Source organism: Mercenaria mercenaria, chromosome 4 (assembly GCF_021730395.1).
Source record: "Mercenaria mercenaria strain notata chromosome 4, MADL_Memer_1, whole genome shotgun sequence".
Taxonomy (NCBI): domain Eukaryota; kingdom Metazoa; phylum Mollusca; class Bivalvia; order Venerida; family Veneridae; genus Mercenaria; species Mercenaria mercenaria.
Genome location: NC_069364.1, coordinates 67,035,276 through 67,107,171, shown reverse-complemented (window position 1 = coordinate 67,107,171; position 71,896 = coordinate 67,035,276). Strand labels below are relative to the sequence as shown.

General features: G+C 35.4%; 2 protein-coding genes across 2 annotated transcripts; both read right to left on the bottom strand.

Annotated features, from left to right (window-relative positions):
- Positions 1 to 19,240: 19,240 nt before the first annotated feature.
- Positions 19,241 to 38,623, bottom strand: LOC123543978 (uncharacterized). The gene is made up of 9 exons (XM_045330038.2): positions 38,435 to 38,623; positions 37,128 to 37,325; positions 36,288 to 36,424; positions 32,631 to 32,731; positions 31,353 to 31,471; positions 30,776 to 31,077; positions 27,645 to 27,787; positions 26,024 to 26,145; positions 19,241 to 22,949 (listed from the first exon to the last, which is right to left on the bottom strand). Exons 2-9 carry the CDS (start codon positions 37,258 to 37,260, stop codon positions 22,432 to 22,434), a joined length of 1,575 nt encoding a protein of 524 aa, XP_045185973.2. The 5' UTR covers positions 37,261 to 37,325; positions 38,435 to 38,623; the 3' UTR covers positions 19,241 to 22,431.
- A 27,304-nt stretch (positions 38,624 to 65,927) lies between these two features.
- On the bottom strand, positions 65,928 to 70,628 carry LOC123543975 (3 beta-hydroxysteroid dehydrogenase/Delta 5-->4-isomerase type 1-like). The gene is made up of 3 exons (XM_053542253.1): positions 70,487 to 70,628; positions 67,797 to 67,994; positions 65,928 to 67,489 (listed from the first exon to the last, which is right to left on the bottom strand). The coding sequence occupies exons 1-3, from the start codon at positions 70,626 to 70,628 to the stop codon at positions 66,891 to 66,893; spliced, it is 939 nt and encodes a 312-aa protein (XP_053398228.1). The 3' UTR covers positions 65,928 to 66,890.
- Between the last annotated feature and the right edge of the window lie 1,268 nt (positions 70,629 to 71,896).

Below are 71,896 nucleotides of genomic sequence, written 5' to 3'. Positions count from 1 at the left end.
TAAAATCCAAAGGGTCATTCAACATTGGTTTGACTACCCACACCCGTAATATTCTCCAGCAAATTAGGGTTTGTAAAAATATTGGGAACAAAATACCCTTTGAAGTTGAAAAAACATATATAAATATTTTTTTTATTTATTTTGTTCGTTAATTCATGTTTATAAAGCACGAATATTCCAGTTTTGTCAAACAAATCTGTGAGAAGGTCCTTTGGATGCATAGAGCGCAACCAAGCAGCACAATAACAGACTCGGTTTAAATGAGACAGGGCCGTCGCCGGTTTCGTAAAAGTGGTCCAGTGTAACGTTGTAAACTGACCCCCATAAAATAATGACCCCCTGTCATTATTTTATATAGAATAATGACCCCTTTTCTATAAAATACTGACACCCCTTATAAAACAATGACCCCCAGATTTTATCTATAAAATATTGACCCCCACCCCCTCCCCACCTAACCTATTACTAGCAATTCAAGTCACCGTCGTGATTCTATTGCTTATATTTGTTTCTGTTCTTGTTGTTTCTGCTGCTGCTGTTGCTGCGTCTACAGCTGACACAACACCAGCATAACTTAGAGGCCCCGCTAAGAAATAAACGTACATCTATTGAAAAATGAAATTTAAAAGGGTTTTATTTGAATTATCATTAATGTACTTAAAGAGAATTTTATGTAAATGAATATACCCAGCAGCTTCTATTGAGATTGGTTTGAAAGGTTATTTATGTCTTCCATGGTAAGAAATAGTCATGTTCGATAACTCTTAATTGAATGTTTATAGATATGAATTTATACATTGTTGTTAAAGCTTGTACTCTGTATCTTCTACATGCATAGACCAATGCATGATTACCTCCCCTGATTTTTATGAAAATGGATTTATCTCGGTAAGTATTTATAGGACTCATTTGAAATTTCATTATTGTCATTAGTTGGGCTGAGACTATCGGTGTAAGTAATATCGACTGATTTTATGTCAAATTACCCCCTTTGTTTCAAACTGATATGGGTGTATCTCAGTAACCAGTGAAGATACTGATTTGAAATGTCATTAATGCCATCAGATGGACTCGGACAATCAGGGTAGAAAACTTTTGACTTAATTTATGACAAATTACCTCCCTTTATGTAAATGAATATACCTCAGCAGCATCTAATGAGATTGGTTTAAAATGTTATTTAAGTCTTCCAGGGTAAGAAATAGTCATGCTAGTACAAAAATGCAGCATTTGAGTCTAGGACCCTCAAACTTGATATGGAGATTGGCCCTGACTAGTATATGACCCATAGATCAAAAGGGACAGTTACAAGAATTTTTTTATCCTGATGATATTTAATGTGTATGTCCATGTGATCTATGTCAAAACTTGATCTTATTCGCAGGTTCAGCAGCTTTAAGCTTACCTGATAATTGTGTCTTACAGAGGACAGTGTCATTGATAGGCATCCACAAATTCCCAGACATGACCCTGAAAGCGACGTTACCTGATGGTAACATTTATATATCCCGCAAGGTCACTGCTTCATTGGCTTCCGACCAGGACACGTATCCATAATCATACACAAGTAAAAAAAAATCCTACGTAAGGCTTTATTTACAAATAATTCTTATTATTTTCCTATTTCTAACTTATTCTTTCTTATCTATTCACAAAAACTACTAAGTATAGAAATTGAGTTATTGAAAACATAGAGGTTATTGGTAGATTCTTAGTCATACCAAATTTTATTTAAATTTAGGAATGATTGTGGACACGGTACCTCGACAAGCACGTGTTTGTGATTTGAAGAGGCTTTGATGAAAAAAAAAACAAAAAAAAGAAAACACTAGTCTTGTTATGAGTTGATTTTGAAACCACGACCTGTGGATCCGAAGTCCGCGTCCAGTCCTCTCAGACTCGACCATGAAGCTGTACTGGATGGTCATTTTAGACATTATTCTGTATCAAAAGATCAAATTCCTGGTTAATCTGAACGCTTTTACTCGGACAATGATGAACCGCTACAAACTTCACAACATTATACGAACATTTCATTAATATTGAGGGTTCACGAACTCAGTGGATTATTTTGGGGAGCACAAGTATTTGGTGTGTTGAAAGATCAAGAAAGTCCCAGATTATAACAGAGCTCAGTATCTAAAGAAAACAAATAATATTTTGTTGTTCTATAGGATAGCAATTCTTCATTTTCCCTTTGGAGTCATGATATTATAAGGACCGGGTGTCATAATATGATGACCGGGGGTCATAATATTATGACCCCCAGTCATCATATTATGGCCAGGGGTTGAAGTGGCTTGCCAGTCTTCTCTAACTTCGGGCGACGCCATAATGGTCGAAAAGTAAAGATACTCGTATTGCCATGATACCCGCTATGCATATACAATGAGACCTTCGGTTAATTTTGTATGTTTCAGATTTTTCGTATTCCATTTCACTGCCTAGCAACGGGTTTTTTGTGCAACTGGTGAACATTTAAAAATTCTTTTGCATGAATTGCTTATTCTTTTTGACTTAAATGATTTCTAAAACCATTTTTCGAATGCTCGTGAAAGGGGAAACAGAATGATAATTATATGTTTGTTATTGATAGTTCCATTATTTTCACTGTGTGTGGCGTTTAAACGTAATAAAACGCGCAATTTGGGGATGCAAAATCATCACCATACAAACTTTGGTGAGAGATTTGGTCTACGGAAAATGATTCAAACCACTTGTCATTTACAGTGATTTTGCTTAAATATTAGGTTGGTGTTGCCGAGTGGTTAAGGTCGTTGACCCCTAATTGAGCGGCCCGGGTTTGATTTCCGGGCGGGGAAGCTGGAAATTGTGAAAACCATGTTTCCCACTCAACTAGAGGAGTACTGGTAAGCAACCCAGCGTTACTGGATTGAAACCCAGGCATCCTCGCCGCCTGAAAACTAGCCAATTCTGGCTATCTAAAAGAAGGCGTTCAACTGAATAGGAATAATATGAATACGGACAAATCTATGAAATAGAAAAATAGGGGTCTTACCGTGAATTTTTTCATAAACAGCAATTACATTAAGATTTTGTAACGTTGAAAGTTGTGTTACGTCAAATGACGTTTAGGCTACTTCAATGATGCACGCGATGCAAATATTTGCTTCTACCGCATTTTGTGAAATATTTCATGGAAAGACCCTCTTTTTTATTTCATAAACTTGTTCGGAATTTTCCTAGCAAAAAGACTGTGTAAGTCGTTAGTAAACTGAATCGTTTTCCGTCGACCAAATCGTTCACCGAAGCTCGTATGGTGCTACTCTAAGATAAAAAGAGTCGCGCATTTTTAAAAACATTTAACGCCCATCATAGTGACATTTTATGAAATTTCAGATTGACAACACTGACTTGTTTCATTCTGTTCCCTTGTCAAGTGCATCCGCATGTTGTTTTTGAAATTAATCCAGCGAAATAAATAAGCCATTTTTACTCCAGATACTTCAATTTTACATTAATTGTACGAAACAGCCCTTTGCTAAACAAAAAAGGAATATAAAAGATCTGAATCGTACAACATGAAGGAGAGATGTCCTTGAATATGAATACCAAATATCAGGACAATACGATATCTTTTTAACTCTATTCTTCGAATTGCGGTGGCATAACAACGCATCTTAAAAACCAGCTTTCCCGGTTGAGGCCGAATTACGCATCCTCTTTTACTTACCACTTTTGTGAGCCTCGGTGGCGCAATGGTAGCGCGCTTGCTTATTAAAGCGGATAGGTCTCACCAAAAGAATATTGTTTCGCCGTACCAAACCTTTGCCAACAGATACAGATGACCTAATGGAAGGGGGATACATAAAGGATTCCTTTTGCAACTTGGAACCGCTGCAACTTTCAAGGTACACGGTAGAACATCCTTAGAACATAGATCAAGAAACTCCTGCTTTTTAAGGTGCATGACCATTTTGTTTAAAACATGTTGTAGATCTAAATGTTACTTATAAAAGTTCCATGCCTCAAGTATTTCAACAGGCTTAAGTTTTATTTTTCCAAGATTTTTCCAAGATTCGGTGAGATAGTACCTTTTACAGTAACTTTGTATTATATGCAAGGTATAATATTATATAAGAAACTTTTGCTCCCGAATAGGCGGAGCGTATCTTTCACAACTAGGCATCGTTAGTAGTAATCCCTGAAAGTTTTAATCAAGTCCGTCAAATAATGAATGAGGAGTTGCGGTCACAAAAATGTTGCACGGACGCACGCACGGACGGATGCCATTACCATAGTCTCCTCTGATGTCTACCGGCGGGGGATAATAATGTTGTAAGTGTACCTTAGATGGGTTACAGTTAGGGTTTGGGTTAGGGGGTCGTTATTCTATAGGGGGTCACAATTCTATGTAAGGGTCATTTTTCTACCTGTGGGGGAGTCATAATATTATGACCCCCCCCCCCCCCCCCCCCCCCACGGTCATAATATTATGATCGGAGAGTCACTATTCTATATAAAATAATGACCGGGGGTCATTATTCTATATAAAATAATGACTGGGGGGTCATTATTCTATGGGGTCAGTTTACAACGTTACACCGGCCTTCGGCGTCCCGTGAGTGCTGAAGACAGGAGAGGGGGGAAACCACGAGAGAGGGGTTCCCCCTTCCCTAGGGAGTTCAAGGGTTCTCCCTCGAGAAAATTTTAAGACTTGAGATGCCAGTAAGTGCGTTTTTCTTGCATACTGAAAGCATTTTCTGTTAAGATTTTCAATCAATTTCATGATATTTTTCAAGGATAACTTTCCAATATTGGCAAATTTTAGCAGATCACAATAAATGTTGATGTATTGTTTTATAGTCGAAATGTATGTCGGCATTTCGTTTGATTAAAAGCAATTTTTAAAGATAAATAATCATCATTTAAGCAATAAAAACAAAGAAAAACACGGGTTTTCGAAAAACTTTAACCAAGAAAGCTCACGCCGACGCCGAAGCGAATAGAATAGCACCCCTATTCTCTAAATAGTGGAGCGAAAAATGAATATGCAACAAAATGATGATAAGCTTTGCATCGAGAAAAATGCACTCGTGTTTTCGCGTAATAATATTGCACCGCATATGTAGCGCAAAATCTCAACTGCAGAACTCGCGCATATTTCTCAATACAAATGTGACATTCCTTTAATGTACTCTTGCAGAATAGTATCCTATCTAAGGACGAGATCATATTCATAATCCCTTTGAGACTGTAATATTGGCCGCAAAATTGTTTAATACCGTAGATGGCAGTACTTGCCGCATAGAGACCAGCACCAAGTTGTGACTTTTTATTTTTGGGTTACCTTATTTGAACTGTCATGGCTCAACGAATGTACTTACAATTGCTATCATTGTTATGTTTATTTAACAGAACTGGTCATTAAACAATGTGTCCAATTTTTATTGAAATCTATCAAAATTTGGCAGAGATAAAAACAAAAGCCAGGTTTGGAGTTAAATAAATTGTTGATTATATGATTATAAAATGACACTGCAAATGCATTTTTTGCTCCTCAGGCAGCAATTAAATTTGAACTTAAGCTTTACACTGAGTATAAAAAGAATATTTGAATATTCCCCTATTGTACACTTTAGGAAAAAAGGGAAAAGGAAAATATGTGCGAAAGGGAAAATATGGTATGTTTTGAGGAAAAAGACTACGGAAGAAAATGAATTACATGTCAATATATAAAAATTCTCATATCAACAGTTAAAGTCACTTTACTGCCATGTATAAAACCAAGACTTTTTAGCTCAATAAGAAGAGCGCAGATCTAAGGATCGCGAGGTCATGAGTTCGATCACCGGGAAAGGTGTATGCTCTCTATGACGATTTGATACTAGATATTGTCAGGATTAATTTCGTCCTCCAATTTTGTTATTTGTGGGGTAAAGGCTAATATTTGCAGAGAATCCAGATACACTGATTAGGTTAACTGACCGCCGTTACATGTCTGAAATACGAAAATGATAAACGATGAATTTATAATAAACAAATACTGCCGATTGAATATTTCAAGCTAAAACGTATATAGCTTGTGAAGTGGGACTATAATGGGGTTTATTCATTTTTATATATGGGTAAGAAGTCATTTTAGTTTATTTTGGCATTCCGCACTGAATTTCATTGACAATGTACATATTTTTACACGTTCGTTCTACCCGGTTCTGTCACCAACCAATCACTCAGATTCTGATAGTGTTGTAACAGGATACTCTTATATTCATAGTCATAAAGATCATGCTGACAAATTTCGATTTATTATACAAATTATTACACAGCTATTAAGCCTTTTTGAAGTTATGACATCCATAGAACCATCATAAACAATTAGTTACAAAATTGTATATGTTAAACACACATGTAGAGCGGTTACTTGTTCTTTTAATAGCCTAATGTTATACCGGTTCTTATAATAGCCTAATGTTAATGCGCAAAGAAATTGTTTTAGCTGATTCAATGATATGAAGAGTATCATTTTCATGCTAATGGACTGAAAAAAAAGAAGAAGAAAAACCAAACATAAAACATTTGCAGTTGTCTAATATCTATATTTAAACTTTGATATCGCTTGAGTTTTTATACATAGATAGTACATGTATTTCTAAACGCCCACACATTCCTGAAATTACTACAGCACATGCGTAAACCACTAGAATAGAGATTTAATTGACAGCATAAGCCATTTTAGATAATGCTTGAAATATTTGCACATTTAATACTATCTCACGAACAGACTAAATCAAACCGAGTTTGCTATTTTTACGTCATTGCGTTCGATGCTTTAGATCTGTCAACAGTTAGTACAGTTGAACTATATTCGCTAGAACTTGTCGGGACAAGCAGACTTTGTTCGAGATATAAGTTGTACGAGTCAACGTAAAATATACATTATATAGATATTATGCCGGGACCTTGCGGCGAGTCCGAGCCAAGATTAGTGAGCGAATAATCCAAGTTCAAGCAAACGAAGTTTGACTGTACTAGTCTTTATAGAATACGCGCCATATAGTTTTCTCCCGTTACTGTTCATAAAGATAGCAAACCAGCCCTTTTTTATAATTGTTTGCCTGAAAATGGAAGTTGTAGAAACATTAGAAAGATAGCTTTCGTAAATGAACAAAATATCAGAGCGTACGAGAAGTTTAGCTCATTCTATAGAAAAAACTTTAGTCTTGTTTGAATTTTGCCAGTCTCAAATTTAATAGATCTACACGATTCGATTTGTTTTACTTCCCAATTCATAATTATCACCAAAAAAGTACAAGTTTATATTAAAAGGTAGCCAAAATGGCGAAAATCTGACGTTTATAACAAAAATGCAATTATTGACATTTGACCTTGTGCTGTGACCTTACTACGACCCTTAGAAGGCGACAGCCCCCATGAAGTTTTTTCTATTTTTTATAAAGTTCACAATAAATATGGATGTCGGGCATTAATAAACAAGAGCTGTCGGAGGACAGCAACGCTCGGCTATTCAACAGCCTTGTCAACTGAATGAATACAAAAGTCAAAAAGGGGCATAATTTTGTAAGAAATGGTAAAAAGGGTTATGGAACTTTCACTGTGCTTATCAGCTCATAAAGTGAACAAGTGCGTGAAGTTTTAATCCTTTCCCATTTGTGGATACTGAAATACAAGCTTACATACAAAAACTTAAGCAAAAAATGCTAAGTCGAAAAAGGGGCATATTTTTTTAAAAAAGCAAAGTAGAGTTATGGGACCTACACAGTGCATGTCAGATCATGACAGTGAACAAGTGTGTGAAGTTTCAATCCATTCCCACAAGTGGTAACTGAGATACCAGCTTACATACAAAACCTTAACCAAGAATTTCTAAGTCGAAAAAGGGGCATAATTTTGTAAAAAAAAAAAAGCAAAATAGAGTCATGGAACCTGTGCAGTGTAGGTCAGTTTATCACAGTGAATAAGTGTGTGAAGTTTCAATCCATTCCCACAAGTGGTTACTGAGATACAAGCTTACATACAAAACCTTAACCAAGAATTTCTAAGTCGAAAAAGGGGCATAATTTTGTAAAAAAGCAAAATAGAGTTATGGAACCTGTGCAATTTAGGTCAGTTTATCACAGTGAATAAGTGTGTGGAGTTTCAATCCGTTCACACAAGTGGTTACTGAGATACCAGCTTACATAGATCTACAAAACCTTAACCAAATCGGGACGCCGACGCCGACGCATGGGTGAGTCCAATAGCTATACTGTTCTTTGAATAGTCGAGCTAAAAATGCCATCAAAGGCCTCTTTTTCTGATATATACGTCATTGTTGTGTTTTACATTAAATTGCTTTTTTTACGTGTACATTTAAGAAATAATAAATCTGTTCCTATATTTTATCAGTTAATAAAATATGGGCAGGAGTTTGGATGCGTAATAATTAAATCACGAGTGCGTAGCACGAGTGATTCAATTATTCGTATCCAAACGACTGCCCATGTTTTATTAACTGATAAAATTATTGGAACAGATTTATTATTTCGATTCTAACAACGCAAATAATTCGCATTTTACAGTACTACATTTTCAGCGTAATACGTCATTCGGGTCATATGCTGTTACAATTTACCCCTTATGGTTAGAAAGTGTTGCATAGCCAAGGGAACGTATAGATATTTGTTTCTTTTTAAGAGAATTTTGAGAAGTATTCATAAATTAGTAATCTAACAGCTCGCAAACTAATTATGAACAAAATCATCAAATTAGGCGAGTTGACCCTGTGTTACGAGTGACAAGCTTAACTTTTATATGACGTCACATCATTATGACGTCATACTTTATGTCATACATTTATGACGTCACCGCTGATCATAATTAAGCTAATTGAATTCGCTCGTAGAAATCAGAACGTGTTTTACGGACCTACACATAAGTCAGTATGGCTTTTTATTATATTTATGTTTTTGAAATGCTGTTTTCAACCGTTTGGCCCTGAAATAATTCGTATGTAATGGAACTGAAGTAGAATCTCTTATGTTACAATCATAGGGGGTGTAATGTAACAGCCAACCATATTTTATCGTAGATTCATGTATAGGCGATTTCGCTATATGTTTATATAGCAATTGCTGCGGATCGTGTTAGAATATTTTTTATAGTTCAACCATCGTTTTTATCCAATGACAAGCGAGGGATTTTCAAAAAAGTAACCAACTTATTTTCATATTGTTTCATAACTGAAGAATCTGATCCACTTATTCATGAAGTAGTTCAAAATTAATGAGTATTCATTGTTCCGCCTATTATGGATTTCCACATTCTAGGAGGCGGAGCAATTACCAAAGCAGGGACTGCATACAAGCAATGTGTCTATGTAGATCTAATAAACGGACCAAGTAGATAAATGAGCTGTGCTATGTGAAAACCAACATAGTGGGTTTGCGACCAGCATGGATCCAGACCAGCCTGCGTATCCGCACAGTGTGGTCAGGATCCATGCTGTTCGCTTATTAACAGTTTCTCTAATTACAATAGGCTTTGAAAGCGAACAGCATAGATCCTGACCAGACGTCTGGCGCGGCTCAAATATTTTAATGCAAGCTGTACTTTCATAGATCAAGTTTGACCTTTCTGTATCTTTCACTACCTCTACTGGTCTAAAAATAAACCAGGGTGCACTTAAATTCTACTTTGTCTTGTTTTATTTATACATGTAGTTGCTTGACTTGTACTGTTACATCATTACGAGTTAAACCTGCATATTATATTTCCATTGAATAAGAATATAAGATCGTGTTCCACAAAGTACTCGATAAGACTGATGTATTTATGATATAAACTGAATTAAAATCAGCACTGGATCAACCGCTGTTTTGCTAAAGGTTGGCACTAAAATGACCTTGTATAAAGTTGTAGTAAACATGTACTTCTCCACCATGAGTGAAGATAAGACTAGCCAATGAATTAACAGAAGGCGTGGTTAGTTTACTTCAGAGAGAGCTTTTTGCAGTTTTGACCTGAAATTGGGCGTTAAACTATAAGCCGTTTATAGATCACTTATTGAACTTCTAAATGCATTAAGTTTTGCCTTCACTACGCTACGCTCCGTTTCGGCAAAGTTAATTGCATTAGAAGTTCAATAAATGATCTATAACCTATACTTATTGTTTTTATCATAGTGGTGATACTACATTTATAAGATGTTTTCATAAGCTGGCTGATTTTAAAGTATGTGAATCCTCAAAATTTATTGGTTCCTCTGTCAAAATAAAAACAAAAACACAATAATGTTATGTAAGCATGTATATTTTACTGGCAATTTATCTCTCTCATCACAATACTATGCCGTTTGACGCCATGACGTAATAATTGTGACGTCAGAACAGTGATTTGTTGTATAATCACCGTTTTCAGTCTTCTTTGTTTAATAGGAAAATGAATCGGATCGTGTTAGAATGTTTATTATTTGTCGAGTAATGGCTTAATAGCCCATTTATCAATCTAGTTATGTCTTTAGTTGATTTTTCTCCATACAAGCTTCCTTTGTCACGGTAAACATAAATAACAGTGATGAATACACAGTCGTGTACTGTATACTTTATTTTCTAATTTCAAAATATATCTTTTTTCTTGCAAAAAAGTGCACGTACTTGTCTGTTTAACACTTATTCTGGCATTCAAACTCCATGGTGTCCAACCGTAACACTTTTAGTATGAACTTTAATTTCATGCTACTTTGAATTTCATTCAAGCTTGCAGATGACTTCTGCTCATAACCTGTCGACTTTAGATTCAAGTAACCAGAAGTCGAATACAAAGTTTCTCAAACCAGGGGTATTCATTTCGAGCATTCATGATCGAGTTATATTTCAAAACAGAATTTAACCTGTTTGAGTTAACAGCCTGTTCAAAGATCGAGCTAGCATTGATGTCGATCATCTAAAAAAACTTAAATTTTGAACACTGAATGTAATATGAATTGACTGCTCAAGATCATACCCAGAGTTAAAAATCTAGATTACATTTTGTACCGAATCGACTGTAGGAATTCAATTTTCAAGAAATGAATATTTGCTCCTCGTATTATAAACGATGAATGTTACCGGTATTAATTTCAAAGCTGTTGCAACGGATTTCCATTCGAGCTTGCTCATCGTTCTAAAAATCAAGCACTACCCAAATACCATTTCAAACTTAGTTGAATATCTAACTTGCATTGAGTTTAGAGCCAACTTGAAAATCGCAGTCAATTCGAACATGAAAAAAGCCGATTCATCTATCTTAGAATGTGTTTTTGATTGTTTAAAGATGAAACTCTTTCATGATGCCTGTGGACTGGCTTCAAAGACGAAGTCATGATCACTAACTCCCGGCAAGGGTTAGCAATTAAATATTGGTGACTGTCTGCATGTTCATTATGCAAGGTGATCTAACATTTTCTGATCTCTCTTGATACTCCCTCAGATTCTTAGGGGAAGTTCGGTCACGCTATGGTCGAGAGGGCAAGACGCTTCCTAGAGGTGAAGCCGGTCGATTCCTGGTACCCATTGGCATATGTCCTTGGGCAAGGCACTACTACGATTGCCTCAGTGGACCCAGCTGTAAATGGGTATCAGCAAATTGCTGGGGATAAGGTATAATTGGTTTTAGCTTATGTTTATTGTTTCACAAAGCGACGGTAAATAAAATTCACTTTACCTTTACTTCACTTACATTTGGTTTACTACGATTGAAGCACTGTCATTCGTAAAACGCTTAATGCATCACGTCTTCGTAGAGCTTTTAATATTCTGCAGCGTTGTTTCTGTACTACAGAATATGTTTATTGTTTACTTGTCTTGCCGACTCAAAATAAAATTTATCTTATCTTATCTTATCTGTAGTCTTCCTCCGTCAGCTGGATAGTCGCCATATGACCTACAATTGTGCCGGTGCAACGTTAAACCCAACAAAAACTGAACAGAATTCAAAAAACACACAACAATCATAGATCAGTACTACCCTATGCCACTGTCTGTATTGAAGAATTACACACAAGTTTCTGACACAAAGAGAATTTGGAATTTTCCAGGTCAATTACTGGTCATGATTTTTTGAAGGACAAATTACTAAAAGAATTTATTATCCTACACATTTTTAAACAAAGACTGTTTTGTTGGGGCGTTCGACTTTTTTCCAGACTGATGAATACGAGGTTTAAAAAAACCAAAATTTCAGAGAGATTGAACAAGAGACCAGATGGCCCATATCGCTCACCAAGTGATCTGGCAAACTGGCCTAGTGTTTGACCACATGACACAGATTCAAAAATTGACTAGGGATCATCAAAAACTTCTGACAAGTTCATGAAGATAGGGTCATAAATGTGGCCTCTAGAATGTTAACAAGCTTTTCCTTTGATTGAGCAGTGACATAGGTTTTGATCCCACATGACCCAGATTGGAACTTGCAGGGATTTCAAGATAAACATCTAAGTTTTATGAAGATAGGGTCATAATGTGGCCTCAAAAGTGTAACAGTTTTCTTGAAGCTGCTATGACGTAGTTTTAATCACATGACCAGTTTTAAAATAAACATTCTGATAAAGTTCATATTTTATCCAGATTTATATAGCGCCTTTTCATGATCAATTTCACGTTCAAGGCGCTTACATAGTTTCAAAGCAGCCACACAGGGCGATAATTCATCTCTACTAGTACAGAACGAGCGATCTGACAAGGGACAGAGTGAGACAAAGCCCCCAACAGAGATCAAATCAGATACAGGCTTTCCGGTACTAGCTTAGCTCGTTGCGAATAGACAGCCTGGTTCTTTAACGTGCCCGTTATAGCACTGATACACGCAGGATGCCCAGTTGGGTGGGAAAACTGAAAAGCGTTTCTGAAATTCCCGAGTACCTGCCGTGGATCGAACCCGACTCAGGAATTGGAAGGGCAGTTTGCAAACACTGCTATCCGTCCTGAAGATAGGATCATACATGAGGCCCCCAGAGCGTTAACAAATTTTTCCTTTGATTTGATCCGACATCCTCGTTTTTGACCCCAAATGATTAAGATATAAAATTGACCTAAAGGTCATCAGGACAAACATTCTGACCAAGTCATAAAGATCAGGGCAGTAAATGTGACCTTACTCTGGAGGTTAACAAGCTTTTCCTTGATTTGATTGATAACCCAGTTTTGACCCACATGACCCAGTTCTAGAGGTCATCAAGCCAAACATTTGACCAATTTTATGAGTTTCAAACTTAAAGTGGTTTGTACAGTGTTAACAAGATTTTCTTTTGATCTGGCCAGATGACCTAGATTTTGACTCTACATGACCCAGTTTTGAACTTGACCTAGAGATCTCAAGACTAACATTTGATCAATTTCATGCTTTCAAACTTAAATGTGACTTATGTGTTTAACAAATTTTTATCTCTGCAGTTGGTGTAATTCTGCCAGTGGTTTCAAGAAGAAGATTTTTTAAATGTGACGGACACACTCCGACGCACGACAGACATTGACGGTCACAAGCTCATGACCTTTGGCTCAGGTGAGCTAAAATCAACGGTTATGGACTGCACGGTGCTTATTAGATCTGACAGTGTGTGAGTTCAATCCTTCCCATTAGTGGGTACTGAGATACAGCTTACATAAAGAATTTAACCAAACTGCTAATTGAAAAGGGGCATATTTGTAAAAGCAAGTAATTTGAACCTTTGCACTGCATGTTATCATGACAGTGAACAAGTGCTGAGTTTTAATCTCTCCAATTAGTGATACTGAGATACCAGCTTACATCAAAAACGTAACTAAAAACTGTTTCGAAGAAGGAGCTAATTTAAAAAATGCAGAGTAAGTTATGGACCTGCCAAGTGCAAAGTTAGATGTACAGTGAAAAGAATGTTAAGTTTAACCATTCCATTAGTGATCTGAGTACCAGCTTACAAACTGCTAGTGGAAAGGTATCAATTTTAAAAAATAAGTAGAGTTATGGGACCTGCTAGTGATGTCAATTATACAGTGACAAGTGTGTGAGTTTAATCTCTCCATTAGTGGATATGAGATACCAGCTTACATACAAAACGTAACTAAATGCTTAGTCAAGAGGGCATATTTAAAAATGCAGAGTAGATATGGGACCTCACAGTGCAATTAGATGATAACAGTGAACAAGATGTTAAGTTTCAATCCATTCCATTAGTGTTATGAGATACCAGCTTACATCAAGAACTTAACCAAAAACTGCTAAGGGAGAAAGGGGTATTAATTTGAAAAAAAGTAGAGTATGGGACTGCTAGTGCATGTCAGATTTGACAGTGAACAAGTGTGAAGTTCATCATTCCATTATGAGTACTGAGATACAGCTAACATACAATCCTTAACCAAAAATTCTAGTCGAAAAGGGGTAAATTTGTAAAAAGCAAAATAAATTATGGAACCTGTGCAATGTAAGTCAGTTTATCACAGTGAATATGTTTTTGAAGTTTCAATCCATTCCCACAAGTGGTTACTGAGATACCAGCTTACATACAAAAACTTAACCAAATTGGGACGCTGACACACGGCGAGTCCAACAGCTCTACTATTTTATGAATAGTCGAGCTAAAAAGGGCCATAATCGAGCTAAAATCCTTGTCCTAGTTATGTATCTTGCTGACAAGTAGACATGATATTAACAAGTTGCTCAAGTTCAGGACATAATATGCTGGTTTCAAAAATTTGAACTGATTCCAGTGAAAAGGGCATATTCACAAAAGTTGACGAGTTTTACTCTTTCTTTATATAACTTAACGATAAGAACATTGACCCTGTGGAGGCCAACAATTTTAAGCAAAGTTCTTAAACAAACAAGTCTTAGAAGGCCAAATATACATTTATCAATTTCAAAATATCCCATGAACTTAATTACGTAAGAACATTTATCCAGAATGTTTTACCTGTAACAAGAGACCTGATGGTGCTGAATCGCTCACTGTCCCCATGACCAGCTTTTAACTGAGTCATGAGTCGTTTTTCCTTATTTGACATAGTGACCTATTCTTGAGTATTACCGTTTGAAATTGATTTGATATCATCAAGATACAAATTCTCACCATTTATGAAGATCCATTGAAAAATATGCCCCTAGAGAGGTCACAGTTATTCTTATTTGATCTAATGACCTAGTTTGACGCACATGACCAGTTTCGAACTTGACCTAGATATATCAGGTGAACATTCTACCAATTCAAAGATCTCTTGAAAATATGGCCTCTAGAGGTCAAAACAAGGTTTCTATTTTTAGACCTACTACCTATTTGATCCATGTGACCAGTTTCGAATGGACTAGATATCATCAAGTTTGAACATTGTGACAATTTTCATGAAGATCCATGAAATTTGGTTTCTAGAGAGGTCAAAGGTTTTATTTTCTATGACTTTTTTGACGCAGTGACCCTTCAACCATATACTAATAATAATTCATAAAATCTAAAATATCCCCATACTAATTTTTATATTAGACCAAGACCTAGTTTTGAGGCACGTGACCAGTTCGAACTGACCTGATATCATCAGGGAATTTCAAATTGTCATGAAGATTTTAAAAATATGGACCAGAGGTCACAAGGTTCTCTATTTTAGACCTAGCTGACTAATGTAGTTTTGGATCGCACATGACACAGTTTCGAACTGACCTAGGATCATCAAGGGTAAACATTCTGCCAATTTTCATGAAGATCATGAAAATATGGCCTCTAGAGAGTACAAGTTTCTCTTTTTTAGACACTGACTAGTTTTGATCCACATGACCCAGTTTCGAACTTGACTAGATTCATCAAGATAAACATTCTGACCAATTTCATAAGATCCATGAAAAATGTGACCTCTAGAGTGGTCAACAAAGTTTACCTTCACGAGGACGTGCCTCGGTGACGGGAGTTTTTAATTCCTCTCCACTGACCAATTGATTCAAATAAACCATTTCCTAAGATTCAAAAGACTGCATGTATTGTATATAACAGAACACACAATCATATAATTCGAGTAAGGACTTTACTAGATAGTCCACAAAATCTGAGCAAACTGGGCCATGAGATCATCTGTTATGATAAAAGTACACAGACAGAAATTATAACTTTACATCAGTAAATTGGTACTTATAATGAAAAAGCCCCAATAACAATAGAATCATGAAATCAGAACAGTTTTAGTTCTAACAGAACTAGTGTACTCTTAGAATAACAGCCATTGTTCTTTAAGTGCCAAGGTATACAAACATGAACACGCAATGCGGCAATTGCCAAGGTGCCTTTAATCAGTGTGACCTTGAAAAGCATTTGTCTGAACGTATCCTCGATATGGGGAACATTGCCAGTTCTTAAAAGTTCCTTCAAGCAGTTAAGAGTTACAGAGCGTGACACAAACAAAGTTATACCTTTCCCCTAAATGGACCTGACTTGAAGAAGCAACAATAAGAGAAACATGAAATTGTTACGGACGAACTGACAGGCGCCCAGGGTCTAACATAATTTTGTCACTTCAGGCATATAAAAATGAGCTGGAGGTGTATGTACCATGAACAGACTTACACCATGTAATTTTTATCCAGAAATTGCATGACCGAATAAGAACAATGGTTGTGCGGGGATTACTGATCATGAAAACGATACAGCTAACACCGAAACCATGTTTCATCTTCTATTAGAGCTAAATGAATATTTTTAGCTAAATGATTATTTTCCACAGCATTATAGTACAATTGACCTGAACTCTTTCTACAATTTTTTGAAAGTCCTATCTAGGCCTATATAGTATTCAATGTAAATGTTGATTTGATTAATACCTATATAGTATTCAACGTAAATGTTGACTTGATTAATACCTATATAGTATTCAAGGTAAATCTTGATTAATAACCATACAATTATGCTTATGAAATTACACACTGCAAAATCAGAGAAGTAGATTTTAACAACATCTAAAATCATAGTTAGTATTTCTAGCACACAAAACAATTATAAAACCAAAAAAAAGATTTATTTTATGCTTTTCGGTGGTTTATCGAAATATAACGGTGAATTATATCCTGATAAACTCACTGGCCACTCAGTGAAAATTATCAAATCTGATACCCGGATTAACGTCAAAAAGTTTACCAAGCGTACTGAAAGCCGGAAACAATATGACGAAGACGTCGTTAAAATGACGTCATCTTTGCGATGCTTCCTGATAAAATTTCCCGCAAATTTCGACATTTTATTGAAATAAACACAACAAAAGTAGAGTTTTAGACATAAAATAAACAGAAAAATTGTTGGTATCGATGTAATATCACGGTAATTTCACTCGTGAACACCAAAAGTTGTTATTTTCACTCGTGGCTGCGCCACTCGTGAAAATATCACTTTTGGTGCCCACTCGGTGAAATTATAACGTGATATTACACCGAAACCAACAATTATCCTCTATATAATGTAAAACATACACAAAGAAATATACATTCACAAGAAAAAACAATAAAATCACAGATCTGCTTATATATGATATGGTAGCTGTATGAACATATTAAGACAAAATATGACATCTCACAGTGAGCTATAACAAACGCTTTCATTCAACTTGCATTTGGTGCTAACACAGTATTACATAGAACAATATAATGGAAAAATGACAGAACACCTATTGATATAATAGAGATGCATACATACACATATGTAAACACTTAAATAAGGTAATTTCTCATTTTATACATAATAAATAATGTGTAGATACATACATATTAGTGGGGAAAGAACTGAGGTCCATGCTTGCAGGCATAACAAATAAAGGTTGTTATTTATAAAGATAATGTTACATATGATTCTTTACCTCCAAATTACTTAAGTACAAACCTTCTATCTCCCCTGTCTACCAAGTGAAAATTTGGAAATTTTCTTGTTAAAACACATCTCTGCTTAATATTACATTACGCATAGAGATCAAGGTCATTTTAAGTTTATGTATTCTACAAATATTTGTGCCTGAATTTAAACCAAATACAAGGAGAATATTCTGCAATAAGCTTAACTCATCCTGTTCAACCACCATTTGTTTTATATTTGTGCCTTTATGCCATGCCGAGAAATGTTTAAAAATCGAGTAACTGGAAGACTTTCTTCAGACTGGAAGATTAATATAAATCTGTTTGCTTTGTCTTCATCCCAAATAGCTTAAGGTTATCTTGTAAAACTGGGACTAATGTCTGTCCCCATTCGCTCTAGCGTTACCAGGCTAGAAGCAGTTTGGCAAAGGTAAGTCTAGTAGAAATAATTCTAACTGCTTAATGTACAAAAGAAATCTACTTGAGCCATACCATGAGAAAACCAATATACTGCATTTGTGACCAGCATTAATCCAGACCAGCCTGCGCATCCGTGCAGTCTGGTCAGGATCCATGCTTTTCGCTACCGGTTTCTCTAATTACAATAGGCTTTGAAAGTGAACAGTATGGATCCTGACCAGACTGCATAGATGCGCAGGCTGGTCTGGATCCATGCTGGTCGCAAATGCACAATGTTGGTTTTCTCATGGCGCAGCTCATTTGAGACAAAAACAAAACATCAGCTATAACCAAAAAACAGTAAGGACGTAATTCCAATAGGAATACCCATGTTCCAAGATTGCAATCTTCCTAACCTAAGCCCAGCAGTAGTGTATGCAAGGATGTTCAGGAAGTGGAAATATAAGAAAGTCATGAAAATATCAGCCAGCCTACATTTTCACACATTTGTCAAGTCAAGTCACTAGTAAAGCAAAAATAAACAAATTTAGCTTTGGCACTTAAATTTTGGTGAAACGTGAATATTTCCATAATGTGAAATGGCCGAAAACTTTTGACTAGTGAAAATATCGACTTATACAGTAAAACGAACACAGTGGGGTACCAACTTGGAATGGTCAGTGTCAAGAACATGACTGGGGACTTTTTAACCAGTTAATTTTGTGCATCAAACCTCATTCTTCATGTGTAACAAGCTGCACTGCAGTAGTACAACATTTTTAATATTTAGGCTTTGCATGTCTCCTAATACAGTATTAAATGTTTTCATTTACATTAAGGCTCGTAAAAAGCAAACGTAGCAAAATTGGTATTAATAAGGTAACATTATTCCTATTCATTCCAGGGTGCAATTTAACCATTTAAATCTATTATTTCTTTGATATCAGTTTCAGTATATTTCTTAGAAAACTATTTCAGTCATCTATTATCATCAAGAGAATAATCGTGTCACTATTATCACCTTTACAGACTCCATTTTCAGGTTCAGTTTCACACTACACTCTTAGCTCAAAACCATACTTCTGAATACGGTATCTACTAGACCTTAGAAAGTAAGTATCTGCATTTAAATGAATTAAACATAAACAAGTGAACAATATAATACTTTTTCATTGTATTAGTGTCATGGAAGCAACTTTTCATATATGAATGACTGACTGAATGAATGACTGAATAAATGAATGATTGATTGATTGAAATGGAAAATGTTAAATGTTGAACAAAATAAACGTATACAGCAAAACCTATCTAAGAAGACCTTTTAAACATGGTACAAGAATTGCTCATGTTTATCTGTAAAGACTAGGAGTAATCTATTCCAACTGAGTGAGTCAAACAATCCCAAATTTTGATCAAATCAAAACTTATTGACAAAAAACTAAAAAACAAACAAAAACAAGAGCTGTCAGCTGACAGCGCGCTTGACTATTCTCAGTGCTTGATAGTATAATATAAGCTATGTGTAAAACTTTAACATTACACTAAGCATATTCTAAGTCGAAAAGGGGCCATAATTCAGTCAAAATGCTTGATAGACTTGTCTCCTCCTTTTTACAGACTGGAGTCATGATGGTAAACAAGTATGCAAAATATGAAAGCAATACCTCAATGGACTTTGAAAATATTTGGGGTGGTACGCAAACTTTAACATTGCAATAAGCATATTCTTAGTCGAAAACGGGCCATAGTTTATTCAAAATGCTTGATAGAGTTGTCTACTCAGGTTTACAGACTGGGGTCATGATGGTAAACAACCACGGTTCATACAACCAGACTGTCAAAAAATTCAAGGGGTTTTCAAGGAGTTTTCAAGGACATTTATTACGTTTTCAAGGATAAGCAAAACAATGAACAAGCACTTATTACACACGAAATGACTGGCTTACAATTGGTGAACACTTCGTACATCCAAAATTACTATCACGTGATATAAGTTTTTCTATAAAGTTCCAATTTGCAATTGATCAACACTTTATCACACACAAAATAACTGGCAAACAATTGATCAACACTTCTTACATCAACAGCGACTTATCATGTCATATAAGATCAAGTTTTAGGTGCCTCTGGCTGCTGGGGGCGAAGGTAGAATAGTAAACACATCAAGAGTGGCCGTGGGTGACTCTCGATCAGGTACATTTTTCTTGTGCTTCTCAGACTTGACATGCGATTTCAGCGCCGATTTCACCCATTGAACTAATGTCAATAACTTTGTTACAATATTTGCATATGGCTTTCCGTTTGTTTTCGAGCTCCAGCAGCCATGGATAGGATACAAGCCACTTTTTGTTGAAAATAAACGACATTTTCTTCGATATCGGTAACGGAAATGGTGTCCGTAATTTTTACTCGTCGTAATTTTCCTAGTCCCGGTCTGTTTAAAGCCCGTATCGTACGGTACACATAGGTTACGTAGACATAAAACGTGGCAATGCGTACATATAACAAAGCTTCTTTTACGATCTTTTTTTATTAAGCTGACCAAAATTTCTGAAGAAGGAAATTCAAGGACTTTTATTATAAAATCAAGCACTTTTCAAGCAGTTTTCAAGGCAAGAAACGAATTCAAGGAGTTTTAAGGAGGTTTTTGCAAATTCAAGCACTTTTCATCTAGCAGCTTGAAATTCAAGGAGTTTTCAAGTCTGTGCGAACCCTGACAACTATGCGAAATATGAAAGCAATATCTCAATGGACTTTGAAAATATTTGGGGTGGTACGCGAACTTTAACATTTGTGTGACGCTCATGCTAATGCTAACAGTAATGCCAACGCCAACGCCGGGGTGAGTAGGATAGCTCCCCTATTCTTCAAATAGTCGAGCTAAAAACTGCTTTATTGCGTAAAGGTTCATGATTGTTCATTTTTTCCCCCTTAATTTACACCTCTCCCATCACTCAAAAAGATTTCTTACTGAATAACACCCCCCATCCGCCCCCTCAAAACTTAGCATTTTTTCTAATACAACACTTCAATACATAAAATACCAGTAATGTAACAGCAAGCAAACATCAAATTAATGAAGCACCAATGCCAAATTCAAAGCTATTTTGAAAAATGTAAAAAAAGACATGTTCCAGTGAGCAAAACTGAAAAAATTACCATCTAGCAAGCTTCCTCAATTACTTGAAAGGAAAGAAACATCACTGAGGCATTTTAACCGTTAGCCTGCTTATTCTGCCCTTGTAAACAGTGCATAACATGATCAGCCAAGATTTTGGTCTGCTCCGGTTGCTATTCAGTCAGTAAATTTTCAATGGATACACCTTCGAATAAAAAATGATACTGTCCAAACTAAATGATAGACCAGTCCATTTTAGAAATTTAGCAGACTAATGTTAGTAGCAGTTCATGTTCTACATTATCATTTTGAACTTTGCTGAAAGTGATACTGTAACAACTTATATTCATAAAACTTGGAACAAAGCCTGGATATGGAATACAATAATGTGAATCAAGCCACAAATAAATGGCAACATTTGTGCTCATTACAGTCCCACCCCATGACCTATCCGCTCTGGTATGGTACAGATACCAATATCCGTTACTACCTTAACAATAAATATCCACGGTTCAAATCAATTACTTTTCTTAATATCTGTAAAATTTTGTGTTACTACTTAGTATGCACATTTTATATCAACAGTTATTAGATGTTATAAAATTTTCATCAAGTTTACACAGATCTGATCTAGAATAAACCAGGAATTAAAATAAAATACAGATTAAACTTCTACTCAGAGAAATTAGATGCAAAAGTCACTTGATGACAATACACAATCTATGAAAGGCAGCTCTCAGCTACAACTATCTTAAGAAAACTTCAGAAACAATTAATCGGAGATACTGTAAAGTCATTAATACCCCTAGAGGATTAATTTTCATGTATTTTGTGCTCTAGTCAATCCAGAAAATTAAATCCTAATTTGCAGGTAAAATTTCCACATACTTGTTTTTATATTCTGAAATTAAAATCAACAGATCAATATGCCAACAAAATACGTGTTCATTAAACTGTTTAGCAACACTTTGAATATCATTACTACTAACTATTTAAAATAGTTTTGCTACTAAGTACAACTATTAAAAGCTTTCTCAATCTAAACAATAGGCCTTTGAATATCTTTAGATCTAGGCTAAGAATTTTACCCATATTATGAAAGACTACAAGAATATACAGCATCACCAGTATTCCAGGTCCGAGTCGCCGCCTTCCTCACTAAACCCTGTTGATTCCGAGTCCGATATATCAGACAAGCTTCCGTCACTGTCACAAAATATATTTTCTGGTGGCATTGCTTTCATGTGTGACATCTTGTGAGCAATTCGATGAAGCAACAACTCGACCTCAAAATTCATTAAAAAATCTCTTGGAAGCCCTAAACGTTTTACAAAAGTTTGTAGAACAGTTTTATTTAGTATAAACCCAATGTAATCTTCATATGGATGCAGATCTGTTTCATGCACAACACTTTTCTGTATCACATTCACTGGAAGTAATTTTGATATACATGTTCTGTGTTTAATGAAGCACTTGTGGAAAAGTGATCTTGCCGCAAGCTGTTTAAGGCTAGCCGATGTCTGACCGAACATGAGGTTAACGAGATTGCTGCTGATGTTGGACAGGTGAGAAAACTCTGAAAACTCTCCATTCAACATTCCATGAATCTCATCTGTAATCTCCTTCCTTGAAAAGTAACCTGAAATTAAATTAAACTTTTCATGTAAAATATTACAAAACAAGAGGGCCAAGATGGCCCTAGGTCACTCACCTGAGAAACATGCCATAACAGTGTAAAATGTTTGACCTAGTGATTTCATGGAAACAAATATTCTGACCAATTTTCATTAAGATTGACCAAAAATGTGGTCTCTTAAGTGTAAACAAGTATTTTCTTCAATTTGACCTAGTTTAAGAGCCAAGATAACCTACATTCGAACTTGACCTGGATTTGATCAAGGCAATCATTCTGACCAAATTTCATGAACCTCAATTGAAAAATACAGCCTCTATCACATACAAAACGTTTTTATTTGATTTGCCCTAGTTTTTATTTTATTTGTCCTAGCAACCTAGCTTTTGACCCCAGATGACCCATATTCAAACTTGACCTTAACTTTATCAAGGCTATCATTCTGACCAAATTTCATGAAGATCAATTGAAAAGTACAGTCTCTATTGCATACACAAGGTTTTTCTTTGATTTGACGTAGTGACCTAGTTTTTGAAAACAGATGACCCATATTCTAACTTGACCTAGATTTCATCAAGGCAATCATTCTGACAAAATTTTATGAATATCCATATAAAATGCAGCCCCTATTGCATATACAAGGTGTTTCTTTAATTTGACCGGGTGACCTAGTTTTTGACCCTAGATGACCCATATTCAAACTCGACCTAAATTTCATCCTGACAAACATTCTGATCAAATTTCATGAAGATCCAGTATAAAATGCAGCCCCTATTGCATACACAAGGTTTTTCTTTGATTTGACCTAGTGACCTAGTTTTTGACCCCAGATGACCCATGTTCAAATTTGGCCTAGATTTCATCAAGGCAATCATTCTGACAAAATTTCATGAAGATCAATTGAAAAATACAGCCTCTCGCATACACAAGGTTTTTCTTTGATTTGACCTAGTGACCTAGTTTTTGACCCCAGATGGCCCATTTCAAACAGGCCTAGATTTCATCAAGGCAATCATTCTGACAAAATTCCATGAAGATCAGTTGAAAAATACAGCCTCTATCGCATACACAAGGTTTTTCTTTGATTTGACCTAATGACCTAGTTTTTGACCACACATGACCCATTTTCAAACTTGGCCTAGATTTCATCAAGGTAACCATTTTGACCAAAATTGATGAAGAACAATCTAAAAGACGCCTAAGACATCCAAGCTCGACTATTTCTAGAGATTATTTACCCAGAAGCAGGAAAAAAATTTCATAAGACAGTTAAAATAAGTCTATCGCATACAAAGTAATTTGAGACAAAAGGGGGAAATTGGACCAAAAAAATGGCATATGTTAGGTGAAAAAGACTTCACTTAACAGAATTATAATACACCCTTGAATGGCACAAGAAGTTCACAATTCATATACTGCATAAGATTTCTGATATATATACTTGCGATAGTAATGTACTTTAAACCAAATTTTCAGCAAGTCAAAATCAACATTTTTTTTCAACATCAGTGTCGCATTTCGAATGATTTGTACCTACAGAAGCATTTTTGTAATTACTAATAAAAAATAAAAAATAAAGTTTTCAAAAGTTATGCCTTGGAATTAGATAGCTGTATGTAACTTTGCAGCAAAAACTTAACCAAGGTGTGACGCGACCGCCGACGCCGACACCAGGGAGTAGAATAGCTAGACTATTCTTTGAATAGTCGAGCTAAAAATACAGCCTCTATCGCATACACAAGGTTTTTCTTTGATTTGACCTAGTTTTTGACCCCAGATGACCCATTTTTAAACTTTGCCTAGATTTCATCAAGGTTATCATTCTGACAAAATTTCATGAAGATCAGTTGAAAAATACAGCCTCTATCGCATACACAAGCAAATGTTGACAGACGACAGACAGACAGACGAAGGACATCGTGCGATCACAAAAACACAACTGAGCATTGTTCAGGTGAGCTAAAAAGACATTTCCACCTTACAGAACTATAATGACATCTGTACCTGTTTATGAATGTACAAGAAGTTCCACAATTCTGCAGTATACATGCAAGTGTAATGATTTCTGACCTATATTTACATACTGATAAGTTAGTGTACTGGTTGGAAACCAGATTTCAGGCAAGTTAAATAACCATTTTTTTTTATCATTCAGATATTCGCTTTTTCGAATGTTCAATTTTTCGTATCTACAGGAAAGCATTTTTTTTTTTACAAATGAGTAATAATGTAAAATTCTAAAATAATCTATCACCTGTGTTTACAAAAAATGTTTCTGCCCTTGGGACATGTAGATAGCACTGTGTATGCTAAACAATTATTATTTGCTGAGGTACTAAAATTTTATAGTGTAGCAAGGTTGTCAATAAGAACCGGCAGCCGGCCAAAATGGACGGTTCAAACGGCATTTGGGCCAGTTCAAATTCGCAAAAAAAGAAAATTGTTTCTGGTAACCAGATCCTACTTAGTTAAACCTTCTGACCCTAGTTCTGTTACAAAATATAAAGTGTATCAATTTGTCTAAAGAACTCTCCATCCAGCCTAAAAATCAATATTACCTGTGACCGTTTACGTTCATATTAATACACAATACACAGCGTGTCAACAACCGAGGGATTAGTGTTCAACACTTACTATTCCTGCCATCCCTTAATTGCCGAGCGACACATGTCATCCATAAACCAATAGTATGTTCATACACTGCCATGTGCCTCTCGACCTTTGATTCAAGTTAAAACATAAGATAAATCAATGACAGCTTTGGATGTAGAACGCGTAAAATACAATGTACTTTATCGGCAAAATTATTTAAGCTCCACCTTTACACAAACACTAACACACAATTCAGACTGTGATTCTTTCTGATAAGGCAGCCCCTCTGATGCTGACTGATACTAGCTGTTTAGTTCATGTTAATTATCTCAAAGAAACCAAAGAATTTTACCTTTAGAAAACTTAATTTTCTTCTTGTCTGATCATGTTATGCTCATAAAAATGTGAAAATGTATATTGTATATATCAAATTGCATTGGAAAAGGTCTTCTTATGACTGTGAAATGTGTTACTCTTAAAGTATTTACCTGAATCAACAAGATGTGAATACTGTCTGGGTGCTGTGACAATGCTACTATGCATGTTCTGCCAGTTGATACTACGCTGTAGAGGTATAGACAGGAATGTTGCAAAAATTGGAGATATCCTCCTGAAATCATCAGATAATGTAAAACATAGTCACACATGTTTGAGGAACAGGTTACTCTGTTTATCAAAACAAAAACTTGCACAAACATGCATCTCTCAAACTGTAGCATAAAATTTGTCACAATGACTGATTATAAGAAATGCTACAGTTACTAAAAGACATTCAATTGATGAAAAGACTGATTTCTTGAAATAATCAAAAATACAAATTCAATGTAAAATGTTCTCAAAATTAAGGATTATAAACAAGTGATAAATTCTCAAAAACAATTAAATGTCTCTACACATTATCTTTATTTTATAATACAGTTAAACAAGAGCACCGCCTTGTGGGTGCTGACGCTCATCTGATTTTTTTTTGTATGATAGAAATATTGTCCTACCCATGATTTTCTAAGTCTAAAAAGGGCCATCACTCTTGCAAAAAGCAGGATAGAGTTATGTTTCTTGATGCACAGTGTCCACTTATGATGGTGAAAAACTGTTGCAAGTTTTAAAGCAATAGCTTTGATAGTTTATGAGAAAAGTTGACTTAAACATAATATTCAACCAAGAAAATGATTTTTCTAAGTCCAAAAGGGGCAATAATTATTTCAAAAAGCAGGATGGAGTTATGTTGCTTGCTGTACAGGGTCAGCAAGTTTTAAAGCAATAGCTTTAATAGTTTAAGAGAAAAAGTTGACCTAAACATAAAACTTAACCAAGAAATCTGATATTTTCTATGTCCAAAAGGGGCCATAAATCTTGCAAAAAGCAGGATGGAGTTATGTTTCTTGCTGTACAGGGTCAGCTTATGATGGTGAACAAGTGTTGCAAGTTTTAAAGGAATAGCTTTGATGGTTTAGGATAAAAGCTGACCTAAACATAAAACTTAACCAAGAAAACTGATTTTGTAAGTCCAAAAGGGGCAATAATTCTTGCAAAAAGCAAGATGGAGTTATGTTTCTTGATGTACAGGGTCTGCTTATGATGGTGAACAAGTATTCCAAGTTTCAAAGCAAAAGCTTTGATAGTTTAGGAGAAAAGTTGACCTAAACATAAAACTTAACCAAGAAATCTGATATTTTCTAAGTACAAAAGGGGCCATAAATCTTGCAAAAAGCAAGATGGAGTTATGTTTCTTGCTATACAGGGTCAGCTTATGATGGTGAACAAGTATTCCAAGTTTCAAAGCAATAGCTTTGATAGTTTAGGAGAAAAGCTGACCTAAACATAAAACTTAACAAGGCAACGCCGACGCAGACGCCGACGCCGACAACCGCTCAAGTGATGACAATAACTCATCATTTTTTTTCAAAAAATCAGATGAGCTAAAAAATATTCATTAAAGTGAATGCACTGGTTGAGATGGCCTGATCTCAATAACTTGGCACACCAGATGGCAAGTCATCCAATTTCAGCTACTTCACTTTGTACACTTTGTAATAGACAGCACAAACACCAGCAACAAGTGTGTGGCCAACAGGAAAAAAAGCTAAAAAGCTTACATCAACAGTTTACCTTTTTCTCTTTCTTGTTTCCCACACTGTACCTCTAATGGAAGGGTCAGCACCTTTTAGAAGTATGGTCTGAGCAGCATTTACATCCCCTCGTATAACACAGTGGAATAGTGCTGTATGACCAGTGGAATTCTGTATGTTTACCTAAAACAAATGTATACATAGGTATATAACATAGTGGAATAGTGCTGTATGACCTGTGGAATTCTGTATGTTTACCTACATTAAATGTATACAAAAATCTAGAACAGAATGGAATAGTGCTGTATGACCTGTGGAATTCTGTATGTTTACCTACATTAAATGTATACAAAAATCTAGAACAGAATGGAATAGTGCTGTATGGCCTGTAGAGTTCCGTATGTTTACCTAAAACAAATGTATACATAGGTATATAACATAGTGGAATAGTGCTGTATGACCTGTAGAGATCTGTATGTTTACCTACATTAAATGTATATAAAAATCTAGAACAGAATGGAATAGTGCTGTATGACCTGTAGAGTTCTGTATGTTTACCTACATTAAATGTATACAAAAATCTAGAACAGAATGGAATAGTGCTGTATGACCTGTAGAGTTCTGTATGTTTACCTACATTAAATGTATACAAAAATCTAGAACAGAATGGAATAGTGCTGTATGACCTGTAGAGTTCTGTATGTTTACCTTCATTAAATGTATACAAAAATCTAGAACAGAATGGAATAGTGCTGTATAACGTGAAGAGTTCTGTATGTTTACCTACATTAAATGTATACAAAAATCTAGAACAGAATGGAATAGTGCTGTATGACCTGTGCAGTTCTGTATGTTTACCTAAAACAAATGTATACATAGGTATATAACATAGTGGAATAGTGCTGTATGACCTGTAGAGTTTTGTATGTTTACCTACATTAAATGTATACAAAAATCTAGAAAAGAATGGAATAGTGCTGTATGACCTGTAGAGTTATGTATGTTTACCTAAAACAAATGTATACATAGGTATATAACATAGTGGAATAGTGCTGTATGACCAGTGGAATTCTGTATGTTTACCTACATTAAATGTATACATAAATCTAGAACAGAATGGAATAGTGCTGTATGACCTGTAGAGTTCTGTATGTTTACCTAAAACAAATGTATACATAGGCATATAACATAGTGGAATAGTGCTGTATGACCTTTAGAGTTCTGTTTGTTTACCTACATTAAATGTATACAAAAATCTAGAACAGAATGGAATAGTGCTGTATGACCTGTAGAGTGCTGTATGTTTACCTACATTAAATGTATACATAAATCTAGAACAGAATGGAATAGTGCTGTATGACCTGTAGAGTTCTGTATGTTTACCTAAAACAAATGTATACATAGGTATTTAACATAGTGGAATAGTGCTGTATGACCTGTAGAGTTCTGTATGTTTACCTACATTAAATGTATACAAAAATCTAGAACAGAACGAAATAGTGTTGTATGACCTGTAGAGTTCTGTATGTTTACCTACATTAAATGTATACATAAATCTAGAACAGAATGGAATAGTGCTGTATAACCTGTAGAGTTCTGTATGTTTACCTACATTAAATGTATACAAAAATCTAGAACAGAATGGAATAGTGCTGTATGACCTGTAGAGTTCTGTATGTTTACCTACGTTAAATGTATACATAAATCTAGAACAAAATGGAATAGTGCTGTATGACCTGTAGAGTTCTGTATGTTTATCTGCAACAAACACACACATAGATATATAACAGTGGTAATTCTTGAATGCCAGGCAGGATTTTCCAATAAACTCATCTTAAACCCCAGGGCGTAAGATGGCTCATGTGCTGCAATTTATGAATCAATGCATAAATTCATATGCTACTATAATAAAATAGTACTCAAAAGAAAAGCCTTTGTTTTACATGCACTTTATTTCTTCTATTAATTAAACAATACAGCATGCAAGAAAAAGAATCTATCACTAATTGAATGTGCAAATGGAAATATCTAGCTTTTGGGTTACTGTTTTGCAGTAACTCGACAGTGTCTCGTTACTGCCGAAACAATTACCTCGAGCCTGATATTTCTGTCTGCACCTTCAACCAAAGAATGATTCTTATAATAGAGCTGTATGACCCAAGGAGTATATTTATCAATATTCTTCTAAATTTCTTTCTTTACTATTTCAGAATATTTTCCCTGATGTTTTGAGAAGAAAAGTGGCATTATAATATAAAATTTAAATATCCCTTGGAGTTATCTTGTATGAATTTAACACTGAGTATGAAAACAGACTAAAAATCTAAATGCAAACATTTGATATTGCATTACATCTTAAAAAATTACAACTGTTGTTGACAGTAAAAGGACTTCAAAAACTAGCCATATGACAGTAATTAGAAATACTATATTATTGGACAGACCAACAATCTGGAATGATATGCAACCTTTAAAACAAGACTAGAATTGTGCCCATAGGACACAGATGTTCCCACAAACTGGGCCATCCTCTATATAGCAAAAACTCTCAAAAACCAGGACTGCAATAAAAATATTCACAGAAAAAAATCCTTCATTTATGGTCATCTGCTCATCAAGCTTGTTCATCTGTGAAAGTTTGAAGCAAATCTGGCTATTTCCGCTAATAGTGTGGGAGGAGTTGGACACACAAGATTTTTCTCCATATTCTATAAAGCAAAAGCAGAACTATCAAAGGCCATAACTGTGGCAAAAATAATCACAGTTAAAATTCCTTCCTTAATGGTCATCTGCACATTAAGTTTGTTCCAGTTAAAGTTTGGAACAAATCAGGGTAATAGTGTGGGAGGAGTTCGACACACAGAGTTTTCTCCATATTCTATATAGCAAAACTATCGAAGGGCCATAACTGCAACAATAGTCACTGAAAATATTTGTTTCTTTTTGGTCATCTGCATATCTAGCTTGTTCATCTGTGAAAGTTTGTAGCAAATCAAGCTAATAGTGTGGGAGGGGTTGGACACACAAGATTTTGGGACAGATGGACGGAAGTATGCATGGACAGCAGCAGCACAATATGTGGCGGCATAAAAAGCAACTACAGTTAACAGTCTATCAAGTACATTTCTAAAAACAGGCTTAGTATTTTTTGCAATCAAATGTTGCCCTTACCTTTATATCCTTCTGTTTCAATAAATAATCAAAGAAATCTCTCTTCACACACAGACTAGCACTCGTATCTTCTAACGTATCATTGCTGCATGGTGATAAATCCTCCATGTAATCATACATCTCCGACGCCGACAGATCACACAGAGATAGAAGTGGAGAATTTCCACGGCAGTCTATGGCATTTATATTAGCACCGTTCTCACAGAGAAGTTTGAACAACCTCACGTCATGACTGAGCACCCCGAGTTTGTGCAGCGGAGTTTTTCTCCCTTCATCTTGTATACAAGCATCTCCACCAGCACCTGTCAGAAGTAAATTGTGAAACCTAAATATACATGATTAGTCAATGACAAAGTTGGTGACAACTTCCCCATATAAATCTGATGTGGAGAATGACTGAAATTTGGATATGTCTTGTGACAAATCAACCCAGATAAAACTGTCTCGCCTTTGTGTTTATTTCATTATCTTTTTTTCTCACATGGTAAAGCTAACTCTTTAAAAATTATTGAATTTTAAAACAGATATTTGATCCTATCTGTTACTTTTGATTTTACATCTCTTGAAATCATTTTACCTAAAATGATAAAGACCAGATCTTCTACATGTTCTATAACATCATCTCGTGAGGTAAGATACTGTTTGTTGATGCCGACTACTGGGTCAACTTGAGGGTCCCAACTCTGGTACACTGACCTGCAGAACAAATGTTTTTCGATAACAAAACAATATCATGAAATATTTGTTTTGGGTTTAACGTCGTTTTTCAACAGTATTTAAGTTATGTAATGACAGGCAGAAAACCTAGGCAGTGTTCCTGGACTCTGTACCAGTACAACCCTGTTCTCCATAAGTAACTGCCAACTTCCCAACATTAATCACAGGTGGAGGACGCATGATTTCAGACACAATGTCTTTTATTAAATCATCACAGAGAACATACACCCTGCCTAGTAATTGAACTCTTGACCCTGCAATTCGCAGATCTGCTGTTTCCCTACTGAGCTCAGCTGGCAAGCTAAAAAGGCACCAAAAAATAACATCCTTTCATGGATACAGGTATTGAGGAATTACTAAACATCCAACAGCCTATCATTAGTGTGACTGCTTCAACTTTCAATAGGAAAACAATTTCTCTTTAAGTGATCTCTTAACACTAATGGTCTCTAATTTTAATACAACATAATTTGTTCTTAAACAGCATAAAAAAACTGTAAATATGGCAGCTTAATGCAAAAGGTGTCTTAACACACATGGTGGCTCGAGTATATATATATATTTTTGTTTTGTTTTGGGTTTAACACTGTTTTTCAACAGTATTTCAGTCATGTAATGACAGGCAGTTAACATAACCAGTGTTCCTGGACTCTGTGCTAGTACAGCCCCGTTCTCCATAAGTAACTGCCAACTTCCCCACATGAATCACAGGTGGAGGAAGCATGATTTCAGACAAAATGTCTTTCATTAAATCATCATGGAGAACATACACCCCACCTAGTAATTGAACTCTCGACCCCGCAATTCGCAGATCTGCCGTTTCCCTATTGAGCTCAGCTGGCAAGCTAAAAAGGCACCAAAAAATAACATCCTTTCATGGATACAGGTATTGAGGAATTACTAAACATCCATCAGCCTATCATTAGTGTGACTGCTTCAACTTTCAATAGGAAAACAATTGCTCTTGAAAATAATGCTGAATAAAATTTCTCATTAAGTGATCTATTAACACTAATGTCTCTAATTTCATTACAAAATAATTTGTTCTTAAACAGCATAAAAAATTGTAAATATGGCAGCTTAATGCAAAAGGTGTCTTAACACACATGGTGGCTCGTGTAAGTTTGACTTTACATACCAAGGTTCGTGACTTTGTAAACTGGTAAGTTCAATGTAGAAATCCACAAGTAACTCCAATGGTGTCTTTCCTGGTCCACTGTATTCACTTCCAAAGTAAGTCTATAACACAAAACAATCAACTATACATAAACAACACCTTGACTGAAAAGCACAGCACTGAATTATACCACATCATTACAACAATTTAACAGTTTGTTTGAAAACAGACTAAATGCCATTTTCTTAAAAAATTTCAAACCTTAGCTGGTCAATTAATCTTTACCCTGCTAAATTTCTAAAATGAACGGGTCTATCATTCAATCTGTGCAGTATTACAGTCGAGACTGCCTTAACGACTCTCTGAATTAAGAGACTCCCTGTCATATGCGACTCTATTTTTTGCTCCGGACGCAATTCACTATAAATATAGTCTGAATTAAGCAACCCCCTGTCTTACGCGACAAGCGACTGTGAAATTTGGCTTCCGTATCAATTGTTAGACCGTTTTCAGCGACTTTGAGACGCTCCCTCTTACGTTTTACACGACAGAGTTGCCGTTCCTGATCTCGCGTGAAGTTGTTGGCGGAGGCGAGAACTTATTTGTTTACAAAAAATGGCCGCTGAAAAAAGCAAAAAAAGAGTAGTCTTGACTTTGGAGCAGCGTGTTAGGGCGATAGAACTGTTAGATCGGGGAAAACCAGCTTATAAAATTGCTGAGGAATTCGGGTCGGTAAGACACAAATTCAAAATCTACGTAAAAGAAAGCTGGAGGTGTTATCTGACTTTGAAAACAATGTACCGGTCAATCAAAAAGAAGACGATACTGACAGGAATGAGGAAGTTAACACATTGACTTACGAATGGTTTAAAGATGCTGTAAATAAAAGAATTAATATCACAGGACCATTGGATACAGGAACAAGCCCTCCATTTTGCAGCCAAACAAGGAAATTCTTCATTCAAAGCCTCTAAAGGCTGGCTGGAAAGTTTTATAAAGAGACATGATATTTCGTCTGGGTCTATGAGTGGAGAGAGGGGGGATGTAAAACAGTCAACAATTACTGAATGGGCGGAGAAATTACCAACATTATGTGCAGATTACAAACCAGAAAATATATTTAACATGGATGAAATGGGTTTGTTTTTTCGTGACAGTGGGCGTAAGACATATCGATTAAAAGGTGATGATTGTGCCGGAGGGAAAAGATCAAAGGAGCGAATAACAGTTGCATTGTGTTCAAGCATGACCGGTGAGAAGGTTAAACTCTTGTAATCGGTAAATCTCGTAGCCCGAGGTGTTTTGGTAGAATGGACGTGAAAACTCTGCCTGTGGATTATTATTTCAATAAAAAAGCGTGGATGAACATTATATCTATGAAGAATTCTTAAAGTCACTCAACAGAAAAATGAAGAGTCAAAACAGAAACATTTTACTGTTTGTCGATAACGCACCTTCACATCCCCAAGTCAAACTCAGCAATATTAAAGTACAGTTTCTGCCAGCCAATACAACTTCTGTTACACAGCCTATGGATCAGGGGATAATCCAGACAGTAAAACTCAAATTCAGAAAACGTCAGGTAGGTTATATCTTCGGGTATTTTTTCAGATATTTTTTCACACATAAATCAGTAGTAGCTAAGGTCCTTAAAATCATTGTTGTTAAAAACATACTAAAGAACTGCTGCGGCCCGCTTATCATGTTAGTTTTGTTTTTTATTGAAAAAGAATTCTGCTTAAACTAGTGCTAAGAGTGGAGGGGTCTTGCACTTTTCATTGCCTATCGGGAATAAACTCAGTCAAACATTATCTATTCACAGATTTTATTATTTTTTCTTTTTCTGTCTTTCAGCTACAGCATATGGTACGAGGCATGGAACAACACCCAGCTATGCAGGGAAGTGAACTTCTGAAACAAATAACAATACTGGAAGCCATTTACTGGCTCAGCAATTCATGGTCAGAAGTAGAGACAAACACAATCGTAAAATGTTTTTCAAAAGCTGGATTCAATATTGATAACTTTGCTTGTTCTAGCATTGCTGATTTCGATGTTAGTGAGGAAGACTGTGATGAGGACGATGATGTTCCATTAGCAGTAATGCAAATGTCGCTTGAGCTTTTTGGGTGCAATTTTAAAGATCTAGTAAAAATTGATGAAGAGGTTCTAACATGTGAAACCCAAAATACAAACTGGGATGCACCAATTGAAAATTTATTTTTGTTGGGTTTAACGTCGCACCGACACAATTTTGGGTCATATGGCGACTTTCCAGCTTTAATGGTGGAGGAAGACCCCAGGTGCCCCTCCGTGCATAATTTCATCACGAGCGGGCACCTGGGTAGAACCACCGACCTTCCGTAAGCCAGCTGGATGGCTTCCTCACGTGAAGAATTCTACGCCCCAAATGAGGTTTCGAACCCACATCGATGAGGGGCAAATGGTTTGAAGTCAACGACTCTAACCTTGAAGTCAACGACTCTAACCACTCGGCCACGGAGGCCCCTGAAAATTTACTGTCAGAGTTCATGCCAGATAAATGTTCTTTCTCTGAAAGCCTTGATGAGGGTGATGATAGTGATGAAAATGAGAATGATTTATCAGTACACATACCAACTTACTCAGAGACCTGTGACTTTGTGAATAAACTTAAAACATTTGCAGTCAATGTAGGAAATTCAATATTGATGGACAGCATTGTGAAATTTGATGATGAGCTATGTAAAGTGATTGTAAACAAACCAAAACAAAGTCAGATAACTGATTTCTTTGAAAAGAGAACATTGTAAAAAGAACATCTTTATCTAGTGAAACATTTTATTTTTTTAAATCTCAATAACTGTTTACTTTTAATAGCTGAGTGTTTTATTCTCTTACCAGATCATATTTTATTTTATTTAAAAAGTACATCTTTATCTAGTGAAACATTTTATTTTTTAAAATCTCAATAACTGTTCACTTTTAATAGCTGAGTGCTTCATTCTCTTACCAGATCATGATTTTATTTTATTTAAAAAGTACATCTTTATCTAGTGAAACATTTTATTTTTTGAAAACTCAGTAACTGTTCACTTTTAATAGCTGAGTGCTTCATTCTCTTACCAGATCATGATTTTATATTTTAATGTTTTATCATATGAATGAGGAAAACTATTTTAAATGGTTCATTTTATTAAAATATAATTAAATAAATAGTATTTAAACAATTTTCACTCTTGCTTTCAAAAAGGTCTATATAAAATGTACATATTTCATTGGAAAAATCAAGTAGATATATGTATATATGAAATCAACATCAGCTGGTTGGGTGAAACTGTTTTAAGAGACTCCCTGTCATATGTGACCTTTTTTGCTGCTTCCCAAAGTCGGTCTCTTAAAACAGTCTTGACTGTATTTATTATTCGAAGGGATGTTCACTGAAAATTTACTGACCGAATAGCGGACAGTGCAGACCATGATCAGCCTGCACGTCTTAGTCTGCACTGGTTGCAAAGGCAAGCCGGCAGCAGGATAAAGGTTAAAACTGTCCAACATTTCAGGATTTTGTACTTCAAATAATTAAGACGCCAACTTTCTAAACATATTTTATAAACACAATGATATTTTCTTAGATAACAGACAATGATATATGTCCTCTACTCAATAAAGGACTATTTTCTCAAGTTGTACACTTACTGTAGGTACCCTATAGTTAACATTGGCTCCTCTCTCTATAAGCAACCTGGCCAGGTACAGATTCCTTGGTCTTGGTCGTGTTTCCTCAACATCTAAACCACACAGACAGATGTACAGGGGTGTTCTCTGGTAACATCCTGAAACATAATGTTTAAACAATATGTCACCAATGAATCTCTAATCTGTCTTTCTTGTACTCTACTTCATTTTTTCTGAGTTATAATATACCCAAAGTTACATGACCAAAAAGAGAAGTATCTTTTAATATTCAAAATAGAGGTACGGTTCTTGAGCTCTTCAATTCATACTGAAGCTATGGTCATTGTACCAAGTTATGTTAAATTGCTAATAGGGAGCTGATGTCCCTACAAATGGTATTTGACATGTGGTTGCATATGGATTCTTACATGTATGTGGCTACCCATTAGTTCCATTTACTGTCCTTTAGTCAATTGTGAGAGAAATTACCCAAGGTACATTATCAACCCTTAGCCTGCTGGCAGCGAGCAATTTTGCCTTTGCGACCAGTGCAGACCAAGATCAGCCTGTACATCCATGAGTTCGCTATTCAGTCAGTAAATTTTCAGTGAACACTCCTTTGAATAATAAGTGATGCTGCCCAAATTAAATGGTGCACCATTCCATTTTAGAAATTTAGCAGGGTAAGGGTTAAAAAAAAACAAAATAAACACATTCACCTTTACAAGTTATTTGTCTCATTAGTATCCATCTACAGTTAAACACAAAGGGATGGTAAGACTGTAGTCAGTATAATTCTAGAATAGCCCACTCGCCTAAATTCTAATAATTTAATGAAGAAAAAAGCCTAACAATCAATACCTTCATCAAGAGACGATGGATTGGTTGTATCTCTAATCAATCTTTCTGACAGCACATAATTTCCCGACTCCAATGCTCGAGTTAATGCTGTATCATTAAAGCCAAACTGTACATGAAAGACACCACCCGCCATTGTCTAATCCAAAAGAATGTTAATTTCTCCTTTCACAGTCTCAAACTTCTTGGTGTAGAATTTATCTGTAAACATTAAATGGTATTTTTTTTAATAATGTGATACTTCAATCAAGTTAACATCTAGAATGTTACTTGATAAAAACTCTATTTTCATTCTGAGAAAGTTAAAAGTGAAGAAATAATATTTTTGTGTTGAAGTTCAGTATTACATGTATCTTAAGGCTATTTAACAATGTTTTGTATGATACAGCTATGTATTTCTGGGAGTACCTTAGAATTCTAAACAAGAGCTATCAATAAATTGATGTATCATTCACAAATATTATGAAATATATCGTGTACATTGAATGTGTGCCAATATTTGCATACAGAAAATGAATTAATAACAGCTGTCACTATTGGTGACAAATGCCCCCGAAGCGTGCCCAAGAATGCAGTTGTATATGCAAAAAAAATCACACATCATTTTGTGACCTTGACCTAAGAGGCCCGGGTTATAAGCGTGACACACCTCAATATGGTGAACATTTGTGTCAAATTATATTCAAATCCCTTGATAAATATAGCAGAGTTATGGACCAGACAAGAAACACCTTTGACTTCTAAGTGTGACCTTGACCTTGGAGCTAGGGGTCTGGGTCTAGTGCATGACACCTCACCTCATTATAGGGAACATTTATGCCAAGTAATTTCAAAATCTCTTCATCAATGGCAGAGTTATGGACCGGACAAGAAACAGACCATGTTAATCCTTAACCTCTACGTGTGACCTTGACCTTGGTCTGGATTTGCACATGATACTTCGTCTCATTATGAGGAACATTTATGCCAAGTAATTTCAAAATTCCTTTAGGAATGGCAGAGTTATGCACCGCTGCACAACTATATTTGAATAAGTGTCTAGCACCTGTGATTAGTATGTGCTACCTGAGTAAAAATTCTCAGGTTTACCAAATTGTTAAATGCAAAAATGAATTTTACTGCTGAATATTCTACAACAACAATTTGAATGTCACTGCAAAAATACCAGATAATGCAACAACAACTTTAAACAAAGAATTGCTAAAAATCAATAACCAGATACTGAGATATAATCATATATCTGAACTTTAAAATTTTGCAAAACAATAAAAACATTGACAAATTTATACTTAAATCAAGTTGATTGCTACCTAGCTGAATAAATGAAGGAAACGTCAAAGTGAGCTTGTGTCATTTGCTTCCATTATTTCACTCTTAAATTTCTGTTAAAACACCTGAACTGTGACTACTAATTAGTCACCTTTGTTGACAGTAGGTAATAACAACAGAGTGACTTCCCTTGTCTGATACGCAGTAGATTACAAACCCAAAGAAGTGCCAAAAGCGTAAAGTAAAAACGGCTTAATTTTCTTGCTGTTAAGGTATTAGATCACTAATAGAGAACCTCCTTTTTGAAGAGTATTCAATTCCTACTAATATGAAATAAGGCAAAGCCTCAAAGCGAGCTCAAAGAAATCGGATTTATCTAAAGGCTATATACCAATAAAAGAAATTGTTCTTTGTTTCATATAAAATTCAGCTACTTCAGACCAATTTTGTTACAGTTTCTAGATTTTCACTCCATCGTAGACCTATTTTCCACAAGATATCCATACATTTGCTTCAAGAAAACGAAAAGAAAAAGGGGTGTTGAATAGTATGCAGTGAAATGCAACTCAACTGAAGTCAGGTACCCTCATATTGCCGCATTTCAGAAAGCGGTCCACAGAATAAACACCCTACTTTCGTTTTCAAGTAAACAACTCGAAAACATGCGAGTATTAGCATGAAACTTGTCCCTATTTTATGTAAAATTCATTCCACGAGTGAAATAATGCCCATTTGGCCCCCGATTTACGCGCAAATGCGCGAAAAAAATGGAAAAATTAGGATCTATTTATTAGGGACTTCTTTCGACTACACCACGGAAGCACATTTTGGACCGAATTACTGCATTATAACCTATAAGAGATATCTTTTTATCAAATTTCATAACATTTTCATCTCTATTTTCAAGAAAGATGTTATACCGAACATGTTAACAAGTTTCATTGTGAAAATTCGAGATTTTAGAGAAATATAGGCATTTAAGTGAGGCCACCCCCTACCCATTTTCTGGGCTAAATTAGGCTCTATGGTCGCTTCATTGTAAATTTGGTAAAGTTTCACTGTATGCATATTTTTTCACTTTGATTCTGAAATATCATTCATTCCGTCATGAATAAGACTCAATGGACGCATTTTGTGCATTTTCACACATTCTGGAGACAAATATTGGCCTTTCTATTGCAGAAATTGCTGCCAAAATAGGCCGCATCTACTCAAAATATGGTCAAAAATTCAAAATTTTTCAAATTTTAATGATTATTTTTGCATTGAAAACATCATTTTATAACATATACAATCGATTTATGACTATGAAGACTTATTGTGATGTGTTTCGAGAAAAGTCTTATTTCAGCCTTATAGGCTATATACCAATAAAAGAAATTGTTCTTTGTTTCATATAAAATTCAGCTACTTCAGACCAATTTTGTTACAGTTTCTAGATTTTCACTCCATCGTGACCTATTTTCCACAAGATTCCATACATTTGCTTCAGAAAACGAAAAGAAAAAGGGGTGTTGAATAGTATTCAGTGAAATGCAACTCAACTGAAGTCAGGTACCCTCATATTGCCGTATTTCAGAAAGCGGTCCGCAGAATAAACACCCTACTTCGTTTTCAAGTAAACAACTCGAAAACAATGCGAGTATTAGCATGAAACGTGTCCTATTTATGTAAATTCATTCCACGAGTGAAATAATGCCCATTTGGCCCCCGATTTACGCGCAAATGCGCGAAAATGGAAAAATTAGGATCTATTTATTAGGGACTTCTTTCTACACCACGGAAGCACATTTTGGACCGAATTACTGCATTATAACCTATAAAAATTATGCATCATTTATTGTCACAAAGAAACTATTCACTAGTCACCAGAATTCAGGAGAACCTATTCACTGAAAAAGTCTACATTTAGTGTCACCATACCTATAACAGTGAATATCATACGTTGCAAAATTTATGGGAAGCCGGTGTCACGACGACGTCATTACCGCGTTCCCGTTTCTTTTTGCTTATTATGACATTTTTTCCATTTTCTGGCCGATGCTTGATCTTTTAAATGAAAACATTTTTTTTTTTCAAACAACTGGAAATCATTCTTTCATTACTGTTAAGTGATGAATAATTTTTAGCAATTGAATGAAGTTCTGTATTCACTCCGGAAAGAAGTACTTCCTGTGAGCACCAGTCCGCTAGGGTGCGCTTTTTTAAAACTTCCGACGAAACTTTTTATAGGCTGAACACCACTAAATCCAGCTGTTCTTTATTTCATATAAAATCCACTCACTTCATAACGGTGTTTCGACATTTTCTAGCATATCAGATTTTCAGAGACTTACATTCCCATAAAGAGCTAGATCGCTACTTTAGAAAAACAAAAAGAAAAGGGGGTGTTAACTTTTATATAAGAAAACTACAGTTCGTTAAATACAACCCGCTGAATTTTTCTACTTTTTGCTTCTTTCAATTTCTCTTTTCGTGACATTAAATTCTTACGCCGCCATTTTTATCTAGCATGCGATAGGAACATGCCGATTTCATTACAATGCAAAGTGATACATACTGAAGCGCGGTAGGGTAAAAGTAAGCACGTTGCTGCCGAGAAAATGCACAAGGAAAGGAAAAAAGATTAGTACTATTTATATTTGGACTACTTGTGACTAGACCTGCGGAGGCTTACATTCTATTTAGTAGTGGTCAGCCTATAAATCCATCACCAAGTGTGAAAGTATACTTGCGTTACCGTAAAGCTCGATTTTCGAGCAGGCCCTTTGGGCCTGCTCTTCGAGCTCGCTATAAACCTACTTTTACTGCAATTCTTAGGGGGCGTATGTTTAAGCCCTACTGGGACCAAATTGTTTTTTCCTTATTTTCCTTATTTTCGAGTTAGTTTTTACTTCTTTCAAGACTTATTATTGATTTCTTGTACAAAAATGGAAAAAGATGAATCTTATAAGCAATTTCTTGGTGTTCAAAGTGAATTTACTACTTAAACAGAAGGGGTAGGGTTACACATCTTTAAAAATATTGAGTTACACGTGGTGAAAGTTCTCTATTTTGCTTTCACTCTTAGATTATATATTGTGGAAGAAATTTAGGTAGGTTTTACGTCTGCCCTAAGGTTATTTTAAAATGGAGTAAGCAAAATTCAAAACTGAAACACGGCATTCGACCTTATTTTTTCAATATTGAAGTATGAATTCTGTCCCATTAAATCTGTTTACTTGAGGCACCATAGAAAAAATGATATTGACATTTTTGTTTTGTGTTTAATAATTGTTTACCAATAGTTATTTTATTAAAATTAATGGTAAAATGAGTTCCCTGCAAACGTTTTGGATAGTGGCTATCACTTTGAAACTGGTCTCTACTTGAGCTTGAGGAGATACCATAAGTTATACAAAATTTGTAAAAAACGGCACGGTATAGTTGTTTAAAAATTGCAAAATAGTGCAAAACACGGTTACCTTTCAGAATATACCAAGCAAAGGCCACTTTGTAAACATTACTATTAGTGATCTAATACCTTAAATGTATGAACAAGTCTGTCAGGTTGTATCCCTTTTTAATTTACCGTTACTCATAGCTCAGACGCGGAGGATTTCACAACGATTCTGCAAGCGCTTTTAAAAGGATGTGCAGATGATACGATAGTCTATGTTACGGTCAAATCCAACAGTGATGCCCAGCAAGCTCTACATGAGGACAAAGAGTTATAAAAATAATTTTATACTTCTTTGATGAGGAAGACCTTTCAAGTCTGATCGGTCCATGGAATTCAGTCAAGACAGAATCAGTCGCAAAAGAAACCCTGTGAACTTTCCTTATAAGCTGCATGACATCGAGTTAAAATCGGCTGATTCTGCCAAATATCTAGGTTTAACCATCAGCAACCAGACCTATCACGGACCAATATTATCAACAAATAAAATCCAAAGCAAAAAATTCCCTAAGATTCCTCAAACGAAATGTCAAAACCCCAAATAAAAGAGTCAAAGAGGTTGCATATAAAGCTTATGTTAGACCCTAGTTAGAGTAGTTAGAGTACTGGTCCACCATATGGCATCCATGGCAAAAATACCTAACCCTCAAAATAAAGCCAGTTCAAAGATCAAGATATGTTTATAATGACTACAGTAACACCAGTAATGTTTCGAAAATGTTAAATGAACTAAACTGGCAAACCCTAGAACAACGCCGTAAGATCAGTGCAGTTTCAATGTTGTATAAGATCCAACAACACCTTGTTTTTGTTGACCACAGTCACCTTAGAAGAACTAGAAACCTGAACTATTTGATACCGTATTCAAAGACACACTATCATGCACACTCCTTTTTCCCCAGAAGTATACGTCTGTGGAACAGTCTCCCTACGCCTTTTCAAGCTAGTCCCAGCTTAGAAATATTTGCTGAGCAGCTGCCACCCTTCTATCAGTTCTAATTCAACTTCCTGCTTTTACTTTTAACTTGGCCTGTAAAATAGTTCTTTTCCTTTATCTTTGTGATGCACATAATTTCTGTAATTTTTACTAATTTTAACAGCTATCCCTGACAACGCGCCTGCTAGTCATAATCGTTAATGATTGCTAAGCCGTGGAACATAGACATAGACATATCCAAGAGTCTGACCGATGAAACGTAGTTATTCAGACAATAAACATGATTGTTTTTATACAACTTCTTCCAATACAATGCCGGGCTCATAAAGATAAGATAAGATAAGATTTATTTAAAGTTGGCAAGATAGCAAACAAGTACAAAAAAACATAAGCTCATGTGAGCTTTTGAACCGACTACAGAATTATCTATACTAAAGTTAATTTAAGTCTAGTTCTACTGCTTAGCAATCATAAATGATTATGACTAGCAGGCACGTTGTCAGGGATTGCTCTTAAAACAAGTATATAAAAAGCTGCAATAGTAATATGGAGATTAGTGTTAAGGAATATGCAAGTAAAACAGTAAAATAGCAATTTGAACATTAAAAAAATAGATATTTAAACATTTAAATCTATGACAACACGGGTGGTAAACGCGCAATCCAATTCCCGCTGGGAATACGCTTAAAATGGGTTGCGCTACGTCCGGTGCTGGTGTTGCGCGTAAAAAAGACAAAATTGAGGTATGTGAAGTTATGATTTTGCTTAGTATGAGACAAGAATAAAATTTCTCGAAAAAAACAAAATGCTATTCGACACAAATATGATATTACATCATATGTGTAAAATATCTGGTTTGTAATTTATGATTCGGCTCTAATATCAAAAAAAAACTCAGGCGACACGAAGCTTGTAAAAAGTATGAAATCAACAAAAATGGAAGTTTCTGACTTCATATGCCTAATCTGAGGACATCTAATACTTTTTATGATAACTCAAATGTTATAAAGTAACGAATATCAAAATTATTTGCTTCAAATCCTGCTTATGTAGACATAATTGACAAAAAATCATCGGGAATGGGGTTGCGCACCGGGAATGGAGTTGCTCGTATACATCATAACATATATAATGTATACGCGCAACTCCATTCCCGGAGCGCATCCCCATTCCCGATTATTTTTTGCCAATCTTTTTCCCAAAAGCAACGTTTCATTCAAGTGTATGTAACATTCATGACTGTTTTACACATATTTGATCATTAGAAACGTCACAATTCCAGAAATATGACACAAGAGTTAGAAAATTTGCATTTTTCATGATTCCATGCTTTTTTGACAGTTCTAGCCAGCAGAGTTTTCGTGATAACTGAGCTAATTCTTAAATCAAAAAGTTGGTATTTCACATATATGATCTTTATTCATTTTTGTGTCGAATAGCATTTTGCTTTTTTTCGAAAACACGCGTAAATGTGTCATTATTTACAAAAACAAAAACCCACCTACCTCGATTTTGTATATATTGATGCGCAACACCAGCACCGGAAGTCGCGCAACCCATTTTTAGCGTATTCCCAGTGGGAATTGGATTGCGCGTTTACCACCCGTGGACAAGTGCCTATATATCTAACGGGTCATTTTAAGGGGGAGAAATAAATCACAGAAAGACTATTCATGCTGTTATATAAAAGAATTCCTCTGGAACATACTCGCACAGGGGTGAATACATATGTGATGGAAAGTTCACAGTGAAGTTTAAAAAGAGAATAGAAAAAAGTTGACCTGTGTCTACGGTGTTCACATCCGGATCTTGAAGACTTGAAGGAATGGGGCAGCAATGATCCGAGAGGGCAGCTGTTTCAAAGTCGGATTCTGACAGGGAAGAACAAGTATTTGTATGCAATGATGCAAGCAAATAGTACAAGTAACCTGTTCGCATGACCTCGTGTATGTGCCCAAGCAGGAATAACCCAGTCAGCATTTCATACTGGGCCAATATATGGGCCCATATATTGCTTTCTATCTTGGCCCAAGATGGGAAAACTATGATGGCCCCAGATGGTATTTGCAGCCGGGATTTAAATGGGTTCCATGACGGTTTTAATTTTGGTTCCATGTGGGCTCCTTCTGGGTCCCAGATCTTATACACCATGTATGACCTATCTGGGTCCGATATCGTACACAATATGGACTGCTTAGGGCCATTTGTGGGTTTGCTTGGGTCCTGTTTTTTATTCATATTGTCCACATGTTCTGTACACACTGGTAGCTGCCAATGGAGTTGTTTCGGGATCATGATGGACTCTGTTTTATTCTCCCGATCTATCACACATCCAAGACACATTGCCGCAGCTTCTTTGTCAAGGCATTCTATAAAGTAAAAAAAGCAATGTTAGTATGAGCACATACTGATAAAAATTATGACTATTTAAAAATATCATGATATATTTGCAAGCAATTTCCGTTTATTCTAGAAAATGAATGACAAAACTACAAGATTAGAAAGATGGTAACCCTTTGAGAGAAATAGTTCTACAGAACAAGATAAAGGTATTAGAATGCCATGAAAGTATAAAGAAATTCTTTTTCAGACATTTAACATATATGGTATTTTACCGAGACATAGCCGAGACATAGCCCACATGGGCCCTATATGGGATAAGGGTCATGAAAATGCACGAAAAACAATATTTCAGTACAATCAAAGTTGTTTCCCACATTTAAACAAAAAAAAAAAGCAAAAAGCAAAAAAAAAAAAAAAAAAAAAAAAAAAAAAAAAAAAAAAAACACACAGACAGAATAAATTTAGCTATTTATAATAATTAAAACTCGTACCTGTTTTTAAGAACTGTGACAGTTTCTTGCAGATATAATAAATATATCCTATTCAAAATTGCGCCGAACTCAAATAATCTTGCGAGATTTAATTTCTTTTGAAAACTCCTTAATTTTGGTAAATTCGGTGTATGGTGTAACAAGTTAAGATATGATGGTCAAAACATTATAATATTTTTGAACTAATACTAAATAAATAAATAAAAATGATAGATACATGTACATGCACTGTCCGAACACCCACGATAGCAAATATAGGACCTATATGGGACCCTTCTCGGAAACATTATTTTTTGAAACAATGAAATGTATTACAATTGAAACAAAACGTACAAGAACAATTTTTATACTATTTTATACTAGTGACAATACTTATAGATTAAAATCAATACAACTGTACATCACACCGCTGAGACAGTGTAGGTTCAATTTGGGTCCGATGTGGGAAAATACTTAAAATATGATTTATTTATTTTATTTTGTTGGTTTAACGTCGCACCGACACAATATTAGGTCATATGGCGACTTTCCAGCTTTGATGGTGAAGGAAGACCTCAGGAGCCCCTCCGTGCATTATTTCATCACATGTGGGCACCTGGGTAGAACCATCGACCTTCTGTAAACTTAAAATATGAATCCCACTTGGGACATATATGGTACATTTGCCAGATACTGCCCAAATTGGCTTGGTGGCTAGGAAGATGGTGGTTGGTTTGGATGTCAACAAGCTGATGGGCAATCCGGAACAATATGACCGCTCTTGCTTGTTAGCGTCGTGCTTGAAGGAGTTCTCAGTCCAGATCCAGTATCATTGGTTGTTACAATGTTGGTACGGCGATAATCGCTGTTACAGAAGCGTGTCACTCTCTGTTGAACATTTTCCAGCTTATTGATGCTAACTCTTGTGTAGGGATCCCAAACAATGGCAGCATATTCTAGCTCGGGTCTAACTTGGGACTTGAAACAAGTTGCCTTAACACTTTATGGACACGCTGACAGGTACCATCGTAGAAGGGCAGTGTTGTCTGGTGTTGTATGCCTTCTTAGCCATCGTATCAACGTGACTGTTCCAGAGAGTAGTGTCAATGGTGACACCAAGGGTATTTCGCTTTGTTTATTTGTCACAAAGTATGGCCATGGTTGTAGTTCTCTTTTGTAGAATTCGTAATCTCCAAATACTTTGACAGTACAGTTTCTCATTTCTGACACGTCATAGATTTACACTATGAACAGCAACAGTATTTCAGTTATGTAACGGCGGGCAGTAATCCAACCAGTGTTTTTAAATTCTGTACCAGTACAAACCTGTTCTCCGTGAGTAGCTACCAGCTTCCCCACATGAATCAGAGGTTGAGGACGAATGATTTCAGATAAATGTCTTTTATCAAATCATCATGGAGAACATACTCCCCCGACTGGGGACCGAACTCACGGCCCCGCGATCCGTAGATCTGCACTCTCCCAATTGATCTTAGCTGGTAGATTACTTTGGAAAAAAAGCCGTTTTCAAGGAGTTTTATTCCATAAGTAGACGCATTGGTTTAGAGAGCTAAGATGCTTTCCTTCAGATGTGAAGACGCTAGGTTCGATTTCTGGCTACTGCCATTGTGGTGTGTCCTTTATCACAATTGCCTCATTTGGCCGTCTGTAAATGGATACCGGTAGATTGCTAAGATTAAATATAACTGGTTTTAGCTGTTCTTAATAAGGTCCCTCAAAAGCTCCCGGAGCTTATGTTCATTTGCTCTCAAAGCGACGTCAAATGAAATTTACCTTTACTTTTACCATATATAATACTGTATATGAAAAGAAAATTTCCGTAACTTTTATTAGGGAATCAATTTGGGCATGTTATGTAAATTGTAATATATCATTACTCTCTCATGAACGTGATTTTGTCATAGTATAACTATAAAATTTATACTATGGTTAAAGAATTGCATTTTCCCCACAGAAAAGTCCTTTTCATGTACAAATGGGAAAAATGTTCTTTTCGCTATTTAATCTAATAGTGGTGTCCTACCTAACCGGAAGTAGAACTAATGTCAAATTTGACAGGTTGGCGGATAATTTTAAAATGGTTGAGTCATTAATGTTTTAACAGTTAAACTTTATAAAGTTTATCTTTTCGTATGTTATTTAATGCGAAGTGTATGAAAAACTGCTGAAGCTTCTAAGTCAGGACTGTCACAGGTATTTATTGTCTGCGAGTTTGATAAAAAAAAATGGAAACTTGTTAATCAGTAAAGAAGTATCCCGATATATATTCAAGTAAAATACACAGCTATTTATTTTTATAGCGCTTTGACTAGATCTGTCTATCTGTCCGGAGAAAATTTTAAAAAATCAGGCCAAAATAAAAGGGAAACGAAAATGTTTTAATGATTTAAAAGATAAAAACAGTGGTGAAGAGCAAGGTTATGGAGTGTGCAATATAGCAAACTGCGGCATTGAACTGCTCATGGGTTGGAAGGAAGGGAATGTCAGGTTGAAGATTATTTCATAAGCAGTGGTTAGAGAACCAGAATCGGTTCCTAGATAGTGAACTTATTCGTCTGGAACCGTTTCTTTAGCCAAAGTACCGTGCATAGGCTAGGGAACCAGAATTTTATTTATGTGTGTATTATTATGCAGGTAGTATTGTGAATGTGATTGAGTAGGATGTTTCTTTCTTTTGACGTGGATAACTTGACACTTGGAAGGGATTGAATTTCATACCCCAGTCCAACTCCCACTTTTCTAGTGTTTTAAGATCATTTTGGAAGGTATTTGATTGGCTAACATAGGTAAGTAACATTATATATTGCAGTGTCATTTGCGAATACTCAGCGAAATAGACACACTTTAGAACTGATATTTTGTGGAAGGTCAATTATATATACAAGAAAGAGCAGGGGCCCAAGCATGGACCCCTGCGGAACCCCAGAAGAGTCTGGTATGGACTCTGAGCTTGTACCGTTTAGGATTACGGACTGAAGTAGATTGTTGAGAACGAGAAAGCTCTTAATCTATTTCAGGGTTTCAACTCATACTGGTATGCCATAGTAATGCATTTAAATAGGACTTTCTTATGGCTCACTTTATCGAATGCCTTGCTAAAATCTAATAGTATCAGGTCAACCTTTGTTGTACACTGATTTGACAAGGTCATTTACAAGCTTGATTAGCTGTGTCACACCAGATCTTTTTTCCTGGAAACCATGTTGTAGATGGTACAGAATGCCAAGATTTGTAAAGTGTTTTGTAAGTTACTGGTGTGCAGAGGATACTATATGCTGCAGGGTTTTGCAAAGTACGAATGTAAGGGATATGGGCCTGTAGTTGGCTGGGTCTGACCTGTTGCCCATCTTCTAGGTGGGGGTTTATATATATTTGCATTTTTCCACTGGGAAGGTATAGATCCCTCATCAATGGATTTCTGAAAGATAATTTTCTGGATTGATGACAGTTCCTTTGAAAGTGTTTTAAGAATGATTGGCTAGCTCTCGTCTGGCCCACATGCCTTAAATGAGAGCTTTTCTGTGTCATTTGCATTTACACATAGATATTTGGCATTCTTGGGGGTACTTTTGACTGTCTTCAGGTGGTGAGTTATGTTTTTGATTAGATATGTCTTAAGAGTTTTATCTTGCAGTAGGATACTATGTTTTAATGGCTGATTTTTTTTTCTCAAACTGTGAGGCTAAGTCTTCACATATATCCATAGTATATAATTTCTGATTAATGCAAAGCAATATCTTTCATGGAGGAAATAACTTACTTTCTCCTCATGGATGTTTTATTCATAATACTGCTGAAATAATTTCTGGCAATTTTAACTAGCAGATGCATTGTCTGGGAGCATAGACTGTTAAAAGATATATGTGCAAAATTTCAGATTCAAGAATAAAAGTTCTACATGGCTGTGTTACAACTGTATAGTTACAGACTTAAGACTTTGTAGAATAGGTCCAGCCTCTCAGCAAAGACATTGATTCATGAATTTTGTATTTTGAATATGAAATTTATTAAATTAGCATTTTTTACTTACATGCTGTTTTAATTTAATTTCAAGGATTTACTCAAGAATGAAATCAAAAAAAAATTCCTGTTCATATTTTTACAGTATGTAATACTATTGTACATTGTTGTTTACTATGTGTATTTTCAGATAGATTACAACCTTTGCTGACAGAGGATGAAGCCGTTCAGAAGTCCCATTGCCACCATAACAGACAACCTATACCTATGTGGTGTTGGTTGCTTAAATACAGAGAATTTACAAAATAAAGGTAATAGGTTGATCCACTATATATTATTATACATTATTTTCTTCTTATTTCCTTATAATTTTGATATATATTCTGTATTTTTTCATACTTATTGCCAGAGTGAAAGTACAAAAAATCAGTTGCAATTAGGTAGACATATTTTGGCTGCCCAAAATATATTACAAATATAGTTTACTTGAGAACTGTTGTCTCACTGGAGGGAATTCATCCACAGTCACAAAAAGTGTATCATATGTATAACTGTAAAAGTACAAGATATTTTTCATGAAACTTGGTAAGAGGACATTATGGAGAATACAGACATCACTGTATGTCTGTCAGTCACAAAAGCTGGACCTTGCAATAACTTTAAAACTGTAAGAGATTATTTCATGAACTCTGGTAGATCCCATTAGAGATATGTAACCAGGCTATATAATCAGCCAAATTATTTCTTAAAATTTTAATGATAAATTAAAATTTTATAAATTTAATTTCAATATTTTGTGATAAAGTAAAAATTTCTGACATGTTTAAGCAGGAAAAATAATAAGTTAAATAACACATGTCCAAGCAAATAAATAGAAAAATCAATTTTGAATAATTTTTAATTCACAAAATATTGAAATTAAATTTATAAAATTTTAATTTATCATTAGCCTGGTTACAGATATACCATAATATTGGGTAGGTAGAAGGCATTATGTGAAATATAAAGGTGATTTACGTTTGTGTTCCATCCTAAAATAATGAACCTTCCAATATTTAAATTAGGAGACCATTACTGCTATGCAGTAGCTTTGTTTTTAAGCACCTTTATTGCTACTTTACTACAGATAGTCATCAAATACATATTTTACTGTCAACCCCCCCTTAAAGTTTTGCAATTTTTAGCTGCAGAACTTGCGCTTTATTATTCTCGAATACAAATCTAACAACCTATAGATATCAGTGATTACACTTGCAAGCACAACATCTTCAGAAGGCTTTTTTGTTTGTAGATGAATAAAAAGTTCGAATTTTTCTTTTCATTTCAGGTATTACCCATGTTTTAAACACTGCAGAAGAATTAGAAGACTTCAGGTATCCTGACTTAAATGTACAAGTCAGACATATACTGATGAGAGATTCTGCAGAGCAAGACTTACTCAAATTCCTCGATGAATGTGTTGATCATATACAAGGTGTGTGTAAAAATAACGGCCGTATTTTAGTTCACTGTGTTGCTGGAGTGAGCCGCTCGGCTAGTGTGTGTATTGCATATTTAGTGAAATATAAACGCATGTCATTAAGGAAAGCGTATTATCATGTGTTCAATAAACGTCCTTGTATTTTCCCGAATTTTGGATTTTGGAGACAGTTGGTAGAATATGAAAGTCAAATCAGAGGTGAAACAAGTGTAGAGTTACTTCCCTTGATCATGGGATCTGTTCCAGATATAATGAAGAATGATGCAGAATACAGGATAAAGTTGTCCTGGATGCCAGAACTTGTATCAATGTTTAGTGTTCATTTTTTGATAATGGTTGTTCAGATTGTGTCTTCATATTATTTCTAGAATTCTGTTTTTAGCTCGACTATTCAAAGAATAGCGGAGCTATCCTACTTGCCCCGGCGTCGGCGTGAGCGTTAGCATGAGTGTCACACAAATGTTAAAGTTTGCGTACCACCCCAAATATTATCAAAGTCCGTTGAGATATTGCTTTCATATTTTGCATACTTGTTTACCATCATGACCCCAGTCTGTAAAAAGGAGGAGGCAACTCTATCAAGCATTTTGACTGAATTATGGCCCCTTTTCGACTTAGAATAAATGTTAAAGTTTGCGTACCACCCCAAATATTTTCAAAGTCCATAGAGATATTGCTTTCATATTTTGCATACTTGTTTACCATCATGACCCCAGTCTATAAAAAGGAGGAGGCAACTCTATCAAGCATTTTGACTGAATTATGGCCCCTTTTAGACTTAGAATAAATGTTAAAGTTTGCATACCACCCCAAATATTTTAAAAGTCCATTGAGATATTTCTTTCGTATTTTGCATACTTGTTTACCATCATGACCCCAGTCTGTAAAAAGGAGGAGGCAACTCTATTAAGCATTTTGACTGAATTATGGCACTTTTTCGACTTAGAATATGCTTATTGTAATGTTAAAGTTTTACTCATTGCTTATATTATACTATCAAGCACTGAGAATAGTCGAGCGTGCCGTCCACTGACAGCTCTTGTTATCAGTGTAGTCTGTCTAATTTTGACAGTATCAAACCACTATAAATTAATCCAACTGCGCCTAGTTGGCAAGTTACATTGCTATATACCATGAAGATTAATACACACATAAAGGAATCTTCTGAATAGCTGAAGAAAAACGGGCTGGCTCTGCTGTTTGATGATCCATCTTTTTCGTAACAAGTTTTTCATGAATACTGCTGCTTTATTTTTCAAGATACAAACTGAATTTCTTTCTTTAGATTTTTGATGGTGGTAGTAGGATCTTTTTGAATTAAAAAAAAAAACAAAACATAAAGATGACTGCTAATTTATAGGCAAAAATGTTTTTGTGCCAAGAAAAAAATCAGGCAGGCAAGATCATAGTTTCAGAAAAAAAAATAGAATTTAAACAGAAGTTTTGCACAGAAATGTTGCTTTTATACTAACTTAGATATCCTGAAAGGTTTTGTAACAATCCATCCACTAAGTCAGAAATGAGTTCTAGCTCGACTGTTCAAAGAATAGTCTAGCTATTCTACCCGCCCTGGTGTCGGCGTCACACCTTGGTTAAAGTTTTGCATGCAAGTACATACAGCTATCATTTAAAGGCATTTAGCTTTGAAACTTTTTTTTTCTTTTTCTAGGTCAATTATCAACTTTACTGGGTCAAGTCCCATAACTCTGACATGTATTTTGGGCAAATTATGCCCCCTTTTGGACTTAGAAAATTCTGGTTAAAGTTTTACATGCAAGTTACTATCTCCAAAACTAATGCAGATATTTAATTGAAACTTCACATGTGTCTTCGGGGTTATAAAACTAGTTGATAGCATCAAGTCCCATAACTCTGACCTGCATGGCCAAATTATGTTCCCTTTTGGTCTTAGAAAATCCTGGTTAAAGTTTTGCATGCAAGTACATACAGCTATTACTTAAAGGCATAATTATAGATTTGAAACTTATTTTTTCGTTTTCTATATCAATTACCAACCTCACTGGATCAAGTTCCATAACTCTGACATGTATTTTGGGCAATTTATGCCCCCTTTTGGACTTAGAAAATCCTGGTTAAAGTTTAACATGCAAGTAACTATCTCTAAAACTAATGCGTGCAAGTTACTATCTGCAGAACAAATGCAGATATTAAGTTGAAACTTCACAAGTACCTTTGGGGTTATAAAACTAGCTGATAGCATCAGATCCCATAACTCTGGCATGCATTTTGGTCAAATTAAGTCCCCTTTTTAACTTAAAACTCTTTCGATATTTTCATATTTTGGGTAATATTTTCCTGCTTCTGGGACAATATTTCAAATAGTCGAGCATTGGCTGTCTTATGGACAGCTCATGTTTTAAAAAAATGGCAGAAATTTTCAATCCAAAATACCCCATGAAAATAGTATTTTGCCAAAAAATTAAAAACTTATCAAGATATTTTGAAATTTTAAGGAAGTTACTGCTAAAAAAGTATGTGTTCCACACTTGCTGAGGTCAGTAATTTGAAAATACTTGAACCCTGGTCTCCAAACTTAAAAAAAATTGAAATTGGCATTAGATAACCTATCCCTGAGGCTGAAAATCTTTCTGATCAGTAAGTTGAGAACATACATGTAGACTATGACCATCAGATTTCACAAGATGCTGTGAGTAGATGATCAATGCTTTTCATCTCACCTGAACTGTTCAGCATATTTACTTAACTGTCTTTTCTGTTGAAATTGCTGGTCAAAATAACACTATACTTGATCTGTAGCATTCCTGTATGGACCTTTCTCAAGTCTGTTCAGTTGGTATTCTTAGGGATATGTACAGCTGAAAATAGAGAAACCTATAAATAAGTTCTTCTCATCAGTCACATGTATGATGATGAATTTTCACCAAACTTGGTCTGCAGCATCCTTGTATGGGCCTCTCTCAAGTTTGTTACAAGGTTTGGCTTGGCCCCGCCCCCTTGAGGACAGCAAGAATTAAGAATAAAAAAGTTAACAATAGCGTTAAATGCCTTCTAGGATCTCTCCTAGTTTTGATCAAATTTTTTGCTTGGTCAGTATTTCCACTGATGTCACAAATACTCATAAATAATAAATAATTTTGCCCACCTTAATAATATACATTTTTTGTAGTGTGTCATGACATATGTTTAAGGTCAAGTTCAGGTGAGCATCTTTAGTGCAACATGACATACTTGCTCTTGTGTTCACAAGGCAAACACATGGACATTAGACTGAAAATGTGTCTGATAAAAAGGAGTTAGGTCAAAGATCAAACCCTGATATTTTTGCTTCAAATTGTTTACAGTCAAAAATCAACAAGATTAGGCCAAAGGCAGTCAACTTAACATGTTATGTGTCTGTAATCAGTAAATGAGTCTTTATACATTTGGATCATCACATCTTATTCCAAGGTCATAATCTGCCTTGAGGTGGCCGAGTGGTTAAGGTCGCTGACTTCAAATCACTTCCCCTCATCGATGTGGGTTCGAGCCTCACTCGGGGCGTTGAATTCTTCATGTGAGGAAGCCATCCAGCTGGCTTACGGAAGGTCGGTCGTTCTACCCAGGTGCCCGCTCGTGATGAAATAATGCACGGAGGGGCACCTGGGGTCTTCCTCCACCATTAAAGCTGGAAAGTCGCCATATGACTTATCATGTGTCGTTAAATCAAAAAAAAAAATAATAATAAAAACAAATACCGTAATCTACCTTGAAACTGAAAATAACAAACCAACTTTTGTTTGATTAATTTCAATATGAAACCAATTTAAGTCTGATTCACCAGACATGACAACTCTGTTACAGCTAGATTTTAATTCCCTTTCTGAAACTACTGATTACTAAATGTTTATAATCAAGCAGAATTATTTATTGATTTGAAATTCATTTGGGTTTGAAGCTTTAAGGCATTTATGAATGAAATTTGACATATTTCCTATAATGATTTTATCATTTATCAGAAACAGAAGGGAGAAAAATTCCTAAATGAACTAGTTTTAACTTAACTCCAATAAAAATCCCAGAAGAAAAACTGAACCGCACCATGAGAAAACCAACATAGTGCACTAAGTCTTGCAACAAGCATGGATCCAGACCAGCCTGCACATCCACGCGAACACCATGAATCCTGACCAGACTGCATGGATGTGTAGGCTGGTCTGGATCCATGCTGGTCGCAAATGCATTATGTTGGTTTTCTCATGGTGCGGCTCAAATGAGTATTGATTATTACTATATTAGGGAATAAAATCCATTAGAGTATGGATTCTGACTAAAAAATATAAAAAGTAAACATTTTATTATTTTACGCATCACATTGAACTGTAGTATACATGCATAAAGCAAATATTGCCATAGATAAAAAAATATTGTTAGCCGACTGGAATACCAAGAAATTTGCCAAATTCTGAAATCCTGTGTTTACATGACTGTGTTCTTTTTTTTCTGAAATATCCCACATCATTTTGTAGGTTTGCAAAGGAGGTGAAAATTTTGGGAAATAATACTAGTATTTGAAAACCCAAACTTTTGTCAAATTTTGGCCTATGAAAAGTGGGCAAGTGTTGTAAGTGGGCAAAACATTTCTGTAATATTCTAAAAATTTCTTTTAAATCTAGCTGCATTGTAATTTTTAATATGATGACTAAAGTAATCCAAGTTGACAGTGGAAAATAGACTATGAAAATCTGTATTTCATGATGAATTCAAAATAACTTGTGATATTTTAAAATGTTCCTTTTTCCATCTTATTAGTACTTTGAAATAGTATTGCCTGGTATGTTAAATACACTGGCTTCCAGATCACATGACAACAAAAGAAGACAAAAAAATCAGGTATCAAGAAATTAATGCTATATTTCTGAAGAATGCTTTGAAACTTTATTACTGACAGACTATGCTATGGAAAAACATGAGAATTAGTTGTTTTTACTCATTTTTACGATGAAAATCGAAAAACATTTGTAACGCTTTACTTGAGTTAAACTGCCTTAATTATCGCTATCTATATATATTTAACAGTTGTTAAATACATAATGCCCTATAGCAGTGGTAACGACAGCATAAATTTTTTTATTGCGGCAGTCAGAGTATCTTTTCTTTCTTGATTTTGCATTTTTAAGACAGTTTATTCATAATACGACCAAACTTTAATTTTAAAGAAAGATCATTTTAGCCAAAATCTGGAGGTCAGTGCCTTTAAGAAAAAGCCTTGAGATCCATGTCTAGAGTAAGTCATAAGTCTACTAGTCTATGACATACCTCATCTGTACATTTAGTTGTATTACTGAACTGTGATATAATTATTGTTAGTAGTCATTGTTTATTGTTATATGCTTGTTATCTCCTTTAAATTCTTTGTATTTTGTACTTTCTTACTTAATTTACATTTAAATTCATTATATATGGTAGTTAATACTTTGGTATGCAATAAGACCTACCTGTTAATGAAGAGTTTTGGAGACATAACAGATTATTGTACATTGCATTCAAAGTCTTGAAAATCTAGAATCTTTATTATATATATTCTTTGGATATTTTTTCTTTGTATTTGTCAGTATTTATTTACTAGATATAGTTGCATTCAAATTTACAGATATCAGATGCCATTTGTTGAAAAATCAAACTGTTGATTTTACTTTATGTTACATTGCTTTTTCTGTATTATACATGTGCTTGTGTCTTTTATTTATTATTTGATGACAATTTATCATTTATCAAAGATATACCTTATTGTAAGTATTAGATATTTATTTATAATAAAGATATTAAATAATCACCACATATTTGTAAACATTTGATGTCCAAACTTGGGAAAAGGATGGGAATCAGGACTGCATATTCGAAATAAAGTTAATAGTAAAGAAATTTAATTGTTAGCTCGACTATAAGAAGTATATGGAGAGCTATCCTACTCAACCCGGCGTAGGCGTCTGTCTGCGTCCCCACCTTGGTTAAAGTTTTTTTTACACTTTCTCTTTTTCATCATACATGTATCTCTGTAATTACTTGATGAATTTGATTCAAACTTAAAATAGTTATTCCTCATCATCACCCACATCATCTGACATAAGGTGCATAACTCCTGCACCAATATTTCATGATTATCCCCTCTTTTCACTTAGATTTTCAGGTTAAAGTTTTGATGCACTTTCACTTTGTCTCTGTTATTACTGAATGGATCTGATTCAAACTTAAGATAATTCATCAACATCATCACTCACATCATATGACACAAGGTGCATAACTCTGGCACAAAATTTTCAGGAATAGTTCCCCCTTTTTACTTAGAATTTCAGGTTAAAGTTTTGATGCACTTTCACTCTATCTCTGTTATTACGGAATGGATTTGATTCAAACTTAAAATGATTGTTCAACATCATCACCCACATCATATGACACAAGGTGCATAACTCTGGCACAAATTTTTAATGAATTATTCCCCCTTTTTACATAGAATTTCAGGTTAAAGTTTTGATGCACTTTGACTCTATCTCTGTTATTACTGAATGGATTTGATTCATACTTGAAGTATTGTTCAACATCATCACCCACATCATATGACACAAGGTGCATAACTCTGGCACCAATGTTTCATGAATTATGCCCCCTTTCACTTAGAATTTAAGGTTAATTTTGATGCATTTTCACTATATCTCAGTTATTACGAAATGCATTTGATACAAACTTGAAGTACTTGTCCCACATCATCACTCTCATCATATGACACAAGGTGCATAACTCCTGCACAAATATTTTATGAATTATGCCCCTTTTTTGTTTAGAATTATAGTTATATAGTGTTTTGATACACTTTATTTTTACCTCTCTTATTACTTAATATGAGCCGTGCCATGACAAAACCAACATAGTGGGTTTGCGACCAGCATGGATCCAGACCAGCCTGCGCATCCGCGCAGTCTGGTCAGGCTCCATGCTGTTCGCTTTTAAAGCCTATTGGAATTGGAGAAACTGTTAGCGAACAGCATGGATCCTGACCAGACTGCGCGGATGCGCAGGCTGGTCTGGATCCATGCTGGTCGCAAAGCCACTATGTTGGTTTTCTCATGGCACGGCTCATATGTTTGACACAGACTCAAGCTATTGTGCAATATCTTCATCCACCATTGGAATCATTTAACTCTCCAGTGACAGCTCCAGTTTCCTCAGGTGTGCCCAGTTTCACAATCCAACATAGAAATAGTCGAGCGCGCTGTCTTCTGTGACAGCTCTTGTTGAGTCGGCTAAAGGCTGAAAGCCTTTTGACGAGTCCTTGCTATCCAACGATTCTCTAAACGGACCGAATAACATGTGAAGGGATGTAGTTCCATTAGATTTCTCAAATTTCAAACAGTTCACTGCATGAATAAATTAAGTTGTGTCAATTCCCTTTGCTATGACCAATATACGATGTAATCTGTCATATTTATGACTTGTAATTGTGCAATTCTCGAATGTAACTCATTAAGCATAAATGTGCATTTTAAGAATTGCGCAGGCTTACAGATCTTGGGTAACATCCAGCGAAAGACAAAAAATAGTTCCAGCAGGGCTCCAGATAAGATGCGTATTAGCGTAAAACGTATAGAAATAATGCAAATACGCATGTCTAATAATTTCTAAGCGTATAAAAACGTATATAAAATTACAGAAACGCACACAATGCTTTTTTAAAAACAAAATCTGAATCGTCTGGATGCGTTAGGTAACATAGCCGATCAGCCTTAATTCTCCCACATTGAACGTAAACACGCATCGTATGATTTCTATAAACTTTGCGTGGGTTGAATTTTGCAGTCAGTAAACGGATAAATTATCGGAAGAAGAAGCTCTTACTGGTTTGTTTAGTTACTATTGATATTAAAAATGATTTTAATTCTTATTTTTCGAGAAATAAACAAATCGGCGAAACATTAAATTGTATTTTCTTGTAGTTTTTGAAATCGAAAGTAGATCGTCTATGTTTGGCGAAAAGAAACAACTTTTTTATGAAAAGATTTAAATAAGAGGTAATTTAACCGTAAACTTCAATGTCAGATACTGCCAGTTGCTGCTAAATGTCTTCGTATCATCACAATTTGTAAAATATATTGTTCAAACTGGAGAAAAGTGTAATCGTATCCGGATATAATATTTTGGGTAAATATCGAGCTGTGTTATGAAATTTTAAGAAAAAAACTAAAAACAAACTGAAACTGGTAGACTATACTGTCAGTACATCAATCATTAGCCGACTCAGGCCATTCAGGCCTTTGATTTTTGTAAGGAGTACCATTTGGAAATGTTTTTAGCTTGACTATTCAAAGAATAGGTAGAGCTATTGGACTCACCAATGCGTCTGCGTCTGAATCCTGATTTGGTTAAGTTTTTGTATGTAAGCTGGTATCTCAGTAACCATTTGTGGGAATGGATTGAAACTTTACATGCTTATTCACTGTGATAAATTGACTTACATTGCATACTAGTAGGTTCCATAACTCTATTTTGCTTTTTTACAAAATTATACCCCTTTTTCAACTTAGATATTTTTAGTTAAGGTTTTATATACAAGCTGGTATCTTAGTACCCACTAATGGGAATGGATTAAAACTTTACACACTTGCTCACTGTGATGATCTGACATGCAGTGCACAGATTCTATAACTTTACTTTGCTTTTTGTTGAGCCTGCTTGCGGATGCTAAGACATAGTTGTCCAAATGGCTGTTCGGTGTATGTGCGTGCGTGCGTCCGTCCGGATTTGTTTGTCCGGACCATAACTTTGACATGCATGGAGCAATCTTGTTTATATTTGGCATGAATGTTAACCTTAGTGAGACCGGAGTGTCATGCGCAAACCCCAGGTTCCTATCTCAAAGGTCAAGGTCATACTTACAGGTCAAAAGTCAAATTCAAAAATGACTTTGTCTGGAGCTTTTCTTTTTGATGCATAGAGGGATTTTGATGTAACTTGGCACAATTGTTCATCATCATGAGACAGTGTGTCATGCGCAAGATCCTAGAATTACTTCCCTTTGTTGTTACTATAAATAGCTTATATTCATAACTTTTTTATTACTGGTCGTAGGGAAAAGTCAAGACCACTTTTCTGTAGTACAACATGCATGTTACATCCAATTTTCAGGTGTATTTTGACCTATCTTTACTGGTGAGGATTTTTGTGTGGACTTGGAATTTTTTTTTTTTTTAAGATTTACGTACCTTTGTTGTTACTTTAAATAACTTATATTGTAACTTTTTGCAATCTCTTTTTTATTTGGCATAAATGTTTGCCTCAATGAGACAAGGAGTGTCATGTACAACTCCCTGTCCTTTTGACAGCTGGCGGGCTCGACATGTTGTCCGTGGGCATCTAGTTTACAAAATTATGCCCCTTTTTCGACTTTGCAGTTTTTGGTTAAGTTTTTGTACGTAAGCTGGTGTCTCAGTACCCACTAATAGGAATAGATTGAAACTTCACACACTTGTTCATTGTGATGTGATTCCATAACTTTACTTTGCATTTTTGTTTTTCAAGATTATGCCCCTTTTTCGAATTAGCAGAGTTTTTTTTGTTAAGTTTTTGTATGTAAGCTGGTATCTTAAAGTACCCGCAAATGGGAATAGATTGATACTTCACACAAATGTCCATTGTCATGAGTTGATATGCATTGTACAGGTTCCATAACCCTATTATGCAATTTAACAAAATTATGCCCCTATTTCAAGTTTAATATTCCTTCAATTGACAAGGCTGTTGAATAGTCAAGTGTTGCTGTTCTCCGACAGCTTGTTATGTTCACAAGTGGCCTCTCAAATAAATGTATACTATTGTTGTAGTCACCTGCCTTTTTCATTGATATACCTTTTTCATAGATATTTCTCCTAACAAAGCAGAGAACTTTATTATACACCCAAAGGGACGTATTATGTTATACCCCGGTGTCGATCTGTCCGTTTGTCTGTCCATCCGTCTGTTAGCAATTTTGTGTCCGCTCAGTAACTCTTGAACCCCTTGAAGGATTTCAAAAAAATTTGACACAAATGTTCACCACACTAAGACGACGTGCAGAGCGCATGTTTTGGATGTCTTGCTTCAGGGTCAAGGTCACATTTAGGGGTCAAAGGTCATATCAGTTTGTTTCGTTGACGTATTATGTTATAGCCCCGTTGTCGGTCTGCCCGTCCGTTGGTAAGCCATTTTATGTTTGCTCTGTAACTCTTCAACCCCTTGAAGGATTTCAAAGAAACTTGACACAAATGTTCACCACACCGAGTGCAGAGTGCATGTTTTGGATGTCTCCCTTCAAGGTCAAGGTCACACTTAGGGGTCAAAGGTCATATCAGTTTGTTTTGTGTCCTCTCTGTAACTTTTGAATTGCTTGAAGGATTTCAGAGAAATTTGTTACAAATGTTCACCACACCGAGACGACATGCAGAGTGCATGTTTCGGATGACTCGCTTCAAGTTCAAGGTCACACTTAGGGGTCAAAGGTCATATCAGTTTGTTTTGTGTCTGCTCTGTAACTCTTTAACTGCTTGAAGGATTTCAAAGAAACTTGGCACAAATGTACACCACACTAAGACGACGTGCAGAGCACATGTTTCGGATGACTCGCTTCAAGGTCACACTTAAGGGTCAAAGGCAATATATGACTTTGCTTTGTGTATATTGCTCTGCATTGCAGTGTTCTTGTTATATTTTGGCAGATCCCTTTTTTGTTCACTAACAATAAAAAAAATTGAATTACTTCCCTTTTATGTTACTATAAATAGCTTATTTTGAGACTTTTTTATTATTGGCCGTAGGGAAAAACCAAGACCACTTTTCTGTGGTAAAACATGGATGGTACCTCCAGTTTTTAGGTTTATTTTGACATACCTGTACCTGGTAAAGATTTTTCTGTGGACTAAGAGTTTTTTGGGGAATTTCTTCCCGTTGTTGTTCCTGTCCTTAGGGCTTCAGCAGTCAAGTTCTTTAAATCTTGTTCCCATCCTCTGATATAACTCTTTGGGCGTATATTGCCCTGCTTGGCGGAGCTCTTGTTTCCCTTTGATGTATTACTGTTAACACATGATGACCAGTTGATTATCTTTAGAGATATTTACAGGTATTTAGCAGCATCGATGCTTCTTAGCTTGACTATACGAAGTATGGAGAGCTGTCCAACTTGACCCGGAGTCGGCGTCCTTCCGCGTCCGCACTTTGTTTAAAGTTTTGATGCACTTTCATTTTATCTCTGTAATAACTTAATAGATTTGTTTCAAACTTAAAATAGTTATTCCTCATAATTACCCAATCATATGGCACAAGGACCATAATGCTAACACCAATATCTTATGAATTATCCCCCCTTTTTACTTAGAATATCAGGTTAAAGTTTTGTTGCACTTGAACTCTATCTCAGTTATTACTACATGGATTTGATTCAAACTTAAAATGGTTGTTCCACCTTATCAAGCTCATCATATGAGGCAAGGGCCATAACTCTTGTGCCAATATTTCATGAATTATCCCTCTTTACCTAGAATTTCAGGTTAAAGTTTTGATGCACTTCCACTCTATCTCAGTTATTACTAATGGATTTGATTCAGTCTTAAAATAGTTGTTCCACCTTATCACCCATATCATAAGACACAAGGGCCATAACTTTGGTACCAGTATTTCATGAATTATGCCCAGCTTTTACTTAGACTTTCAGACATTCCTGCGCGCTTCATGGAAATTTAATGACGTTAAGGGATACTTTATTTGTTCATCAATTTTTTACGCATTTAACGCTAGAATATTCCATGTTAGAATATCTTCAGCATCCCTCCCGAATCGTTGGTAATTTCGCCCTACCTGGCTTGGGCACCAACTAATCCCTCGGGATTCAGCAGACGTTATATTATGAAAAGACATGTCTTATCCCTACAAAACAACCTTTTTATGATTATTATTATACCAGATTTATATAGTGCCCTTTTCATGATCAATTTCATGTTCAAAGGCGCTTTACATAGTTCAAATGCAGCCACACAGGGCACATAATTCATCCTCTACTAGTGCAGACACAGAGCGATCTGACCAGAGGGACAGAGTGAGACAAAGCCCCCACGACAGAGAGATCAGAAATCAGATACAGGCTTGTCCGGCTAACTTAGCATAGCTCGTTGCGAATAGACAGCCTGGTTCTTTAATATGCCCAGTGTATAGCACTGATACACGCAAGGATTGCCTGGGTTCCTGACCAGTACACCTCTAGTTGGGTGGGAAACACTGAAAAGCGTTTCTGAAAATACCCGAGTAGCTGCCGGGGATCGAACCCCGACCTCAGGATTGGAAGGCTAGTGTGCAAACCACTGAGCCATCCGTTCACCTATCTATATGATAGGTGTCGTTTTTAGCTCACCAGAACAACAAATTGCTCAAGGTGAGCTATTGTGACTGGTCTTTGTCCGTGCAGCGTCCGGCAACATTTTCCTTGTTAACACTCTAGAGGCCACATTTTTGACCCAGTCTTTATGAAACTTAGAATGTTTGTATTGTTGATCTCTAGGTCATGTTCGAAACTGGGTCATTTGGGGTTAAAAACTAGGTCAGTAGGCCAGACCAAAGGAAAATCTTGTTAACATTCTAGAGGCCACAGTTGTGACTTAATCTTTATGAAACTTGGTCAGAATGTTTGTCTTGGTGATCTATAGTTTGAATCTGGGTCACGAGGGGTCAAAAACTAGGTCACCTGGTCAAATCAAAGAAAAAGCTTGTTAACAATCTAGAAGCCACATTTGGGACCCAATCTTTATGAAACTTGATAAAAATGTTTATCTTGATGATCTCTAGGTCAAGTTTGAAACTGGGTTATGTGGGAACAAAAACTACGTCAGTAGGCCATATCAAAGGAAAATCTTTTTTAACACTCTAGAGTCCGCAGTTTAAGTTTGAAACGCATGAGAATTAGTCAGAATATCTGTCTTGATGACTTCTAGGTCAAGTTGGAATCTTGGTCATGTAGGGTCAAAAACTAGGTCACCTGGTCAAATCAAAGGAGAAGCTTGTTAACACTGTAGAGGCCATAGTTGTAACCCGGTCTTTATGAAACTTAATCAGAATGTTTGTATAGATGATCGTTAGGTCAAGTTTTAATACTGTTACTGCTTGTAAATATAAATTCAGAGCGAGGTTAGCTTGGCTGTTTTAAATTTGACTATGTAATATTTATATTCCCTATTATAACCACGAGAATTCAGCTGTTGATGGTAACATAATCATAATTATAGTTCCACTGACGGAAAACTTTGTCACTGTCATTTTAGAATGTATTATATGCACGAGTATTTACCTGTTACAGAATATTAGGATATTAATGTATTCTGTATTACTTAATTCTAACAGATAAACACTCGTTCAGATAGCCTGTTGTATACTAGTATATAATATATAAATATATATATATGTTCATGGGGGTAGAAAAATATACATTGTGACGTCTCTACACTTCACGCCTGAAACAACCCTTCCCATGAAACAAATTGGCAGTACATTCAATGTGCAACGGTTACTCCCATACACCCATAAGATACTATTACAAAGTCATATAATAACACTTTATAGTAATTTAACTGAAATATGGGTATGAAGATAAAACAAACACTTATATTAAGGGGACGCATACTTTGAAATTAGAAAAAAGTGGGTGGGGTATTATAAAATTTACCTGCAAAAAAGTACAAGGTTTTGGTAAATGAAATGAATACTGTTTCAACTGTTATAACTACACAAAGGATTGCTCACTAAAATAAAAATGAGAAAAACTGAAACAAGAAAGTTATTGTTGAATTACATAAGACTTCTTGTGTACATTCAAAGTCAACAATTAAGACTTTTTGGTGCGAAAATAATAGTGCTTCACTTTGTCCAAACATTTATCAATGTCCTACAGATTCTAATTTAAAGAAAGAATGTGAAATAAGTTCACTGTCTTGCTTTTCATTTGGCATATGTGAGCTAAAACACATTATTTAGTTTGTTTACAAAGTAGTGCATAAGAAAAGATACGGTGGTCAAGGAATGCCACATTACAAAACTAAAAGAGTATATTCCCCTTAATACATTAAACATTTATCATTACAGAAGTCTAGTGGCTTACAATAAAGGCCTAGAAATGTTGCCATTATTAATTTTTAACTTGGTATTCATGAATTGCAATGCACTTAAATATCAAAACACATTCAACAAACTTTTGAAAATGTACTGTCTTAAAAATCCCTAAAATAAGGTATGAAATTTTGTTGAGAGGTCCGATCAATGTGTATATGTGCAAAAGCAACATTCTAATCTTGTTCACAAAAGTTACTAATACACAGCAGGAATGTCAATGATCAAAACTGGACGAATATACAGTTATCCTCATTTTAATGTCATTTATAATTTGTCCTTGAATTCTCCACCATACTTTTCATAACTCTGTTTGCACGAGTTGCACGAGAATGCTGTCATTCACGTAAAAAAATGGGGTCAAATAAGTTGTAAATGCAATATCATGTAAACGTAGTTAATGGATTATGCAGTTCAAGATAAACTTTATCTCATAACGTAACGAACATGTATAATGTTGTAACAACAACTTTACTTACACTAATTTAAGTAGCAGTCGGTTTATAAGTGACTTTATCGATTCATTTTGTGTTTTGTTATTGTTGTCAAAAGTATAACGGAAGTGCCTCACAACTGAAGCGGAAACCAGTTTGATGCGCAAAGTAGTCCACTGTAGGTAATATTTTTTGACAAATGTCCACAGAAATTAATATTTTCTAATATTAAAGACGAATATCTGAATAGGATTCATTTATTTGATAAGAAATTATAATCATCGACATGTTTTTTTTAAAAGCGTACACGTGCTGACACCTAAGTTGTCTCCCGTTGTTTATTAGAGTTACCTTTCGTCCGGCGCAGTAATACATTTGCAGTGAATCGCCGAGAAGTCGTGGGAAAATTAAAAACCATGTAAACAAACTAAAAATAACCACCTTTTCAAGATGAATTTCAAGTGATCGGCATTATGCATTTAACCCGCCTGACCTGTGTAGCATCTTAGATATCTGTTCTAAGGTATTCATTGTGTAGAATGTCATGTTATGCCCTTGCAATGCTAATCCCACTCTGATTTTTTTGTTTACATTTTTTATCAATGAGAATATGGCGTCCATCCCGAGATGAACTGACGTGGCGTTAAATTTTTACATGTTTAAGCAAACCTGGTGTGTTAGAAAGAAAATCTCATCCCTTCAACATTATTTGGAACACTGTTATTGTAAAAAACCTGTTTTTTCCTAATACAAAAGCTTAATATTTTGTGTTGAATGTACTTTCACAAACACCTCTGTTTTCCTATTACATTCATAGTACCACATCCTTATCCACAAAATACTGAATATTACAGGTGTCCATCAGTATTATATCAGTTTAGGAATATGTTTTTTATTTTCCCACCATCAATTTCTTGAATATGCACCCCTTCCGCATTGCTGTATGAACTGTGAATGTAGCAATATGCGTCCCCTTAATGTTCGTACAAAATTCACTGCATAGAACTGTATCAAGAAATTTTACATAAATAAAATGTAGGTTGGTTAGCGAAATAATGGAGCAGTATTTAGTTTGCATCAAGCATTCAAAAGATTTGTTTGAGAAATATGCTAATTACGTATTTTCCCAAAATGTTATAGTTCTGATGTCTTAACTTATAGTCAGTGGAATGTTATTCAACAACATACTTTCTTTCGAAGCCGGATAGAATTCAAGTGAAATTAAAAGGTTTTGCAAAATGTAGCTTCAGACTCCATACCAAGATACGGTGTTAAAATGTTCAATTATTTTTTCCATCAGAATATTGATTTGAATATTCATTTTTCATTTTTATGAGGTAAGCTGCAGTGAAACGTTTGGTTTCCTGGAAGTTATAGATTGGATGGTAATCTAACAATTGTTTGGCTTTATTGTAGCTAAAATGACACACACGTCCTAAACCATCAAACGCGTCTGTACCAAACTGAGGGTTAACGGGATATACCACAGAGACTATCTTAAGGATATGGTACATCAAAGATAATATAAACGAGAGTAACCAGACAGGTATTTGTAATGGAAAACGTTTAAATCCTGCTTCTTCAGCAATTGGTACAATTAGTTCTGTAATATTTGTATGTGGCGTATCATCCCGAATGAAATAAGCGTTTCCGGCAGCTGAATTTGACCTCGACGTCTGCAATGTCTTGTCAGCACAAACGAAAGCCCAAGCACAGTTTCCGACGTAACAAATGTCTGCCTGACCTTTGCCACAATTCAAAGTAATAAAATATCTTGTTTTTCTCCCCAACCAGCTATCTGCTACATTTTGAACAAGGCGTGGTTCAAGTTCTCCGTACATACCAGAAGGTCGCAAGCAAATTGTTGACAATTTTGGACCTGCAATTAAAACCATTGCCAAAGTTTGTAAAAAGGAGTCTCAAAACTGGTTGCTAGGAAAATGTCACGTTAAATTACACTTAAATTACGTTCAGTATAACGTTCGTAAATATTCATTTCCTGTCCGAAAGTCTTATCTGTTAAGATGTATTTCGTGCCAAAATTTTATAGCTGTGACACAAAACTTACAACCTGACTTGTTTGGCAAAAGTGAAACGTGCAATTAAGTTACGTAACTGGGGACTAACTAATTGACTAAATCAATAAACTAAAATATACCAGTGTCTTACACACTAAAATTGCTTACAGTTTGCCTGAATCACTAAGTCCTCTGCTTGTTTCTTTGTATATCCATACACCTTGAAAAGGAAATGATCAGGTGGAGAGGTATTATTTTCTGTGCCATTGTTTATGTGGTCTTTGCCCCTAACTGCCTCGATACTGCTGCAGTATATTAGTCTAGGAACTTTGCATTTACGACAGGCATCAATTATATTTCGAGTTCCTGAAATAAACGTCTACATATAAATAATTTGTAATTTATACATTCAAATTTGGTTAAAATGTTTAAATGGAAATCACACTGAACTGTACTGTTTACGCTCAGCTATGTTTTTTGCGTAAATGGTTTATGCATCACCTGATTAACAGATGAGTTTTGAATGTTTTATTAAATGGGTTAACCCCGCCCCGCCCCGCTCCCCCTGCCCCCCCCCCCACACACGCATACACACTTTCTACCCCCTACCCCTTCCTACCCCATTTTTTTTATTTTGCATACAATTAAAATGTACTTGTTGGATTTTTGAAGCAACTTGCCTATAATAATTTATGTTACAAACTATTTTTGTTGTGGGCCTACTTTGCAAATACGTAGCTCTGAGGCTGTGTTTGTTGCGTTCTGTGCTTCCGAGAAATCTACCCTTACCTATTATCTTTAAGTGATATTTAATTATTATATCATTAAACACCCTGGGCTGTAAAGCAAATTAACGTAAACGACCTGGCTGTCTTCCGATATTTTTTTAATTCTATGTTGTACTTGTATACTTGCTGTATATGAAAACGTCTTTGACATTGCGCAGTACTTATACAGATGTATTAAGGGTTTCACACTGTTCATGTGCGGCTTCCGTCAGTATTTGCGGTTAATAAACTTATAACGAAAACAATATAAAAGAGGGGACATGCTGGCATCAATAACATAAAAAACAACAGCTATAACATATGAAACTTTGCCGACGATAATCAACTTGGAAATAGGGGAACCGCCTTTGAACATTTGGCAACTTTGCAAAGGGATTTCGGGTTGGGGGAGGTGGTGAATGGGGTAAAAGCAATGTGTGGCGTGGCAACCTCATACCAACCTTAATTCAACGAAGTCAGACAACAAGTTAGAACAGAAGTTTAAATCAGACCACACACAATTGATAGCAATATATATATATATTGAAGAAGTCCTGCATCTTGAGTTAAAACATCGGAAACAATAATGGGAGCATCGTATACACAGCTGGATTGACCAGATACAATATACAAATTACAGCAAGCATTTCATATAAATGTATACACACTGCATATACTCGTACATTCTACGACTTTTAAGCGTAGCAAAAATTGAAGAGGATAGAACTTTTATGATGGAAAAAAACCCCAAGTGTCTGTGGCGGGACTCGACTCCGGGCCGCATTGGTGGAAGTCCAATGCTCAAACCACTGACCCAATGAGTCGATTCCTGAGGTAGTTGTCAGAGATTGGTTTTAAACTTACAAGTTGTGCGTAAGTGACCGTAATACTTCAAATGAGGCATCATTTATGATGACACGTAAACAATTTCGGCATAGAAAGTGCCATTTTCGGCTCCGTATCTCGGACGAGAACCCATCTTACGACATTTAGTCTTAACAAAAATTGAAAAGGACAGATTTTTATGATAAAAAATCCCATGTCCCTGTGGCGGAATTGAAACCCGAGCCGCACGGGTGAAAGTCTAATGATCAAAGAGTCGAGTCCCTGAGGCAGTTGTCAGAAATTGGTTTTAAACTTACGGCCGTAACAGTATAGGCACTTCATATACGGGAAAACGTACAGTACTGCTACATTATCATCAAGACAAGCAGGCATTTCATACTTACCTTCTACGTTAATTTTGTACGACTTTTCTTTATTTGGGAACAGAGCATTACATAGTCCACGCCACGACACACCTCGTACACTAATTGAGCGTCAGTTATGCTGCCAACAGTGATGTGCACGGGTTTCTCTTGTCTATATTCTGAATTTAACATAATAGCAAAATTAAAGGAAATGCACATGTAAAAGATTTTTAAATTGCACATTGAACAATACATATGACTATAACTCCGTCTAGAATCGCTTTTCTATTAACCTTCTTTTTTTTGTTGGATATCCTAGGTTTGAAAAAGATTTAACAGTGGACGTGAGAAAAACTATAGTGCGTAAGAACCAAAAATCTTTGTAATAGTATTTAATTTTCTTGTTTAGCGAACATAACTTTTAAATACTGTGTAAAATTTAATTATGAACTTGGGTTCAACGTCGCATAAATGGCGACTTTCCAACTTTGACGGTGGTGGAAGACCCTAGGAAGACCCTAGGTGCCTCTTCTTGTATTACTGCATCACGTGTGGGCACCTGGGTAGAACCACCGAACTTTCAAGCTGGATGGCTTCCTCATATGATGAATTCAACGCTCCGAGTGAGGCTCGCTCCTGCATTTGTGAGAGGAAAGTGATTCAAAGTCAGTGACCTTTACCACTCGGCCATGGCGGCCTCTTTGAACTTGAGATACATCGACAGGTAATAGTAGAGAGCAAAAACAAGAACTTTATATTTTAGAAAATATCTTAGCTGGTCAGCAGGAATTATGGCTATTTCTAAGGGACATACAATCATGTAATTTAGTTTAGCCGACCATAAATGCAAAACGAATATTTATATATACCAATATATATTAATTAGAAAAATCTCGCTTACCCAGCTTATTTATAAAAGGTACAACATCTACTATCCTAACCTCCTGCGCGTGGTCTGCACATGTCTGTAACATCTTTACAACATGTTTTCCGAGAAATCCCGATGCCCCTGTGACAAGAACAACTGTACCAGCCTTCTTCATATTGGGGCGTTTTTTTTCTGTTTTTCTCCAATTTTACATATAGTATATATATCTATCTGCAATTAAAAAAAAAGCAGTATTCACAAACACTGATCAATCTGACAGAAATCTTTTCCTAAAGGGTATCAGTAGGTAGTAAGATCGTGTACTTAAATTAGACTGAAAAAACTGATCAATAGTTAAATAGTTTTGCCGGTCAATAGATAGTAAAATAGTTTTGACTATTGACCCGTAAGTCATTCAATCAGTCTAAAGTACACGATTGTTCATCGATCCATTGGTTAAACTGTTAAACAGCTCACCAAAAGCAGTAAAGATGAGTAAGGCGTTGTTTTTATGCATCAAAAGGTCCATTAAATAATTAGAAAACAATTATTTGTTTTCAAATTTTAGAGATATAACTGAACGAAAGTTTCTTCTGATATTGGTGTTTTATAGTCCGGTCAAGGAAATAAGAAGGTGTAATCATTATTGTAACATACCTGTTTGTTTCATGTTGATCTAGTACATCGTTTGTTAATGAATCCAAATGTATTGGAAAATAACTGAACATTATTACACTATGTACTGTATACTTTTTTTCTTTAAACCTTGTTCAAGTATGTTGTAAAAATATCTGAAATTACGCTTTCATAAAGCGTTCAACGAAAATACAAGGGTTAATAGCACACTATGTACTTTAAGCGATACGAAAATAGTTCAACTGTGTACATGTATACATATACTGTATCGAGTTTCTGTATTTATTTTTAGATTTTAAATGTTTATGTTATAAAATTGTTTCTCAAATGTTTAATTTAAGAGTAATAATTAATTATTGATACTAGATTGCATGATAAATCATTTACGGGAGCTATTCTACTTAACATCACTAAAATATTTGTGTTCCCTTTGTCCATTCATCATTCCCATTGAACGTTCGTCTTTCAACTTGTCATTCAGTATCTCAGTTAAAATATAGATAATTATTTAGAAGAAGTGCAAGACACAAAAACATATCCATTCCCTTGACATTTTCAAATTGTCTCCCTTTTGACTATAAAAATAAAAAAAAACAACCTATCCTTGATATTGTTTTTTTTCCCAACTTGTAGATGTTAATTCATTTAATGCTGCCGATGACTATACATAGTTTATGACACTTCTTCAATAAAGTATGAAGCTCTGTTCAAGTAACAAATGAAAATGCCTAGTGCTTCATGGAACATCAAAACATCAAAAGCATTTGTCCCGTTTGTGAAATGCTATATGGGCAATAAAATGTCAGA

Bases quoted from the DNA above. Each gene is read 5' to 3' on its own strand.
- LOC123543978 (XM_045330038.2), bottom strand. From the start codon at position 37,260: ATGGCGGGTGGTGTCTTTCATGTACAGTTTGGCTTTAATGATACAGCA. The intron at 36,425-37,127 runs GTATTGATTGTT...ATTATGTTTCAG, and splicing joins TCCATCGTCTCTTGATGAAG to GATGTTACCAGAGAACACCC. The intron at 31,078-31,352 runs GTAAAATGATTT...TACTTCTGACAG, and splicing joins TCTGGTCTTTATCATTTTAG to GTGCTGGTGGAGATGCTTGT.
- LOC123543975 (XM_053542253.1), bottom strand. From the start codon at position 70,628: ATGAAGAAGGCTGGTACAGTTGTTCTTGTCACAGGGGCATCGGGATTT. The intron at 67,995-70,486 runs GTAAGCGAGATT...CGTTTATTTCAG, and splicing joins ACCTTTTATAAATAAGCTGG to GAACTCGAAATATAATTGAT. The intron at 67,490-67,796 runs GTAAGCAATTTT...TTTTAATTGCAG, and splicing joins CTTAGTGATTCAGGCAAACT to GTCCAAAATTGTCAACAATT.